The sequence below is a fragment of the Megalops cyprinoides genome, chromosome 23 (genome assembly GCF_013368585.1).
Source record: "Megalops cyprinoides isolate fMegCyp1 chromosome 23, fMegCyp1.pri, whole genome shotgun sequence".
Taxonomy (NCBI): domain Eukaryota; kingdom Metazoa; phylum Chordata; class Actinopteri; order Elopiformes; family Megalopidae; genus Megalops; species Megalops cyprinoides.
The window spans coordinates 2,601,839-2,673,927 of NC_050605.1; the positions used below are offsets into that span (position 1 = coordinate 2,601,839).

Below are 72,089 nucleotides of genomic sequence, written 5' to 3' on the forward strand. Positions count from 1 at the left end.
AAAAGATTTAGCCTAAATCTGGAAAGAAATTGAGATTTACAAATGATACCCCATAACCCAATACAGTAAACAAATAGATAACTAATAAATCCTGAGCTGTGCCTACCTTTTATTCAGAAAACTGAATTCAATGAAAGATGCTCCTCTGCTTGATGAGTCTTTGAGGAGAAGGTATGTGAAAGTGTAAGTACCCAGTCCCTTATGTAGGTTTGTGCATCAGATGCTGTGACCCCAATGATCCTCCCATTGCAGGGGTGTCACCAATAATGGCTTCAGTGAGTCATATTCTACAGAATGCTGGATGTTGAAGTGACCAATGGCTACATGGGTCTTAAGGCTATGTTTACATGTACATTACATCTAAACTGCTGAGCTTTACATACCTAATTTCCCCTCTGACTATTACCCCATAGCAGGCATGGGCACATGGCATTAATGAGGCTGTTACCCTCAGCTGTGTAAGTACACAGATCTGAAACAGCTGGCAGTGTGGCCACCCTAGACCAGCCCTCCTTCCTCACAGCACTGTCTGTAACTATCTGAATCTCTGAGTATCGGCGCTACCGTTTGCACCTCAACTTTGCCGGACAGATCTGAGTGGTGTAATGGTTATGGCAGGGAATGGTTAATCCCAGTATTTACACATCAGCAACCTGAGGAGGAACTGCCCCTCTGAAACATTAAGCTCGAAGTTCAGCACTTTCAAAACGACTGCCTCCGTGACGGTTCCACGTTCTGCTGCACAGATGGTGTTGTAATCCGTCATTCATGAATTCCTGTAAAAAGCATCAAAGATCACTCAGGTGCAAAATGGAAATTCCCTGTAGTGCTAGACAACACACAAATGCAACAGATTTTAAAAAGTTCTGGAATTAGCTCTTTGCCTAGTCTAGTGGAGACAATGAACGTCATGGTATCCAAACTAGACAGAAATGAACAGTGTTGTGCAGCTCCTGAATGAATGAATCTTTTTGAATGATTCTTTTCAGTGCACTGTATGTACTGGTTCATTATTCTAAAAGACTCAGTCATTAGACTCAAAAGTCAGGCAACCTCCCCAGTATGTTTTGAGTGACAACTATGTCAGCTGATAGAAATCTGCAAAACCAAAAAATGACCATGAGTGTAGGACAAGCTACATTCTGGCAAGCTGTTGTCTTGGCAGAATATCAGAGCTAGTAGAGTCATTGAACGTAAAGCCCCCAATCACAGAACGAATCAGTACACAGTACATTAGTTCTCCTTCAGTGCCTACAGTTTTTTCCTTCATCCAGTTCTTAAAGTTCATGACTGTTTGGGTCTGCTGCTTTTCAACAGAGTTACTGCTGATTTGTTTAGTTTTTTCCAATTCATTCAGTTCTTTCAGTATGTCTCCTTCAGTGAATCTTGTTCAATGCGTCTTCTCCAACATAAGGGTGACTCTATCCGCTCTATTTTTAATACAGCGTTAATCTGCTGTTTTGTTAAAACAAAATATTTTTTGTTTAAAACAAATTCCAACATTTAATAAAATCAATGATGGTCATTCTCCCCTGACCCTCTTAGCTAATTACTAATGAAGCTATTTGCTTAGGCAAGCTTAAGTTCAGGTTGTCATTAGATCAATATTTATTTTTTGGCAGTATCATTATTAATATATACAATATATGCAAATGTATTACTGATGAATTTAAAATTGTAACATCCCAAAATAACAACTTATTTGATTTTTTGTAATGTGGTCAATGTATGTCTCCTTCTGTGAATACTGCTGTGAAAAGTGTGTCTGAGTGTGCTGCTAAATGTGAAAAAGAAGAAAAAAATACATTCAACTCACAGTAGGTGTGAAATGGTAATGTGTGTCCTAATAGCTACTTCCTGTAATGTAAGTTATTTTTCACAAGAATATGTCAGCAATTTATGTGGTGGCATCCAGTATCAAGACACTTGTGTGTTTTTCAAACGTTTCATCGTTACTGAACCAATCAGTGACTAAGTGACTGCACAAGAGTCCCCCATACATGTTTCATTGGATTGAGATTTGTTAACTGAGACCATGAGGCCATGGCATGTGGTTTACATCATTTTCATGCTCATCAAACCATTTAATAACCACTCATGCTGTGTGGATGGGGGTTGTTATCCTGGAAGAGACCATTCCCATCAAGATAAAAATTCTTTACCCAGGGTCGGACTGGGTACAAAATTCGGCCCTGGCAATTTTCATCTGGACCGGCCCCATTTTTCCCCAACATACGCCCCGCAATAACAGCCTATTTATAACATAGGCTAAGCAATAGATATGAAGTTGGCAGCACTGCTGTTGTACGTTGACATTATTTATTATTTAATATTTAAGCAACGAATAAGAATAGAATAGCATGTCATAGGTGGTGAGAAGACGTCTCATCAGTGCGCTCTTCTCTGCCATCCTGTCGATTATTCCATCAGTGTCCAAAGCCATAAGAATGTCTTTTTTATACAGCCATAAGCATGAATGCTTCATTCTTGTGATGTAGTGCTCTGTAATCTATTTTTGATTCATTTTAAAGTTGAAAAGCTGCGTTCGCATGCCACTTGCATAATGGAGAAGGTCAGGAGGAATTTGTATCCCAGTCCAATAAGGTGGTAGGTATCAGTCAATAAATTATATCGACAGAGGACCTGGTAGCAGCATATTGGGCAGTTTTTGCATAATGAGAAAGACTTATCCACCAGATCCCATTCTTTTTCACCTTGTCCCCGCCCATTTCCATATGAATATGTGTTAAGAACCAGCACCGAGGACATTAACAATAAAACAAATAATTCACAGAATATTCGACACCAATCGCGTAATTAGAATAAATGATTATGTTCGCAAAACTATGTCAGCTGATAGAAATCTGCAAAACCAAAAAATGACCATGAGTGTAGGACAAGCTACATTCTGGCAAGCTGTTGTCTTGGCAGAATATCAGAGCTAGTAGAGTCATTAAACGTAAAGTCCCCAATCACAGAACGAATCAGTACACAGTACATTAGTTCTCCTTCAGTGCCTACAGTTCTTTCCTTCATCCAGTTCTTAAAGTTCATGACTGTTTGGGTCTGCTGCTTTTCAACAGAGTTACTGCTGATTTGTTTAGTTTCTCCAATTCATTCAGTTCTTTCAGTATGACGACACCAATCGCGTAATTAGAATAAATGATTATGCTCGCGAAACACCGCATATTGTCTGAAATTTGTGTGCTATTGCGAAAGCTACAGCATGAGATTGTTTAATTAACAAGGATGGCAATTTGAATAATTAAGTGGCAAGTAATCCCAAAGCTTTAAATGTTTCACATCATAGGTTTCTTGTGTTACAAAATTCAAATTACAAAACGGAGCTAAATTTAGTTAGATCAATTTAAATTACTGAGAATTAACTTTTAGGTTAGGTTGAGTGCAATGCTGTGATGTGTCATGGGCATTTGACGTAGTTTAAATCAATAAATACCATACTTGTTAATTAAACAATCTCATGTTGTAGCTTATGCAAGCACACAAACTACAGACAATCTGCGCTGTTTCGCGACCATAATCATAACTAATTACGCGATTGGTGTCAATTATTCTGTGAATTATTTGTTTTATTGTTAATCAAGGAAGTAAAGGGGAACAGGTTGAAAGTAATGATAGATTTAAAGGTAGTGTTCAGGCTTCCCCTGTTTCCAGCTCACCAGCCGCCACAGGGCTGTTCCAACATGAAGTGGGCTGCAATTTTTTCCCCCCACGTTGCTGGTGGCCTTGAAATTTACCTTGCCCTGTATAAATAAGGGGTTTGTACACTGCAACAAGACCACAGTACCTCTCTGTGAAGTTTTAGATGGGCTGTTTTTAATGAAACTGCCTGCTCATGCCCTATATTGATAGTTGCAGTTAACTGATTCAGAATTTCTTGTCCATTTTGCCTCACATCCCTACCCGATGCATGGACATCACGGTCAAGGTGTATGTGCTTTTGACCACAGTTGCTCCTAGTTGAGGATGTCTTTCCTTCAGACTTCCATGGCAGCATCACCTTAGCCATTATTCCTCATAAAACATCAGCAAGTTGAGCAGTCTTCATCACTGAAAGTCCTGTCAAACATGCCCCACCAATCATCCCCTTCTCAAAGTCACTGAGGTCCCTTCCCCTAGCCATGACAGCCACAATAATGGGCCCCTGGGCATGCCCAGAATTTTCATACATGACCTTAAGCATGATGGGATGTTAAGCACGTTATTGCTTAACTAAGGAACCACGTGTATTTTACCATTTATACCTTGTTTACTCAAGTGGTTCCTTTATTTTGGCAGTTACCTGTAAAAAATGGACATAGGTCATTTGTTTATTTATTCATTGCTTCATTTCCGTATTTCTGCCCAGGATGTGGTAATGAGGTAAGCTGGTCTTTCATGGCATTGGTTCATCAAAGACTGAAGAGTAAGTGTGCAATTACTCTTGACTTTCTTGAAAGTGACAGTTAGCTAAAGAGCACCTTCTACAAGCAATCACAAAAGACTTACGTTTGTTAGCAACAGAAGTATTTCAAGTGAAGCAAATGAAATATGTCCTATTTCACATGGAGGGTCTCATGATGGAAGATTTACGACAGTTGTTGAGGTGGATGTAGTTGGGGTAAAATACGCTACCCACAGACATCACAAAAAAGCAAGCTGCACAAGTATCTTATCTTTTTCAAGCTTTACACAATGAACTGATCTTTAGCTGGCTAGCCAATGGTATGGCTAGACATGACTCATTCAATGAACATGTTTGGTCAGAGATTTTTTATCTGTTCTAAATAAACCATTCCAAATCCTTAGTTTTTACATCACAAGCTGTCTGCTGTTGCTAAAGAAGCTACCATTCACTGGGTTTCAGGACGATATCATCCTAGCGGATGGTTCAGGTGGACAGACTAAGATTGTGGTCTCTGCTGCAGAGAAAATGAATAGGCTTAGTAAGGGACCAGCAACCTATGTCTCCAGAGCTGCATGCAGCTAAGACTTACTCTAAATTCATATGTCAAATCTGGGACTCATCTAGTTACTAGTCAGTAATGAACATGTCCTGTATTATTGTTCTGGAGAAAAATTCTATGGTCATGACCTCTACAGCTCTGAGAATGAACTTTGGTTGAAGCCAAATATTTTCAGATAAAACATGCAAACCGCCAATTTACATTCACATGTACCACATCGGCTGATAGCAGCCAGTTTAAGAACTGAGTTGCGTGGGTAGAGCCTGTTGCAGAATGAGAAGCAAACAAGATAAAATCAGCAGTCACTGTGCAAGCTAAACCACAATCTCAAGAAAGGTCACAACAAACATAACGGAAACATTTCCACTTCTCCCATACTACAGCAAAAGCCAGCCATCTCTGCTTTGAGTAAAGAAGCAGCTTGAGGCAGTCACATCTTTTGCAATTCTTTTCCTATCTACTCAGTTAAAAAGATCAGAGGTGGCCCAGGTCCTGACTGAGCATGTCAAAGAGTGGTTGAAGGCCAAGCCATAGGGGCATGTGGGGCCTCTCTTCGGGTTGAGAAGGAGCTGCAGAGAGACAAATGGAATGGTCCTGTAGTGTTAGCTGCTGTGAACAGAGGCCCAACAGCAATAGATGGTTTTAGATACAAGCATTTGGACTTAACGTTTGGACACCAAGCCTGTGGAGCACATGAAGGTACTACTGCATCTGCCCTCCAGGCAGTAAAGCACTTCAAACACACTTCACATCACAGCAGAGGAGGCTCGTCCATTGAGGAAAGGGAGTACCATCCTCCCTAAAATTTCAGAGGAAAATAAACTTCCAAGAGAAAAATAAATACATGTAAATTTAACAGATTAATCTGTTAAAATTTAATTAAAATACTGATAATATTACTATTTTAACACTTCAAAGTCACAAAAATCGTCTCCCCGTGTCAAAATACCGACAGTACCCCCTACCGCAATTGAAAATTACTGTACGAAGGTCCGACCTCCCCAAGCCTCCCATTGATGTCCATTATAAATGGTTGTTACCCCAGCGGCTCGTGAGTCCTGGCTTTTAACATGAGGGTGAATGGCAGTAAGGGAGGACAAACCTCCCTTTGGGCGGGTCTAGCCAGAGGCTCTGGATTTAGCGCCTAACATCAGTGAACCAGTCAGCAGAGCTGACTGCGCTGGTGAATACCCAATCAGAGAGAGGGGGTTATCAATGATATCATGCAAGAATCTTGTCTTGTGTCATTAGTCATACAGCAAGGATAAGAATTGTCATATTTAGTCGAGAAGTTTTTTCTGTTGGAAGCTAGCTTTGTTGATTGCTAATAAAGCCACAATGGAAACAAAGGACGTGGTCCATGTTTTATTAAATACACCATTTCACTTGTTGGACTACAGTGAGAAGGTACGGTCAAAGCAGCAGGGAGATCAGTTCCAAAAATCAAGATTACCAAACCAAATGGTAAGGTCAGTGTGTTCAACACCACATGGGATGAGAAATACCCATGGCTCACTGGCAGCCTAACGAACAACCATCTGTATTGCTGGCCTTGTCTGCGATTGGGGAAATCTCAAACATGGTCTGTTCAGGGATTTAGTGATATAAAGAATTTGGATAGGGCAACAAAACGCCCTGATAAATGTAAAGACCACGTTGGTGCTGCAGTTAGATTGACATTGCTGGGCTGGATGCCAATCGATCAAGTTGTGGATGAGGGTGTACGGATGCAAACAGTGCAGCACACTGTAAAAGTGCGTCATAAAAGAGATACTCTGAAGCGCCTGGTTGATGCCACTGCTTATCTGCGCATACAAGAGTTGACATTCAGGGGGCATTTCAAGGGGGCCAGTTCAGACAACAAGGGAAACTATAGAGAGCTAGCAGAGGTGATTGCATGATATGACAATTTACTTGCAGACCATGCGCAGTCTTCATCGGTGTTTACCAGCATGTCTAAAACCATCCAAAATGATGTGATTGATGAAACCACAGACATAAGCTGTTGTTCACAGCTCTCAGTCATCGTCAGATATATAGACCATCAGGAAATGATTCAGGAACGTTTTCTGGGTTTTTTCAATGTGTCAGGTGGGCGAGATGTCAGGGTAGAATTTTGAACAGAAACTCATTGCACAAACTTATGATGGTGCTGCAGTGACAGCCTCAGATCTTAATGGTTTGCAGGCTAAAGTAAGAGAAGTGGCTCCTAGTGCAACGTTTGTTCACTGCTATGCCCATCGCATGAATCTGGTCTTTAGTCAGGGTGTCAAGTTCATCCCCAAGGCAAAAGTCTTTTTCGTTATGCTGGGTGGCTTCATGTCTTTTTTTCCAAATCCAGCAAGAGAGTGGCAACGCTTGAGGGATTTGGTTGCGCTAAAATGCCTAGGAATGCTCCAACACGTTGGAATTTCTCATCCAGGGTGGTGAATACAGTTGCCTCTAATTATGACAAATTGGTAGAGATGTTTACTCACATTCTTGAACATCCATCTATGGCTGACGAGACCACAAATTTGGCTGATGGATTGAGGGCTAAATTAGACGACTTTGACTTGATGTTTTTCCTTTTTACTTTCGAGGAACTGTTTTCACACACTGATGTTGTATTTGACATCTTGCAACACAAATCAACGGATGCTTCCTTTTGCAAAAGGCGCATAGAAAACCTTATGCAGGTGCTGGATAGCTAAAATTAGAGAGGGCCTTTGACAAGACATGCACTAAAGCTGCGACACTGACAGAGGACCCAGAATTAGCTCATAGGAGGAAAAGAAGACAGGGCCAGCAGGATCAACATCAGGTCTATAAAAGCTGTATGATTCCATTCATGACAGCATCAGGGCCCAAGTCACTCAGCACTTCCAACATCTTGACTGCTTGCATTTCATGGAGCTTTTAGATTTTGAAAAATTGGACTCTTTCAAAACAGAATTCCCAGCTCAGGCACTGGCCAACTTGTCAGAGACATATGGCCATCGCTTTGATGAGGTGAAATTGAAAGTAGAACTGCAGCATTTTTATAGTGATACAGAGAGCCATTCATCCCGAAAACTCTGTGATGCAATTAGCTTCATGAAATTCAACGGGCTTGATGAAGCAATGCATATCAGTGCTACCTCTGCAGGGGTTGAGAGAGGTTTTTCATGCCTGAAGCGAATAAAAAGTCATTCCAGAGACACTATGGGACAGGACAGGCTGAAAAATTTAGCCATCATTTTGGTTGAAAAGAGGATTGTCAAGTCGCTTCAACGAAATCCTCATTGGTATGACAAGGTCATAGATATCTTTGCTACCCAGACAGCCAGGACAGTCAGCTTCTTTTTCAAATGAATGCCCATGTACCCTCAGTAATTAGCTTAAACCTGGCACATTCCGTTCACCCTAAGACTACAGTTTATCTGTTTCAATCGCTATAACAATCTGTTTTTAAATTCTAGCAATTTAGCTTTAAAACAACAGAATGCAGCAAATTCATTTTTATGGTATATGGTCATGTAAAAGATAGAACACAACTGTCATTCCCACTAGCCACCCAAGCTATGCACTATGTAGTCCTGTGGTCAGCTCACCCCTTGAATATGTAAGAACTGCTTTCACAGCACAACATTGCCAACTATATCCCAAAAAGACACCAATTACAATGCTAGCAAGCTTTTATCAGTTCTTCCTGTGCTGTTGTTGTATTTTGTGTATGTCTATTTGGTAGTTCGCTCACTAGTTGTAGACCAAAACTCCTTACTGCTGCTTTAAATGTGTTTGGGTTTACACGCCTGCATATGCCCTCACTTAACACTCCCACCACCATCACCAAACTTCACCAAGCGCACCTTCCTTCCTTCCCTACTTTTACAATCACCAGCCGCAACTGCCTCACAGGGCTCAAAAAGTGGTGCTGCACACATCTCACACTGCTCTGAACTTTCTGCTAAAAACCACGGGACCACAGAAACTGTCACTTAACATTAACATGTTAAGTGCCAATGTATGTTTTCATGCCTCACAGGATTTGCAACAGCACAAACCTGAACCATTTTTGGAGGTGCGTTGGTGGACATTGGGTGATATTCCTCACATTGGGAATACTACGCAGCCCAAAAAGAGACAATCAAAGCAAAATTGCATGATACAAGTTTGAGAGAACCACAAAAATCCCTCAGTCAGGACTGAGACTGGTAGTTAAGCAGGAACTACATACTGGAATAACCAATTATACAAGGCTCATCTCACCATGACATCTTCTGCATTCACACAGGATGTAATATGCTTGTTTGCAGCCAATGGCCGTCTTTGCACCACAGGCCACTCAGCACACTACAGTGGAGTGCGTGGTCACTGGAGAGAAGGTAGTGCTCCACATATTGTCATCTGTGCAACTTGTGGGTGCCTGCGGTTGACAAGTCACAGCGTGCCTGAGAGCAGTAAGCGAAGAGTTCCCACAGCCTTTTTACACGCCCCATCACTGGGGGGGGGGGCAAAGCTGATTCTTTCCACCGCTGTTCAACTGCAGCATGAAAAGAAGCAGTCGCTGACATCTTGTGTTTCAGAGAAGAATACGTGTTTGTCTGCACTCTCCAGGGTCGTCAGTGTGATTAAAATGTTTAATTGACATGCACTGAGCCCATGTAAAACTTTACAGTAAAGATTGAAATCAGAGTATGGATCAGAGCGGGACTATCACGCACTGGGAACCATTAGGTGCTGTAGGAGGTAGCGCAAGCAGGGGGTTCATGGACAGTGAGGGAAGGTCATGAAGCATTCCACAACACTCTGTGGAGTTCCAGAATGCTGCTGTTATAAAGAGCTCAACCTGGAAACTGGGCAGACTGGCTGTTAGGCTGCCTCCGGAGGGGGTGTGGTCCTCAGGAGGGTGGAGAAACTCCAGGAAGGCGGACACTCCTCCTTTCATGTGGAGGCCATCTCATGCACCCTGATATACAGAAAGTCCAGAGTTTGCCCATTCTCTAACACACTGGGGTGGCTGGGTAGCACAGTGGTAAGGAGCAGGGCTTGTAACCAAAAGCTTGGTGGTTCTTTTCTGGGTCACTGCTGCTGTACCCTTGGACAAGGTACTTAACCCAGAATTGCCTCAGTAAATATTTAGCTTTATAAATAGATAACATGTGAAACTGTAAGCTATGTAAGTTGCTCTGGATAAGAGTGTCTGCTAAATGATAATAACAGAATGTTACTTTTCTGCCATGTTGCGTCATTGCGGGAACACTGCTGTAGCATTATAGAAAGATGGTGAGGATGTGTCCATCTATATGTTTGCTGGGTGTAATTGTGAATTGAAACATATGCAGGCTCAGGGCCAGGTACTTCACACAGGAACATCCTGCAGAATATCTCACCTCATTCGAGAATACCCAGCTGGAGGCGACATTCTAGTTAATGTGTATTTTCCATATGTTAATTATAACTTCAAACCAGCCTGATGTGAGAGCAGAGCATTTTAAATGTCTCACCAGAGGTGTCAGACGACACCTGACAGGTGTTGATGAGTGGATTCCAACATCCAAACTGACTTTAACCTTGAATTTAAACATTAACCTTCACAGAGGAAAATGCAGGCTGCTTGTGTCGAGAAGACTGCATGGAATATCTGGAAAATTTCAAACGCAAGTTGCAGTAGCTACACTATATGGACAAAAGTATTTGGACGCCTGACCATTACATTGTAATGACATTGTATTCAAATACATATACTTTAATATGGAGTTGGTCCCCCTTTTGCAGCTATAACAGCTTCCACTCTTCTTGGAAGGCTTTCCACAAGATTTTGGAGTGTTTCTGTGGGAATTTGTGCCCATTCATTCTGTAGAGCATTTATGAGGTCAGGCACTGATGTTGGACGAGAAGGCCTGGCTCGCAATCTCCGTTCCAGTTCATCCCAAAGGTGCTCGATGGGGTTGAGGTCAGGGCTCTGTGCAGGCCAGTCAAGTTCTTCCACACCAAACGCATCAAACCATGTCTTCATAGTCCTTGCTTTGTGCACTGGGGCACAGTCATGTTGGAATAGAAAAGGGCCTTCCCCAAACTGTTTTGCCAAAAAGTTGGAAGCATAGCATTGTCCAAAATGTCTTGGTATGCTGAAGCATTAAGATTGCCTTTCACTGGAGATAAGGGGCCTAGCCCAAACCCTGAAAAACAGGTGTGGCCAAATACTTTTGTCCATATAGTGTATATGAGGACATTGTTGCTACTGTTTATGTCAGTGCTTGTGACATTTGCACTGAGTTACACTGTGGCACTGCCAAGCCATTAAACATGCTAGCTAAATCTTATTTATAGAACATATTTTTAGGTTACTTTGAGGATACTCAGCCCAGGTCTTATTGAGCCACAGAGAACAATATCTATGCATGCCTTCAAGCTAATATCCTCCTTCAGCTTTGAGAGCACTTGTTGTTGAAAGAGAGTGGGGAAATATGCTAGACTGTTCCTTCAATAAGCCCTCAAAAAGTCCCCTCAGCTTTTTCATGCTTTGTTCCCTTTATGCAGCCTAATACTGGAATAACCAATTCTATACAAGGCTCGTCTCACCATGACATCTTCTTCATTCACACAGGATGTAATATGCTTGTTTGCAGCCAATAGCTGTCTTTGCACCACAGGCCGCTCAGCACACTGCAGTGGAGTGCATGGTCACTGGAGAGAAGGTAGTGCTCCATATAATGTCATCTGTGCAACTTGCGGGTGCCTGCGGTTGACAAGTCACAGCGTGACTGAGAGCAGTAAGCGAAGAGTTTCCACAGCCCCATCACTGGGGGGGGGGGGGGGGGGGGTGAAGCTGATTCTTTCCACCGCTGTTCAACTGCAGCATGAAAAGAAGCAGTCGCTGACATCTCGTGTTTCAGAGAAGAGTACGTGTTTGTCTGCACTCTCCTGGGTCGTCAGTGCTTGCGGCAATGAGTGGTGCAATTGTGCATTCCAAACTGGGAGAAAAGGGAATAAGCATTGGACCTTCCAGATTTACAAAAAAGAAGTAATATTGCAAACATGACAAAACCCAGCACAAAAATCACTGATCATTTCTAACAAGCTGCACGGATGTTTCAGAATGGAGAATGTAAAAGTTTAAAATGTGATTAAAATCTTTAATTTACATGCACTGAGCCCATGTAAAATTTTACAGTAAAGATTGAAATCAGAGTATGGATCAGAGAGGGACTATGACACACTGGGAACCATTAGGTGCTGTAGGAGGTAGTGCAAGCAGGGGGTTCATGGACAGTGAGGGAGGGTCATGAAGCATTCCACAACACTCTGTGGAGTTCCAGAATGCTGCTGTTACAAAGAGCTCAACCTGGAAACTGGGCACACTTGCTGTTAAGCTGCTTCCGGAGGGGGTGTGGTCCTCAGGAGCAGAGCAAAGCAGTTGGAGAAGGGTTTGGGGGGGAGCAATTGAGCAACCAGCCACAGCTTTTTCAGATAGTGCTTTTTCAGACAGGCCCTGCCTGTCTATTCTAATAATAATATTCTAATCTATTCTAAGCCTAATATACATATTGAGATTCCTACAAAATTGTAGGTGAACTGCAAGCTGACCAGATGAACATCACAGCTGAGATGTTGCACAGTAAGGGAAGCCAAGATTGACGCATCACACGCATTTCGAAATCAGGAAATTTCACTGTGTCACCATCTTGGGACCTGGTGATGATTAGTTACCAATTGCATCTGTGAAGCAAGCCCTTCTTTTCTTTCCACTTATGTGACTGTTGTAACATTACCAAGTTAGGTAAGTCTTTAGCATTGTGTTGGTCTGCTTCTCTGTGGCCTGACTACAATGGAATATTAATGGGACCATGTTAACAAGACTGGATCCGACCAAAGAATTGATTTGTATGTCACACCCCTGGTAGCTCTGATCACTTTGTGCAGAAACATTTTCTTGAATAATGTATAACCAAGAGTTTTGGTCTCTCACAGTTTGGACCCTGGACTTAACCCTGCCCCCGCTGAGAGTACCCATACTATTGGAGGAAATGTATTTGTTACATCACAAAAGGTCGCAATATTAAGCATGCAGATAAACCCAGCTCTGGCCAGTTATTCCTCTCTTCCTGATTGGCCAGGTTGCGAGAGTCTGCCCATATGTTAACATCATTTTGCTCTTTTTAAGCGGAGATGGGAGTTGTGTAACGTGATGGCACCTGCATTTAGAGATGAAGTTCCACCACCTTAAGCAACAACAGACCATTTTCTCACACTTCTATTTTTCTCGCTTTCTCCCTTTCATAGAGTTGCTCTGTCCCCATCCATTATTCTCAGAAATAGAGAAAAATAAACGGAGTATGAGCCTACATGCTGGCTTAGAAGTGAATGGAGTATAATTTCAGTTTCAGTTTCAGATCAAATTTTGTGTGAGAACTGATGATCAAAGTGCAAACAAGGTTGTCCATATACCCACCAGGGGGCACCAAAAGCATTTGAAAAGGTACCTGACTAAATCAGCAAGCAGGCATATAGCATAACTGCCATTATACCTGGTCCTTAACATTGGGTAAACACCTTTTAAAAGTGCATGATAGACCCATACTTTCATTTTTTAATATTAAGCAGAGCTGTAACACTGAGCAGAGCTAAACAGTATTTTCTTTGAACAGAAGAGTATTACAGTAATAAGCATGGTGTAGAGACATGAACTGTGGTAAGTCAACTGGGATGAATAAACACTCCTCACTCACAGGACAAACTTTAGAAAAAGAATAGGATTTTATTCTGCATTAAAAAGTGTTCTGGAAACCCATGTCCAGATTTCCCCGAGATGTACTAATTTGTTTCTTCAAGAAAATGATTCTAAAGCTTGAGTCATATGCACAAGGGAATCATTTTCAGCGGGACATATAAAATGTGAACTTTGGCCAACTGGAAAATGACAACTTTTCAAATCAAAATATGTAAACAGCTCGTCCAATCTGGGCAGACCTTACAATCCTCTCACTGGTACTTTTAAATACAGACATGGGTACATGTTTTCAATGTGCACTTCCCACAGAACACCAGTCTTAAACCAGTCCACAAATATGCACACAACAGGAAGAGCAATCGATAACAGATATAATGAAGAGCCAACACAGGAAGAGGGGAAGGCAGAGATTTACAAATCAGGGTGGCAAGCGGGAAAGATGCCCACAACAGGAGAGAGACGAGACAAGAGAAGAAACTCAATCAGCGCAGCAGCTCACCCGCACAAACAGCTGTCAGACCTGACTAATCTGAGCCCCCTTGGGAGCCAGTGTAATCTCTTTGCCAAAAGGCCAAGATGAGCTACCCGCAATCCTTTTCTCCAAGATGTGGGGTGCCATAAGCGACATCACACGTAGACAAGGTACTCTGCAAACACAGTGATGGCACCACTGAATGACAAGGCAAATAATAATCAAGCTCAGCTCTGATTTTCTCATCATTTGGCTTAAGAAAGAAGTAATAATAACAACAATAATAATTACTATTATTGTTATTATTATAGAAGCAAAAAAGCACTTTGGGAGATGATAAATTTGAAAGGCAACAGAAACCCACTGTACAGCCACTGAAGGGATGAGTAGAGCTCCATCGGTCATACTATTAACCATTTAATAACTAGATCTGTCCAAGTAGGCAGTCCAAAGCAATGTGACTGCCCAAACCTCGGATCCCAGTGAATTTCGACAGACTCACTAGAGGGCTCTCACACCCATGGATGGTATCGCCTTTTTGGACAGATTGGTTTTTGGTATCTGCAGGCAGCACCTGCTGTCAATTTAAGTGAGTAGCACAAAGAAGAAATGATGCAATAGCTAAGGGGTGTACTGGAAACCATCATGAATTGTACCGCAACAGATAATTCCATCCCTCACCTGAAGAGGGCTCCTCATGAAATAGCCACCCTTCACTGGGCTAAATCAATCTTTCACCCACAATTATAACAAAAGAAATGTGTTTTCATCCAGATAAAACTTGATAAACTTCAGTAATTTATCAGTGCCAGTTATCAAGTTTTCCAGAGCGCCGTTCATAGTTCTAAAACAAAGTGGGAATCGGAAGCTCTGAGCTGATGTCTGAATCAACCTAGAATAACATTACAGCAGAACAGAACAGAACCAACTGAACAGAACAGACTCCAAACATTGCTAACATCATATCACATGACCCTTAAACACAGCCAGTCTGAATTAGGTCAATCCTGGAAGTTTAACACGTCTATTGTGGGGGAGCAGTAGTCAAATATTCACTGTAACAGTAACTCTAATTGTCAACTCTAAAAGTAGAAAAATAAGAAACACATGTCCCAATGCAATTCTAAGACTTGCATTTAAATTAGTTCATTTTCATTATAGATACTCTATGTTCACTTAAAGTATTTTTATAAATTTACAAATGAATTCTAACTACACAAATGGTATACAGGCTAAACAGAAGCCAGTAAAGTACATGCAAGCAGTGTCTGAGTTACCTTCATTCAGACTGCAATTACACACATACAACTAGTGTCAGAATGGCATTCAGATTGCAATAATCCACATACAACCAGAATCTGAATGACACTCAAACTGTAGTTGCACATACAACTAGTGTCGGAATGGCATTCAGATTGTAATGACCCACATACAACCGGAACAAGAATGACATTCAGGGTACAACACACATACATCCAGTATCTGAATGATATTTAAACTGTAATTGCATACACACTTTCCTGTGTAGCTGGTGAGGGGGGGGGGGGGGGGGGGGTTTTCCAAATTTTCCCCCATTCTGATCCCATAACCCCTGTCACCAGGTTGTTCTCTCACCTCCTGTTTGTGGAACTCTCCCGGACCTATCACCGCACCAATGACAGAGGATCTGAGGCTGCTTGTACTTCTTTCTTTTCAGATGACGTTTCTCACTGCATCTTAGACACAATAGGTCATTTCCAATGGAAAAACAACAATCGAGTAGGGTCATTGTAAAAAAAGAGAAACTTCACATTTAGGTTTAATATTTTGTAATTCTTGTGCATGTCACAGAAAACAAATATCCTTAAGATACTGGTTTAAAAAATGCATCAGTAAAGATTCTCATTCCAGATTCTTTCACACAGGCTTCTTAGCTCCAAAGATAATGAACTAAAGACAATGTTCCCATAACATTACACAACAATGTTCCCATAACCATCTGAAAAAATACTATTTTCTGCATTCACTTCCCCGGGGGGGATTAATTCTGATCACAGTGGCGGTGTGGGTTTCATCCGGTTCCTTGATCCTGAAGGAGGAGTAACACAGAAGGGACTGTGATAAAGTGAAAATTTGCCACAGAAACAAACAGAGAGAAACACCATGGGAAATGTAGTTTCCTTATGGAAGAATGTAGTTTCAAAAGTCATCCACCAGGGGTGACCTATGGGAATGACACAGTGACACTGATGCACACATAAGATCCCCTTGCCTCTCATAGAAGAAATGAAGAATGAGTCATAAATACACACGCAAACGTGACCCATTTCTTTCCCCTTAAAAATGGGATTGTTAAAAAAAGTCATACAAATATATTGCACTTCTCATCGTGATCCATTGTAACAGGGTAGGATGCGCAAATCATAGCTAGATTAACACGCTGTCGGAGAGAAAATGCTACACACTGTGTGTACAGACAGAGACATGAGAAAAATACACACAGATGAGTCCAAAAACAGTCCAAGATTCCCAGCTCACAAGTGGCCAGTTGCAGCCAGATCCTCACAGTGACAGTTTATTGTTCTCCTGAATGGATCAGAACCACAGTTCACCTCCGTCGGCTGTATGGGTAAACAAAAAAAAGCAAAAAAGTCCAGAGCATTTGCTGGAGGAGTCCGCCGTTCAAAATAGTAGAGAGCAATCTCAGACACACCCCCTGACAATGCAGGTCATGCCCCCAGTGATAACACGACTACCACGCCCCCTCTTCGCTCCTCCCCCTCCTCCCTCAGCTGGACACCAGCAGGCGCTCCAGGGCCAGCTGCAGGTGGTCCCAGTTCTTCCAGAAGAGTGCCAGCGCTGTCGCCGCAATGACAGTGCCGAGCACGTGCAGGCGGCTGCGCATGAGCGGCGTGGTGAAGCGCGCCACCGTGGAGACGCACACCAGGATCACCGTGACGATGGCCAGCATGATGTTGATGCACTTGCCCAGCAGCACCTTGGCGTCCGTGCTCTCCAGCTGCACCACCTGCTGCTGCTGCTGCTGCAGCTCCAGCTTGGAGATGCGTGTCTGGCACGACTCCAGCACCTCCTGGTGGACAGAAGGTGGAACAGCAGTGGAGATTTAAAGATACTGTTCAACTTTCTACTCACAACACACAATAACTCATGTTCATGTATCTGCAGGAATATATTTTCTCGAGATTCCTGTGAGTTCCTGTTACAAAACAACCACATTGTCAGTATAACAGTAACAGTGCACTACACATGTGATTTATATCTTGTAAAATACATTAAAGAGCACATTCATTAGTGCAGTGCCTTCCAGCTGGAAAGAGGAAGCATTGCCTGGCGTGAAAAACCGAAACACTTGTGTTACCACCTGCACTTTCTCTCACCTTTTGTCTTTTGGTAACCCGAGAGCCTGGGACCACTTGTGTGAAAACCATCCATTGCATTTGTGTTTATATTACTAGGTAGCTAGCAAGTTTAGTTGCCTGTTACACCAACAAAATGCTTTTCGGAAGTTTGATTAACAAGAACAATGACCCTGTATGTACCTGTACATATCTTTTCTTTTACATCATGTTTTTACTATGATTATGATTGGGTGTGAATGAAAACAGGAGACCCTGTATATTTTCCCTGAGGGACCTGTGAGGTGGGAGCAACCCGCAAAAGAAACTGCGGATGCCATTTCGATGGCTGCGAGCACGACCCAAAGCGGACCGTGATGCAACCCCATTCACCATTACGGTCGTCCACCCTCTGCGGGGTACCTGGATGTCCCGGGCACGCTCGTACGCCTGGTACGCCACTTTCTCCTCTATGCTGGCCAGCTCCTGCTTCAGGTTGGTGGTCTCATGCTGGTGGAGCTCGGTAAGGTCATTCAGCTGGTCCTCCAGTCTCTCATATCTGTGGGAGGGACCAAGATTAGATTACCGTCTGGGTTCGGGTTCTGTTGCTATCAGTGTTCAAAATCAGTTTTGTTTATCTTTTGTTGCTTGCTTAAATATGTTATTTTTTGTGTGTACCTCGAGTATATGATTGTACATGTGTGTTCTGTTTTGTACTGTTGAGTGTGTGGTATAACTTCAATAATACATGTGAATGCGTGGGCAACACTGTGCTGTCATTAAAAGCATAACAGAACCAAACTGATCCAAACTGAATTGAGTGACAGACAGAGTAGGGAGACGGAGCAGGAGAGACAGAGCGACAGAGAAAGAGAGAGACAGAGGGAGAGAGAGAGAGCGTAAGAGACACGGGGGGGGGGGGGGGGCAGATACAATGCTAATCAGATTAGACCAAATGCTAATCAGCCTGCCTGCTGGCAAAACCATCTGATATGTTATAAAAATTGAATCATTTATCAGTACCACAACATTACCACAACGACACTTGCATGAAAATAACCAAGCATGCTTTGTAGGTCTTGTGTAAAATCCACACTGATTTCATGAACAGCCTTGACAGCAATCATTGACAAAACAATTTTCTCCAGCGGCATTCATTTGATTTATTGCAGTAGCTTCAAAGAGCTTCAAACACATAAGGGTAATTACCTGACTTGCACAGAGATGGGACCTGGGAGAATGGGCACACTTTATCTATAGAGGGGAACACATTCCATACATGTAGGAAAACTTGAAATGTTGCATACAAAGCTGGGGTTGAGCCACTTCATCTGATCTGGCGCATACATGACTCACGCCTCTCCAGGAGAATGACAGCCATATAATCACTGAGGCCAGGGCCTGCAGCATGGCAGCCTCATCCCCAGCATTCTGCAGGAGAGCCGAACCACAATGACTAACCACAGCAGTGACCTGCGCGGCATGCGACCCCCTGCACTTTAATGAGGCGCCTGGGCCACAGCCATCGTGCAGTCACCGCCACAGGGCAGTGAGCCCGCGAGCCAATGAGATCAGATGGAACAGCTCAACTCCAGCTTGGTATACAATATTTAAAGTTTTCCTTGTTGTATGAAATGTGTTCCCTTCTACAAATGAAGTGTTACTGTTCTGAAAGTCAGTTCTGCGCAAGCCAGGCATGATTAGCATTATGTATACGAAGCGCTGTGAGCCTACTGCATTAAATCAAATGAATGCTGCTGGACAAAACAGTTTTGTCAATGGTTGCTGTCAAGTCTGTTTCACAAAATCAATGCAGATCTACACACAAGACCTACAAAGTATGCTTGGTTATTATCGTGCAAGTGTCTCATTTGAAAATATTGGTGTTGTGGCGCTGATAAACGATTTTTATGTTTTATGACATATCAGATGGTTTTGCCAGCAGGTAGGCTGATTAGCATCTAGTCTAAGCTGACTATCATTGTTGGGCTAAGGTGCCAGGCTCACCTGTATCTCTCCTCTTGCAGGGTCTGCGTGATGAAGCCATAGTCCCGCTTGAACTGGGCCTTCAGGCCCTCCATGTCTTCGGCAAGCTGCGTCTGGGCCTGGCGGATCTCGCGGGCCTCCTGCAGCAGTGCGGCCAGCTTGCCCCGGGCGTCCTCGGAGCCACCAGCGGACCGGTTGCCGTTGCTGTCGGCTGAGGCTGACGTGCCGGTGGAGCACTCGTCGTCGCTGGGGTACTTGGGCTTGGCCATGATAGTGGCGCTGCCGCTGAGTGCGCGGGCGCCACCCTCCTGGTGGAAGGGCGACGGTGCCTCCATGGAGCTCTTGAGGTGCGCGATGTTGTCAGCGCTGCCGAACTTGTTGCGGATGAGGTTAGCGAACTCGCGGGACTTGTTGAAAAAGAAGGGCGGCGAGAGTGAGACGCCGGGCCCGATGGTCTTCACCTTGTCCAGGCACGGGTGCCGGCCGCTCCCGCTCATGTCCTTCAAGCCGTCCTTCAAGCCATCCTTCAAGCCATCTTTCAAGTTGTCCTTCAAGCCATCTTTGGCGCTGTCCTTTGGGCTGTCTTTGGTGCCCTCCTTGAGGCCGTCCTTGGGGGGCTCCTTGGCCTCACGAGAGGCGCCGTTGCTCTCGCAGTCCCTCATCCTCTTGTGGTAGTGTTCCAGCTTCCTCTGCAGGTATGCGATGCTCTGTGCAGACTTCTGGTTCTTCTTCTCGAACACCTGCTTTATGCGTGCCACCTGCTGCTTGTCAGCACTGTCCACCAGCGCCAGATACTCTGCTACATTCTCGTCGCGTGCTGTCTGCTCAATCTTGATCTGCTCCGTCACCTTCAGGATCTTCTGCTGCAGACTGTCGATGCCCAGCCGGCCCCGGTTGAAGTCCAGGCCCAGGCCTGAGCCCAAGGCCGAGCCGGTCGATGACTCCAGGTCCAGGCTGGTCTCCGAGCCACCCCGCCGGATCGGGACTGGGATGCTGAGGACGTTCCCGTCACCGTTCCGGTCTGCCTATCAAAGGGACAGGGGAAGAAAAAATGCACGGTCAAGCTTTACAATGGCTGCATTATGGGTATATGAATGCACAGCAGGACATATCCATGCAGTTGGAATGGTCAGCAGAGAGCCCCACTGTGGACCACACAACAAAGCATGGTTGACAACATGCGAATGAGTCAGGCAACCACACGAGGTACACAGAAAGGAATTCACTGCTACAACCCAGGACCCACAAAAAACTTTCCTTATTAGTTCACACCCTAAGTGGGGGACTGGAGCTTTGAACAAAGGGTCATGTCCATTGAATTTATCTGGTCGCCCCAGTTACGGATATATGCTGTCAAGAGCAATAATGTGCTGCCTCTTCACAAAAAGCTTTCAGTGTTCTGTTCCCCCATTCAGAATTTCCAGTTCATGTTAAGTTCATGAACAATTGAATTTATTATGTCTGCAAGGTGAGTTTTGTAAGACTGTATTAGCTGCTCCACAGAAAAGCACATCAGAGGATGGTTACATAAATGACCTTCTAACCTGAAACTTTTTCAAGGTAATCAAAATGTATTGTGTCAGCCCAGATCCATTAAAAAAGTTCGCCTACGTTCAGGGATATCTGAGTGCGTTTTCACTCTTTTGCCTTCGTTTTAAAAGTGTTTCCATGACAACAAGGGCATTCACAAGTACTCCTGGTGATCTGAAGAGCATGATTAAGATGTACTAACAGAAATAAATAAAAGACACACAGTTTGGGTGACCCTGCTGTCCCTGACAAACAAGAAAATAGGGATGATACCTGACCCCGTGAACTGCTGAGACCTGACACCCCCACTCGCGGTGAGTTTGAGCTCAGACTCGCAGCCCTGCGGACTTTGACCTGTGAACCCTCAAACACATCAGCCAGCCCTAGAGCCCTTTCTACAAAAGAGTACTAGTTGTAATGAGCCTGCTAATCGTAATAGACCCATGGGCTTTAAAATGAGACAAAAAAGCACTCAGAGATCGTAACTCTGGATTGGAAGAGGGGAGGCAATCTAACGAGATTAGGCTGGAGGGCAGTTCTTGGTTTGCATCTCTCCCTGACAGCACAGCAGATAAGGGTGTGCCAACACTGTCCTGGCAGCCCTGTGGGTCGAGGCCCTGGCGTTGGTTAAATGGGTGGAGTTCAGCTGTGGGGGACACACACTGGCAGACATCACTGCCCCCTTGACACGCACCCCAGCCAGGACAGCCCCAGCTTTTGTTCAAAACATAGTACAGACGGCTTTCTAAGACTGAGTCACGGGAAAAAGGGAGGGAAAACTGAAGATGAAACATAATATATTACAATTCACGCGATTGAGTGAACTTAAATATCTGAATAACTTTCTCAATTTGCAGGGTCAGACAGGAGTGCTGAATGCAGTGACCCCACCAAAATGAATTAAAAACTGCTGGTGCTCTAAAACCAAGCTCATCAAAAAGATAAGGATACTGAATGGAGATTGTGATTGAGCTGAGTCTCTTTCCAGGTTGCATTTTGCAGTATGAAGAGAGATGAGTGACAGAGATGGTGTGTGGGTTGGGGTTTTGGGAGGGAGGGGTTTTTATGCTGGCTCACAGAACAGCTCAATGAACTGAATAAAAGAAAAGATTAGGGGCTGAAGGAGGGGCCACACCCACCATCCCACTGCACAGGGAACACAGTCATCTCTGGGTGATCCTGTCAGATCCAAATTACTCAGCATCTCTCACCGTGTGTGTGTATGCCATGTTTAGAATTTGTGGCTTTGCTTCTGTCTTCTACAAAAAGGACAAAGATGAAAAGATTGTTTTTTAACATTCTTACTCTGTCACAAGAACAAAGTGAGTCAAAATACAGCTACAAAAAAAGTCCAACAAAAGTCACTCAATCTGGTGGCTATGTTCTCACAACAGAAAAATGTTCCCAGGAACATTCTGGTCATTACGTGACCGTTTCAAGAACACTCACAAGCGTTCAAGAGATCACATACATCTAGCTCTGCTTGTACTCTGCTTGCAGGGCCTGGAGTCAAAGAACACCGCACTTTCATATGGAAAAAATATCTTTACAGTGCACGTCTGTTTACATTACATTACAGTGGCACAGCTGACATATCCAGAGCAAATTACATAGCTTACAATTTTTATGTCATTCATTTATACAGCTGGTTACTTGCTCAGACAGTCAAGGTTAAGAACCTTGCTCAGGGATATAACAGCAGTGCCGAGCTGGGCGATCAAAACAGCAACCTTTGGGTTATGAGTCCCGTTTCTTACTGCTACATCACACTGCTGGCCCAGCTGCCACTATAGTTCATAGCATCTGGAAGGTGCCCCTTGACCTTTCAGGGCTGGCGAGGAAACCAGCAAAGAGCTCCCTCGCTCTTTCCCCACTCCACAGTAGCCAATCAATGCTCAGGAGATCTCCAAACTGAGAACAGAACACTTCCGGAGGGAAAAGGCCCACCTTTGAGTTGGTGGGGTGAATATTTATGAGAAGAAAATGAGCTGAAACTTTAAAGGTCAGGGTCTCCAGTCTGCCACTCGCTCACCTGACGCCAGGAGCGAAGAAACGTGTACGCGCTCCAATTAAAATTCTGCAGAAAAGCTAGTTTCATTGTTTTCTCTTTTTCTTTGTTCTGTTGTCTTCTTGCATCGGCACCACTGTGATTTATATGCGGGGGACGTATTCGTGCTGGTTTGCAAAGGAGCCTGGAACAATGCCCAATGTCTGGAGCGGTCAGTCCCTGAAGACAATGCAAGAGCTGAAACCATACGGACAAACTCCGCCGTCCCACCAGCATGGTTCCAAATCAGCACCTGTCAGCGGGGAAATGGCATTGTGCATTTATGACTGTGGTCTCATCAGAAGCAGTTTTCTGAGCTATTTGAATGATTAGTATTATCTTTGTTAAAAGCACACCGAGTGCAGCTTTTATTAATGTAGTTACTGATTGCTTTTAACCTATAGGCCGAATAAAGACAGCAGTTAACCGCTGTTAAACATGGTTGTTGTGAGACGCTATCCTGTGTGGACCGTGCAATGGAAAGTGTGTAAACTCACTGTTTTGTGTTTTAATGGTTTTGAATCAGCACCTGTCTGCTTCTGACGAGACTGTGGTCATCAGAGTCCAACACCATTTCAGAGTGCAGATCTTTTACAGATGTAGTTAGTGATTTTTTTTCAACACATTTTTAACCTATAGGCTGAAATATTCGAGCAGATAACCCCTGTTAAACATGGTCCTGTTGATACACTATGCTGTGTGTACAATGCAATGGGACACCTCCCAAATCCCAGACCAGCCATGTATGGCAACATTACAGTGAGGGTTTCATTGTGAAGATATAATGTGTGTCTAACCACAATATGTGCTGTTGGCAAACCTAAGTCACATGATGCAGACAGAACAGGTGACGATATGCTCCTCCAATCGGCCCGCTTCTTTTCACAGGAAATGCTTGTGTTGAGGGTGGACCGTGGGCATCATCATTCTTGATTGGCTGATCATGAAATGTGACATAAGCTGCTGATTCATTTTTCTGCTTAGTTGCCAGCTATGGGTGACTTGCCTGTTGCCTAGGCAAAGATTCCAATATTGGTCAGTTCCTCTACAGGGATTTAATGATGGAGAAGTCTGTTTTTATTAAACGAATGAAAGCCTTTTGTTTTAGGCACCAGCTGCTGTTATCTAATGCTGGCTGACGTCACACAGTAGTTAGCTAAGAGAATGATCCAGCTAAGTAAATAACTCTTCTCGTTACTATTATGTAACTTGTTCTCTCTAAATGTTCTTGATTGAAAGCTGCCTTGACTTTATGTAAAATAACATGTAAAATGTCTCTAAAATATCGACCCTCTTCTAATGAATTGTTTCGACTGTTCTGGAGGCATCCAGAGGTCCTCCGTTCAAGGAGAGAACTAACACAATACATCTTCACAATCTGTAAGAAAATTTAAGCATGTCAATGATGCCACAGCAACACACTGTCTATGAACTGCAACTGGATGGCTGAAAGACGCCCTCTCTCACTGCCTAATACCACCAGCAGTCATTTCTGGAAAATCTGTAAACAATCTTTTTGTAGGTCTTAAAAGGTAATATCTAACCATTTTCAACTAATTACATTGTGGACATGTACACGCCAATGTTTTTTTCCCCCCACACCTATTTATGAGAGTAGTGGAAATTGAGGGTAACTGCAGGAATTTAGGCGCAATATACATTTTTCTTCATATTTTGTGAAGGTATGAGGTCCCAACTCCCTGTCTCCATAACTGCACTGGCCTGAACTCCACCCTCTTCTCCCTATTCTGTCTGAGCTCATTCAGAGGCATGAGGTGGGCTGAAAACTACAAAACTGAAGTGCAGTCATGCCATGACAGCTCTGCCACATTAAGCTGTCTCATCATGGTCACTGCTTTGCAGTGATACCTTCTTCACCCCCATTTCAGATGACACACAATGTACTGTACCCCCTAACCCGGAACAAGCCACTGACACAGAAGCAAAGGTCGGTGCCTTCTGCACGAAATGTTCTGTCCAAATTCTCAGGCCAAAAGGGCGCAGCCATTGGGGGACGGTTCTGTGACATTAGGAGTCCCAACACACATGGTTGAACATAGTGGTTTTTCCACAACTTCACTGGAAGCCAATCCCCACCAGCTCTCAGCATGTGGCCATTACTTACCCACAGTAATTCTGTTTCCATCTGACAAATGCTCTTATCCAGAGCAACTTACATACCTTACAACTCTTACATGCTATCCATGTATACAGCTAGATATTTACTTGGGCAGGCAGGGTTAAGAACCTTGCCCAAGGGTACAACGGCAGTAGCCCATTGGGGAATTGAACCCACAACCTGTAGGCTACCAGACCTAAATTTATGTTACAGCAAATCTTCGTTTTTCTTCAACAGCTGCTTTTCATACAGATGCCCTGACAAGCTCTACTTCTGCTCTATGCCATGACCCCACGCTGCCACTGTGTGTGTAATGCGTGTGACTTAAAGGTGCGTCCTTGGGTTCAGTAATGATGGGCTTCTGATCTGGTAAGTGAGAAACCGCTAAGCTGTGTGTGAGAAGTCAACCTAGGCTGAGCGGTCACGCACAGTAGCAGGGCCCCACAGTGGCAGTGGGAGAAGTGTGGCAAACATCACTGACTGCCAGAATCAAACTATTTTTCTTTTTTCCCGAAACGCAGCGAGTATTGCCCTTTGGTGCAGAATGCCTGTCAGGCCTTTATGGGCTTAGACAATATTAGTTCTTACATTCTGCCAAAATTAGGGTAAGATGCATTTTTTAATGGAAAGTGTAGCTATTCCTTGAGCAACAGGCCATTTCTACATAAAGGAGCTTCTCAGTCCTCTTGGCCTGTTCTAATACTCCCACCAGACAGTACTCCCTGTACCCAGCTCTTACACTTTCTTTTTACGTATTACATGTCAGGTAACGATCAAGTATCATTCACTGCAGTACAGCATTGGTGGATTTCCCCATTCTCTGGGAAATTCTCTGATTCAGTCCTTCTGAGACACACAGTGTGAGCAGACACAGAAAACAGGTCATGTGATGGTGTGGTTCTCCACAGACTCTCTCTGCATGACACTTGAGCAGGCTTGTGATTTATCAAATGCCATTGCACAGGCTGACTCAGACACTGGACTCCTCACTGGACCAAACACCGACCCCATATTTAGACAGTAGCTCAGTGCATGAGGAGTATTGATACACACTGAGATCAGTGGGCCAGGAGTATCAGTGTGCACTGAGCTATTGTTGTATTCAAACTCATTTTGAATTTTTATCATGTAGTCAGATTCCACAGCTTTTTTATTGAAACCACAACTATACATAACCTCTCCATTTAAACCATTGATTTGAAGCGGGCGGGATCTGAGAGCAGCAACCCGCTCGTCGTCCGTCCCACCTGCCCCAGCAGCTGAGGGGCAGAAAGGGCTAAGATCATTACTAGACTCAATCAGGGAGTGAGCTCCAGCAGCGCTCGGCTCGGCACATGGGGTTAATCCACACCCTCACACATCTGGGCCAGAGGCCATCACTGCAGGGCTCAAACAGCAGAGTCTCAGCCATGGAGATCAGCAGGGCAGAGAAAGCATGATAGTATGTTTTACGTATGTACATCTGTAAGTATTTATTTTTTAGAAGCTTAATTGTTTAGGGTGACATTTATACTTGGTTTTGGTAGTACTGTACACCAGAATGGTCACACTAATAAAGCTTATTTGAAATTTTGAGAGACAGAGACAGGGGAGGGGGAGAGAGAGGGAGAGAGAGACAGAGCAAAAGTCAGACATGATAGCCCCTGCAGTAAACCTTTGTCTATGCTGTGGCTCCTTGATTGGAGCTGCTGTTTCCCAGAAAACCAGGGAGCCGGCCCCTCTGGCACCCCACTGCACCGTCCGCAAAGGGAGGAGTGACAGGAGACTGGCTGTGCGCTCGTGTTCTGCGTGGGCGGTGTCCTCTGGGTCACACTCATCACCACTACATTAAAGCAATGTAACAGTGATCCTCATCTTGGGCCAGTAACAATATTTACGATTGTACATCTTACACAACCCATTCACCCGCTCAAACAAGTGCACATTTTTCCGGGGAGAGGCACAAAGCAACTTCCTCCAGGGTGTAATAGGAGTCCTCGGGGACAGTTTGTCACCCATGAAGACAGGGTCAGGGGTAAAATGTGAAATGAACAGAGTGGCAAAGCCAGACAGGAAGTGAGGTAACAACAGGAAGATCATGGTGGGAACAGAAGAATGTGCTCCTGTGAATAAGCGTGCATTTCCTACACAGACACCACACGCATTAAAGGACTAGGTTTACACTGTTCTCTATGCGTTTACACACAGACAAGAACACAGAGAGGGTGTAGTTAATGTGTTCTCTGCGAGTTTGTACACAGACAAGAAAACAGATAGCACATGGTTAGTGCATTCTCTGCATTTACTCACATACAGGAGAACAGAGAACATGTGGTTAGTATATTCTCTGGGTTTACTCACAGACAGGAGCAGAGAGAGCATGTAGTTGTGGTCAGTGCATTCTCTCTAGGTTTACTCTGTCTAGTTAGCATGTTCTCCTTGTGCGTAAACCCACGGATAATGATGAGAGAGGAGGTGACAGCATGTGGTTAACATGGTCAAGATGAGAGCGCGGTGTGTTCTCCAGGCAGATTCCTCCTGCGCCGCTACCATCTCACTGTGCGGATGCGTTACCAAGCCGGCGAGAGCAAGTTAAAAGTCACTTTAGATGCTGGGCCCCGCTGAGCAAACGAGCAGCCTTCATCAGCACAAGATAAGCCCAGCAACGGAGAGAATCCTCCTGCTTCAAACGCCCACGTGCAGAGGAGAGTGTGGGGGAGGCGCAGGGAAAACAGGGCACAACTGTGCAGCCTGGTGATAGCTGCAAACATACAGCTGAACAAAGAGCTATAATTTTAAGGGAGCAAAGGGAACGATCGCATAGCTGTTACTGGTGGCCTTTGCCTGCGATGCGATTAGCTTACTGAACTGAGCTCACTGAAACCCCCCAGATAACGTTTGTCCTTTCGTCAGACTGATCAGCACGAATCTTACGCCCAGACAACCTGTTATTGGGAAGTGTGGCAAGGGCAGAAACATTGCTCAAACTGGGCACATGCAAGCTTCTCTGCATGAGAGTGAGATTGAGCAGGACAGGTTTGGGAGATTCTGGTAAATTGGGGGTGGGCTTCTGCAGAATGCCCCAAACACACACAGGCAGTCTACCAAGGCCTGTGTGTCGGGGCCCAGATGGGATCATCTCTGCTCTGCTTTAATCAACTGTAGCAGCATATAGCCAATGCACATTTGAAGGCCGGATCAAAGGAGGCATGGTCAGAAATCTGCCCCCTCTGTTTCAAACAAAACTTGAGTGTCTTTACAAACACAGAAACAAAACAACAAATGCTAACTCACTGTTGAACACTAGCTGCAGTGTCCCTACCTATTTGGCCACGCAGCTAAGCTGCTTACCAGCAGCACATGATCAGGGCAAAGCAAAAAGAAGAGGCTAGGACAGGCAAGGACTGTCATGCAGTTCAGGGACTCACACAGGTGAAGGGTTACAACAAGTAATTGGGCACTCAGACAAAAAAAGATATTTCACAGGGAGGCAATCAGAACTCACAATAGCAGTTTCCCCACACAGACAGCTCTCTCCAGCTCTCCACAGTGCGCAGACCAGCAGGCACATGTGTAAACCACAGATCTACAGAGTGATTACTTTTTCCCTTGAAAATCAATATGACAGAATCATACACAGCTGGAGATGTCACAGAGATCATTCAGGTTCGGTGCACTGCATTAGTAGCATCCCATATAGAGGATGAGAGGGATTGGTCATCCTGGGGGAGGTTCATGGAGGAATGCAGGCTGAATGCGCAGGTGGTTGAGTGACAGTGTTGTTAAGGAAAGGAGACAGAGGGGTCCTGTGTGTGTGTGTTTTGTGTGTGTGCATGAGTGTGCATGTGTGTGTGTGTATGTGTGTGTAGGCAGAGTTGTGGGACAGACTACTGTGCAGAGAGCTTGCCTCCATCCTCTCACACTCCTGCCATCGCTGCTGTCAAAGACATTTCTGCAAGCTGCTTTACTCGCATGGTTTCCCGCTGAAATTACAGACACAGTCTTTTACCAGGCACTCTGAGGCAAATCTGCATCTGCCAAAAAAGCCGTTTTGAGACGAAACCAACTGCAGCAATGCTTTGAAAAAGCAGCCACATTCCTGAGCTTCACGGGAAGCTGGAACTGCAGACTGTGAGCAAAGGGATTAAACAGGGTCTATACACACAAAATCAGCAGTCTTGTACATCAGGGATCATGGTCATGTGCTTTAGATCCCAAGTGGATTTCATCAGCATGGTTGTGACCTCCTTGACCTCCTACTGTGGTCATGCCACAAAACTGCAATCTATGTTTTCCTGCTGCTGCAAATGGTGTTGGTGGGACAGCAGTCTCCCCTCTGGCCCAAGTAAATCCATGCCCCAGTGCAGTAATGGGGACACTGTGGTGTAAAAGGTGACGTTCTTTGGAGGCGACTTTAAGATGAGGTCCTGACCCCAGTGTCTCCATGGTCCTTATCGAAAGAGTAGGGGTATTAACCCCTATATCCTAGTCAAATTCCCACACTGGTCCCCCACAGCTGACCACCTAATAATCCCCTACATATGACTGGTTATGCAGTCCCTTGCATTCCAACAGAAACAAATGCAGTTAAGGCCACAGTTAACCATTGTGGTTAAATAAAGGTTAACATACACATAAATGCTTCAGGGGCCCTGCATAAGCATGGCATTTACCTCATAATTTCAGACCAAGACTATCTCCACTCTTAATATATGTTCACAAGTTATCTAGAGGACTGCTCCGAAGGCCCTTTACAGTGATTTATTGCGCTACTCTAAATGCTAATTAGCCAAGCTAAACATCTCTGATAAACACAGCGTCGCACTCGCTACATCGCTAATCCCATTAGCATTTACATTCCCTTCAATATGGCCCATAAATTTAGCTGACGAAAGAAGAGGAACACTGATAAGAAGGAGCCCGTCGAACTCCACTCTACCCCAGGCCCGTTCCGCTGTGCACAAGGCGGTATCTTGCCGCAGAATCGTGGCATATCGGCTGGGAGCTTATCGCCAGGGCTCCTGGGATGTTGTTTCGACAGGGCTCTGAGCCGCATAATTCGGAGCGCATTAAATGCGCGCCTCTCAGTTTTGTTCATGAGCCTTACACACAGGGGCTTTACCTCCCCCCTCCTCCCTGTCCTCCCTCCCGCCCCCCTGCGCTGACACATTTGGCACTGCTTGCTGTGAGAGAGAGAGGGGAAGAGAGAGGTTTAGAGAGGATTGGCCAGTACGTTACAACACCTCTTGGTCGCAAGCCAAAGGATCGCAGATTAGGGACATTGCTTAACGTACCCATCCCTGAAGGAAACCCTGGTTAACGTTTTTCAGACTGAAAATGCGGGCAGGATCAAAACTACAGAAGAACAGGGAATAGCATCTGAGGTCACAGAGTAGGAAATCCAACAAAAATGCACAAACATTCAGTGCCGACAGAGTCCACCAGGTCCGCAGCAAGGGAGGATTTCAAAACAGGCCACAACATTAAAGCCAACTCCCGCTTTTCACATTGCAGGGAGACTGGGTTACTACAGGACAAAGCGTAACAGGGGAGAAAACATTTAGATGTATGTTTATTCCAGCCTTTTGGGTTTGACGAAGCACGGCCAATCAAAACAGATGTATGGCACAGCCGATAGCCAGCGTCCGACTGGTCATGTGACAGTGGCTCTGGACACATTCTGCAGACGAGTGTTTGGGCCAGGGCAAACTCAGCAGGGAGCAGCGTCTGCTCGATGACCCCATTATTTATGAGGGCATCGCTGAAAATGCCTGTTACTCCAGAAAAGCATTTGATGTGCTCTAATTTGAAGATTAAGAATGCTGCAAGCTTTTCCACAAGCTACCATGAATCAGAGCAGATGAGATTTCCTCTTTAAACAAGTATGGAGGCGCTAACTTCATGAGATGCCTGGACAAGAGGGCCCCAGAATGGCTGTTCCTTGGGTCTGTTTGGCTGTTCCCCGCACCCCCCTTGGTTTTAATTCTGCCTGCACAGTGGCTGCCCCGTCAGTGCACCCAAATGTGACAGGAGAATTACGACACTAGGATAGGGCATGCCGTGTTCTCAAAGAGACCAGGTTTTTGGAGGCAGCACAAGTTTCACACATACATTCACCTGGGCTGAGCACTAAGTATATGATTACTATCCCTAAAATCATACACAAAGAGACAAGATACACACAGCAATTCAGACAAATGGACACATTCATGACTACACACACACACACACACACACATACACACAGGCATGAGAACATGCAAAAGCATACTAAAACAGCACAAATTCAGGTCAGGTTGTAGGTTTGGCTTTGACAGGTGTATCAGCTGATCGAGGTGAGACTGCTAATTAAGCACTCTGCTGTTACTGTACCTACAATGCCTCATGCCTCGACTTGCAGTCCAGAATCCAGGCCATTTCTGACACTGACTCACACTGGAACACCTATTGACTGCAAGAAGCCTGCGCTTACAGAAGCAAAGCAATCTTGAAAAATATTGGGTGGCAGTGTATCACAGAGGTAAGGAGCAGGGCTTGTAACCAAAGGTTTGTTGGTTAAATACCCAGCTAGGGGCACTGCCATTGTATACTTGGGCTAGGTACTTAACCCACAATTGCTGCAGTAAATATCCAGCTGTATAAATGGATAACATGTAAAAAAACTGTAACCTATATAATTCACTCTGGATAGGAGTGTCTGCAAAATGACAATGTATTTTAATGTTTTATCTTTTAGTAGAATGATGCTCATGGCCACAACGGACCTCTGAAGCAGGCCTTTTAATTGACTGTGCCTTCAGCCTATCACCACACAGATAATACATTTTAAATAATTATTTAAAGACTCTAGTGACAGCAAGGCACCGTAAGGAGAGCTGGAAAGAATTAAGTACAAAGGTGTTCCAGATAAAAATAAGGAGACAGACCCCATGTCCCTTCATGGTGTGTGAAATTTCTGTATGTTTATGTTGCATTAGAGAGGGAAAGCAGTACCAGAGACAGGTTTACTTAGTAGAGTAAAGAGTCACCATAAGGGCTGCTCTCTAACTTATATGTTGCTTTTGCATAATGACTGTGAACCAGCTGTGAGACCATCTGCTGTAACAAGCTCTGGCCTCACTGGGCGTGCTGAAGCCACACGGCAATGTGGACACAGGTCACCGCTCGGGTCACAGTACAAGTTTTTATAGCTCTCTCTCACTCTCTTTTCAACTACCTTATTGGCAGGACATGAGGCACAACAGGCAGGTCTACATATATCCAAAGGATAATAAGCAGTCAAACAATCAAGTACAGCAAAGTTATCAGCTATAAACCTTTCTTTTCACACTGTGCATCTCTCTCTTTTGCTGTCACTCACAATTTCTCTCTCTAAGGCCTGACTCCTGATAACAGCTTGCACAAATTTTCAAATTTGATTCTCTTCATCACAGTCATAAGCCATTACTTATTAAGCTTTTCTTTAAAAAAAACTTGCTATATCAATTGTGAAAGCATGCTCAGAGTCATGACATAATGACTCCTACTGAGCACCCTCCGTGATCAGTGATCAGGCCGCGATCATCTCGAAATCGAATCGAAATTTCACTTCACACAGGTTTGATTGCTTACCCTCTCACAGGGAAATTTTCGCTCGAGTTGAACACTTTTTAACTCAAGCACACTGTTGTGAACGCTCATTTCGCCCATTTCACATCACTCACAGTTTCTCTGTGATTAACACCGCCCATTCGTCTCCTGCCATTGATTTTTCATGCATTCGCGTCACTCGTAAATTTCGCTTCGCATTTGGTTAAAATGCAGCTTAGCCTTACAGTCACACGGACAACACAGGAGCCCTTGTTGGAGCGCTTGCTTCTTATGGGTGTTCCTAGCTTGTGATTACTACATTACAGAACTAATAAAAATGTTACATCATTTGTTTCAGCAACGTGTGTCAGGCTGCCTTCAACCCCATTGGCAGTCACCATATCGCATCGCACAGTATTTGCATAAAATAGACCTCTAGTCTATTTTAGCCCCGCCTAGTTGCCTTTGCAACGCCCATTTGTCTCTTGTTGCTGTAAATCGCCACCTTTCATTGAAAATGAATGGCAGCCAGTCGCATTGTGTCCCTCCTGTGTCATCCGTGTGACTGTAGGGTTAGGCCGGGGCCACACCAGTTGTGTCGCGTGTGCGTGACGGTCACGGAATGTCTTGATTTTCATTTCGGCGCCCATGTTAACAGGTTAGAGCAGCCACACAGCCCGCATGAGACGCGCATCTCATGCGCAGCTTGAGCCTTGCTGCAGCTGCGAGTCATCTAGAGACTTTCGGCGTGGAGCCTATTTTTTCCGTGTGACGTGTGCAGTTCTCAGCAAAAAAAGACAGTGAAAACGATCTGTTGATAGTCATATTGACATCATACCAGCAACATTACATGACTGACACCTTTCACTGTAGTTTCTAGTACGTCTAGGCCAGTGTTTTTTTTCCAAATCTACTCCTGGAGGCCCACTGTCCTGCATATCTTCTGTCTATCCTTGCTCTACCTACCTTACTGAACTCATCAGTGGCACTTTTGATTAGCTGAGCACACCTGATTTAATCAAGCAGCAAGGATAGGTATAAGATACGCAGGACAGTGGGCCGCCAGGAGAGGTTTGTGAAACGCTGGTCTAGGCTACATGTCACAGACATGAAAAAATATATATTTTTAACCATTTTTAGCAATCGCATGTTCTCAGTGGGTGATTTGTTCACTTTTAACAGGGGGAATGGCAGATGCACACTCGTCACTCTCTCTGCTACTAACTAGAGGATGGGGGGTGTCAGGTTAACAAGGGGGATACATTTAGGTTAGTTTGCTAACAAGGGGGATAGCACCGCCCCCCAAATTGCCTAATGCATGTTATTAAAGGGGAAAGTGGAGGCTACATGTGTACTATATAGTCAAGGAAAGAAGATGATCCATTTGCTCAGCGCTCATTCTGAAATACTTCAGGTGTTTGTCCTTATCAAGATGCAGTTCAGCAGCAAGATGGTGAAAAGCTCCAAGTTGCTTCCTTCTCTGGTTTATTGGGTGAACCCACATTCTTCGCCGGTTTCTCCACCGGAGCATTTGGAGCAAAAGATAAAGTGCGATGGCTTTCCTTCTGTCTATAACTCGCACTACAAACCAATGAAAAATGAATTAACCATGTTAATAATAATTAGGAAATGCAAATAGACAGGTAGACAGGTATAAAAATATCTAAAGTAACATAACATATAAAAAAGAAGAAAATAGATAATAAGTTGTCCTAGGCAGTCTATTTTCTTCATGATCAACATGCTGTTTTACAGAATATTTTTCAATTAAACAAGTAACAGGGGAGCCTACTTTCCCATTTGTAAGGGGAAAAATGTCAAACTTGAAGCAAGATATAGTGGGCAAGACAAACACACAGCACTTCTGATTCAACAGAGACTGAACCCAGAACATCTGCTTATACAATTTTAGATTTGGTTTGCTGCCTATGATGTAAATTAAAAAAAAGGTCCCACGATACTTCTCGATAAGCCCACCCCTGGAAACCTGTAGAATAGAACCCCGAAACCCCCATGGAAATGGCTTTTAAACTGAGCCAGGCGTGAAGAGGAGTGAAGAGGGATTGATGTATATTTTTTATTTATTTATTTTCATCTTTTTTTTTTTTTAACAATTGAGCACATGCTTCTTAACATTTGTCTGTCTCAACTAAATGTAAATTAAATTCGTAATGAAATTAAATCAAACATTCTGTTATTGATGGCAATTATCAACAGCAAACTCAATGTAGAAAGATAGGACTGGTAGTAGCAGCACCGCAGTAGCAACGCTGGCGGTGTGGACAAACACACGCATGCAAGCCGCAGCAGTTCAGCGACGTAGACGTCACGCACACGCAACGCAACTGGTGTGGCCCTGGCCTTACAGTCCAATAGCGACCGCTGAAACAATGCCAGTGCAGAAGACACTGCAGCCACAATTCACTGCAGTTTAGCCAGGTGACATGTACCATCACCACAGTGATCGTGTTTTGCAATGGAACACATGTGGTCCATTGACCCGTTCCTGTGTTAATAAGACTGACGGTCGGCCATCTGTCATTCACAAGACTGCTGTCTTTGCGGTTCAGTTCCCTGCTCTTTCCATAATCAAAGGCACTGACAAATTCTACAGCCACATAAAATAGTGTGGAGATATTTTTATTTAAAAATAAATACACATAAACATTTCTGATGTCTCAAGTATATATAGGACATACAGTTAGTTTTTAGACATTTTGCTAGTTAGACAAACACTGCAAACAAGGATGACTCTTGTTTAAATGAATAAACAGAGCAGGAAGTCTGTAGATTGGCATTGTGAAGCAAACAAGGCTGTCCAAAAGTGGAACCCTAGGAACAACATCACACAACCGCATGACATATTCAGGAACGACATCACATAACCTCACAAAGTATTCAGCCCATTCAAATAAAAAAGGGTCACATACTGAACCGATGATGTAACGGCATCAGGGGTTACCAGGGAGCTAATCTGAGCAGCCGCTGAACGTCTGGGCAGGCCTCGTGCCGAGACAAAAGCAGATTTTCCTGTTTTTGTGTATGAGTGTGGCGTGGTTCTGGCAGCCTGCTGTGAAATACGAAAAATGCGGCCTGATGCTCAACGCTCCCGAGCAGCCGCTGCTTAAAGATGGTTTTTGTCCCACCCCTCTCTTTTACTCTTAAAAAAGAAGTGCTCCAACAGCAATTCCACCAGCATTGTTCATTTAGTGCAGTTTCAGACTGTTATGGTCTGTAATGGCACAACACTGCAAACAGGGTGGGAAATATGGGGGGTCTCAGGGGGTCCGAGACCCCTTGATTGACACTTGAGACCCCCTGAAAGCCTCAACAGCAAAAGTTTGGGGGGCCTCTGGGAAAAAAAAAAATTTTAAATTGTCACTTGCAATTGTCACTAAAAATGTTTTTTAACCCTTAAAGCCCGACAGATGCAGCTTGCTTCCAAATTCACATCCCTTCTTCTCAACTGTAGCCTATTGCTCAGTAGTATTCATCGCTAACGATGCTAGTTGCTTGTCTATGCGACGAAGTGTTGGCAAGAAAAAATAATTTTGAATTTACATCAAATTTAATCATAGTTACAATCTGCATACAGCTCTGCATCCATCCAATGATGCTAGTCACATATTTGTACATACCGAAGTAATTACGTTACGAAGACAGATCAAACTTCTGCAAAGTAATATCTTTACAAATTTCTTCACCCATTTTCACACTCCTGCTTCTCGGCTGAATAAGTCACGAAGTCCCTATCGCTTCACAACGTACCGCATATCAAAATAAACAGCAGAATTTACCCTTTCCGATACTAGTTGTTCCTCTGTGCGACAAAGCGTTGAGAGTGGGGGCAGGGGGGTTCCCGCCTTGGGCACCCGCGGAGAGCAATTTGCAATCCCCAAAGACCCACATTCTCCCACCCACATTCACCCCATGAACAATGCCTCTCACCCCCTGTATGCCACACAGCACTCTTATCAGAGCACCTTCAGCCGCAGGCTGAGACCACTGAGGTGCACTACGGAACACAACAGGAAGTCATTTCTTCCTGTGGTCATCAAACTGTACAACTTCTCCGACTTCTGCAGGGAGAACAGCTAAACCATTGAATTGTGGACAGTGTATGCTACCATAACCATTCCCTAACCATTCACCAATATGTTCAATATGTTCATATCAACATCTTGTGCAATATGTACATGTACATCAACATCTACCTTGTGCAATATAAATACCTCAATAGAAACATACACTATGCAATATGTCAATAAAACACCTAATGGTTGTGCAATACCCTACCTGTTGCTTAAGCATTTCATTCTGTATATACTATGTCATTCTTACTTATTAATATATTCTTTTTACCCTCTTGTATTTTATTTATTGCATTGCTTGCCTACTTCATTTTTATTTTTATCTTCATAGTTTCTGACACTAATGTGAGCAATCTCTGGCACAATAATTTCCTTCAGCATCAATAGAGTCTTACCTTTTCATCGATTCACACTGGTTTCTGTCGACTTCAGATCTCTATCACACAGCTGTATAGGGAACGCTACACCACTCTGTGTAGCAGGCTACCCAGGGCAGCTGGAGTAAAGCCATGTAACAAGCACACAAAGATCAACATTGATCAGGTGCATTTATATCTCAAGAGCTGCAATGTTCTCTTTTCTAAAAGCGTACAGTGATGTTGTGTAATGTGGAGGTTCCCACAGAACACATGCTAAAGAGAGACAATTCCACCCTGGCTTCCCATTTGTGTTCCCACTCCCTTTGCCCATGTGAGTCCTGAGACACAGAGCAGCCAAGCCTCAGAGAGCTCATTTTCCTGCGACATTACATAACAATCAATGCAGTACAGCGAGTGACACACACCCACCCACACACATGCACATACACATTAGCAATTACCTTTTGACCCATAAATGTGACCCATCTTTCACCCTCATAGATGATACAGTTCAACAAAGTGACCGGGCACACAAACACACGTCATTCCCATGTGCATAATGTAATGAGAGCCCATCTGTAAAAGGCCTATAGCCACGGACTACAGGCCCTGGTGACAGAGCAGACAGTGTGCTTCAAGAACAGCTCACAGGGTCCGCCGCACAGAAGCCGGAAATGCTTCCCACACCTCGTCGGCCTGCATTGTTACACTGCAGAAAGGCCTGCGTTTCTGCAACCAGCACCACTGTGAACATAGGGGAAGCCTTTGCATCACTTCTAATTGCTAAAGGGGGCTGGACCAAAGCCATCTGTGCTGCTTATAAATTATACTGCAATTCAATTTGCCATTGCACAGTTGAGTATGTATTCGGGAGTGTAACAACATGGCTTCCCCCCCGACTCTATCCCATCTTTACCACTCAAACTCACAGCCCTCTGACTTCATGAATCCAGTCCATTCTTGGTTCTAACTCCTCATTTGACAGAACTAACTTACACACTAACATTAAAATCTCAAGGGTTAATCTATATTCAGGGCATCCTCAGAGAGGCACTTAGAAAAGGAGAGGTGAACACTCCTCTCAAAACACTGCATTACAAATTCTTGAACTTTCTGTGTCAGTAACAGGGGTGAGAAAGACATAAACAGACACTCACATGCAGCCAATGGATATTTTTCTAAAAAAGTGCACCAGTGAAGTGGGTGCTGATTGGAAGATAGGTGGCTACTTCAATGACGTCATCAAAGCAACTCGCAGGCACACGACAGCTGGCCCCTATTCCCTTTGGAACAAAGCCAGTTTGCTCCGCCACCATGGGCCCTTGGTCACTGACTGCTTGACTGCTGATGGCATGCCAAAGATCGTATCCATGCCAACGGGCCTACCCTGCATTCAAGGTAGGCCCAGTTGGGAGTGACAGAGTTACTCTAAACCTGAAGAGAAGCATTTCCATTGCACAAAAACAGGAACCCAGATGAACCTCTGAGGCCTGTTACAACACAGGGACACACAGTGCCCCTGAGAAAAGAAACTTATGTAAATAAAACCAAAATTTAAGCAAAAACATGCCACTTTGACTAATTCTTTTAACTAAGATGCATATCAAAATCACCGCTGTGGCCTGCCTGGCTCAGTTTGGGCAGTTTGAAGGAAGGACTTCCCTTTTCATGTATTGTCTTCACTGTAGTATTTTTAACACTTAATTAGGCTACTGCCACACAGAGGAATTCCATTCCACTGTGGAGCAGTGTAGTCATACAGAACCCCAGGGAACCAGCAGAACCTTCAGTCACATGGGTGTTCTTCCCAAGTTGCCATGGCAGCAGAATACCACCCTGTCTTATAAGTCACACTACATCTCCTCGCAGCACAAATGTTTGCAGGCAATTAGCTTTTATAATGCAATAACCAGTAATGGCAACACATTTTACTGCGTGTCCCTTTGGCGAAATTACATTACATTATCTAGCAGACGCTCTTACCCAGAGCAACTTACATAGGTTACAGTTGTTTACAATGTTATTCATTTATGCAGCTGGATATTTACTGAGTCAATTGTGGGTTAAGTACATTGCCCAAGGATACAGCAGCAGTGTCCCAGCGGGGATTGAACCTGCAACCTTTTAGTTACGTGTCCTGCTCCTTAACCACTATGCCACCCAGAAATCAGTTGCTTCCCGAAGAAAAATGAAGAGCGAACAATACACGCACACTGATGTTTCTTGTCCTACAGTGCATCTGTTAACACAAACTTTCCCAAAATAAAGACATTTGGAAAGGAAAATGTGTAGATCTGCAGCGGCCCCACAGCTCCTGAGCTTGGCCTGGTCGTGTCAGGGTTTCGGCAACACCCTCCTGCAATGACCAGCAGGCATCCTCGTGACAGCCAGTCTGTCCCAGTTGTCTGCTGCTTCCCTCAGCCCCCACCAGAGGGACTTTCTTGTGTATGCATCATTGATCTGAAACATCTGTTCACAATTAGTCTCATTGTTTGGTGTATTTAAACCCCACCTGTTGCATTGTTCCCTGCTCAGTCTTGAGCTTGCTCCCAGCTCCCAGGGCTGGACAGAAGTGGGTGTGCTCATCAAGATTTCGCTGGGATTAGGAAATGGGAAGTTTCCTGCTGTGTGACACACACCTCCCATAAACAAACAGCTGAGAGACATCAGCTGTGTCTCGTCGCACCGCGCCCTGCGAAACATGGGGGAATGAGACAGAAATTGACTGAGGTAACTGCAGCTTTTTCATTCATTTTTTCATCTATTGAGATGAATGAGGCTTCCCTGACAGCATGGCGATCAAAGAGGGCATTAATGCCTTGAAGAAGTGAATTTCCAAACACTGCAAATGAAGGGTTGTCCAGTACCACACTCAAAGGCTTCTGAAGTGTAATTTCATTCAATTCATCTAGGAACATCCAGAAGGAGTGTGGCAGTGGTGAACAAAGATGATGAGGGTTGCAGACAGACAGTAATTTCATGCTACAGTTTCCACATCTCCAAGAGCTGTCCACCTAGCTTGCAGAGAGTCGTCAGTACAAAGCATGCACTCATATAATATACTGAAATTCATATGAACATGTGCTACAGGTGACATTCAGAAGTGAAGTTAGGGGCGATATTTGTATGGTTGGGAATACAAATGTGAATGACCACGTGACTGGTTTCCAAAATGGCACACTTAAGTCTGGCCAGTGAGAGCGCATCATAAGAGATCAGCAGTAACCCCCGCCTCAAGACACATGCAAAACGGAGCTCAGCAGCTGCACTTCCACTTTTTCATCTGGCTGAGAGCCGTTTTAGTGACGACTGCAACGCAGCATCTGGGAGTAGGAAGAAACACGGACACTTTGTTTGGTCTCTTTGGGGGAGGATGTGGGGCACACCCACTAAATTTTGACTCACTTTTCTTCACCCGCAGGAGAATGCTGGGTAACGTACAGTAGTAGAGGCTGTTTTGATTAGCAAATGAGGAACTGGGGAGGGAGGGATGTTATTGTTGGAACGTATTTATCAAAGGACACAACATAGGTAGTGATGCCCGTGTCCTGTACAGACACTGTAAACAATATCTAAAGGTCACACTCACTGGCGTGCACATTGGGAAAGAGCCAGCTGTGACAAAGTGTCATTGCTAAAGCTCAAGCTCATTCTTCTCCTACAGGTGACTGAAACAGCAGTGTTTTATCTCCAATTCAGGACGTACAGAAGCTGACTAGTTCTAATCCCACAAGATCCCAGCTGTCTGAACAGACTGAGCATTCCAAATTCTGGGTTACACTCCTCTGAGCTAATGACATTCCCTTCATGGAGGCAATTACAAATTCAATCAAAAAAAAATTGGTTTGTGTGTTGCAACACTAACTGCTTTTGTGATGGGAGAACTAACGTAGATTAGGATAAACATGCAAACAACTACTGAATAATTTTACATATTCTCCCCTCATTGGGCTGGGTTTGTCTGTTGTTTTTTTTGATTCCCTCAGAAATATTCTCTGAGCAGTGCAATTCTGAAAATGCACCGCAACAAACACATTTTGAATGACTGATTGCATGTTGCGTTGAGTGATTGATTGAAACTCAATGAATATGAGCTGGAGAATCAACTGCCTGCCCCTAGTGCATGCCATTGCACTCCTCCTGGGTCTGCACAGCCCGTTAAAACTCCACCACAAAAACATGCCGGAATGAGCAGGCTGACAATTGAGCCAACACAGTGAGCGAGGCCGCCAAGTGGGAGTTAATACCTGGAGATGCATCTATCTTTAGAAGCTGTAAATCAGACCTGAGTTGCACAGCCTACATGCTAATAAATTGGAAGAGAAAAATGTTTCAATCATGATTTTTCTATTACGGCATGCGATCCATCTGCTGGGTTGTAGCAGGAATGTGGGACTGCAGTCGGGCTTAATCTGTTCCAGTTCCCTTTGCTGTAGAGCTATGCACACAGGCATTATGATGGGCTGCCTGCCTCAGCTCTGCATGCCTGTGCAATCCTAATCCCTTTGCTCTCATCCCACTTATGGGGCCACATAGGCCTCAATGCGCCAGTTGCTTCTGGAAAGCATGCGCCAGAGTACGTCTTCTGCTCCACAGCAGTTAGTCATTAGCTCCTTTACCTTCATTTCTGAATTCACTGCATTGAGCTCAAGAGCACTGAAAACACTGGGCACGCAATAAGCCATAAAAAGTGTGGCACAGCATAGCATAGCACAGCACAGCATAGCAGGGCTCGCAAACAAAAAGTTGCTGGTTATACTCCCCCCAGGGACACTGCTGCTGTACCCTTTAGCAAAGTACTTAACTCCAGAACTGCCTCAGTACATATCCCACTGTATAACTAACATGTAAAAACTGTAACCTATGTAAGTCACTAAATAACAGTAATGTAATGTAAACTATGTAGAGAAGAGGCCAGTGACCTTGGTGAATAATTGGTTGTTTCTATCTTATTATTACTACATGGCACAAAGCATGCAGTGCCTTTAGGACATGGTACTGGTCCAAACACGATTCTGCGTGTCATTCCGAGCAGCTGACCTAAAAACTGTTTCTCTGTTCATGCCTCTGTCATGAGTGCTGGCTGTGCATTCATGTTTGCGCTTCGTGCTGTTTAATAATGAACAGACAGACACCACCATTTTATATGGTTTCATTTCACAGGTTGAATTACACCCGGTGATTGCATTACTCTAGAGTAATACTATCAATTCAGTGTTATTTCAGAATGTTCCTGGGGGTTTTGTTTTTTCAGTTGTTGCTACAACATTGAAACAACTTTACAAAGTCTTATGCCCTGTGCTCAAATGCTGATGAACAATACAAGGCAATGACCCATAGCCTCCTCTCTAATGAAGACAGATTTAAAACTGCGCAGACTGGTGAAGTTCAGAGTGTCAAATGAAATGAGGAAACAGTGAGTTGAAGTGATACATGAATAAGAACTTAGTGACAAACACTGTGTGACCTTTCAGCTGGGAAACTGGAACGCTTAGCAGTAGTCTACCGAAGTAGTGAAACTAGGGACAAAACAAGTCCTGCTATCAGCTATCAGTATCATGTCATGTTCATCTCAGTTATGATAAAATCTACAACTGGCAGACGACAGAACAACTACAACTGCTCCCACACCCCCAGGAATCGAGCTGTGGGTAAATCTCCAGTAAACTGGAGTCTCTGCCCAGCACAGACAGAATTCATCGGCCTTTGCGCTCAGCTGTTGTTTGTGATTTTGGCACTCCGTTCAGCTGGCACATTACGTTGGAAGTCTGCACACTGGTCTTCCCTCCAGCTGGTCTGTGCTGATCCTTAAACAGCCTGCTAACCTCCTTTCCACGGTGCCTGCGGGAAGAGGGGGACAGTTTGGAAGAACACCGGAGAACCGCCTGACTCGCCAGCTCGCCACTGCGGCCCCTTATGAATTTGCAGCAGCCTACCCCTCCTCCTCCTCCTCCTCCTCCTCCTCCCACTGCTGCTCAGTGCAGGCGCAAGTTTTTCCTATGCAGTTTGGTGAGTGGGAGAGTGCCAGCTTGGCCTCCCAATACACATGTCTGTGCCCACTTAGAGAAAGTTCCAGAAGAAGGCTCACTCAAGTAAATCAACATGGCATTCAGATAAAAAAGAGGACCAGAGAAAGGGGAGAGAGAGAGAGAGAGAGAGAGAGAGAGAGAGAGAGAGAGAGAGAGAGAGAGAGAGAGAGAGAGATCAAAGGAGTGAAGGGATCGAAGAAGTAAAGAGAATCCTTTTGGTTACCATGACAACGGTGGATCGCGGAACATTGGCCACAGCACCCACCACAGAAAGCCCACCGACCTGTTTTACTTCAGCCCTCTTTTCTCCCCTTTCCCATTCCTGTCCCCAAAACCTAACATCAGCAGTTAGACATTGCCCACAGACCATCTCAGTGACATGAGTAGTACAGCGTGCTTAATCTTAAAAGGCATACCGTGCCTACAGCTGTGTCAGCTGCAATGTTAGCGTCAGTGTGGTGACTTCAGAAATTATACAAAAGGTGCTGGTGCTTTGGGTGCAATCCCACCCCTCTTGCTACAATCCCCCCCCCTACATTGGCACAGCAATACAAAATGAAACTCCCAGTCAGGCCGGGGTTGTTATTTTGAAAGAAGCAGTAATCATCAGCAGGCCTCAGACTCCATCACAAGCCCATCTGCTACTAAACAACCCAACAATCCAACAATCCTGGAGACTGATGATCAGATGAAGGCCACTACAGTGTCCTCTTCTCCCAAATCACTGTGCCTGTTTTCATTTTTATTGAACGACAGAAATGCACCTTCATGGCTGATATAGGTGCATACAGATAAGTAGCTGAAAGGGAAGTTTCATCAAAATTTGTGGTAGACGTTTTTACAAAAGCACTGGACAGTTTTTCTCACTATCTCCACAGACAGCATCAACGATTTATAATGTATCTATACAAAAATAAACCCTTTTCTGTCAGTGGATAGTGTCAGCAGCTCAGAACTGAGTTGCTAATTTGATACCTCAACCATCTTCCAAAGGCAAACTTCAAAAGAAAAAGCTTCTTATCATGAGTTTTAGGCGTTCCTTCTTTCCATGTGGAATTTGATGTCACTGATGTTCCCAGAACACACTAGAGACACAAAAAGTTGCAAAACAAACTCAGATTTTACAATGTATGATGATGTTTCAAAACTATTAAGCTAGGAAAACTTTCTTACTGATAACAGCAGTGTGCAGTGCACTCTAAGCATACAGTACCTGTAATGATCTCACAACATTACTGCAAGGTGGTTTATAGAAGGGTACCTGGCCACCACAGCCTTTTGTTACCACCTGGAATGTCTCAGTGTTCCAAGTGTGTGATTTACAGAAACTCAAAGCAGCTCCCATTTAGTTTAAAAGCACTATCATGGACCTCCTGATAACTTCTCAGATGCCCCTGCATAGCTGACATTGGTGGGTACTTGGTGGGCCACCCATATTAGGATCATCCTATCACACGGTGAGGTTCACCCATTCTGAGAAAGCCCCGCCCAGTCTCTACCCCACTGCCACTGTGAGGGGGGAATTCACACATAATGGTGAAGCAGGCTGGGGACACACTTAAGCCATTTTCGCATATGAACTCTGGACAATGTCCAGAGAATCAGGTCTGGACATTGTCCGGAGTTGCCCTTTTCACACAACAGGAGATTGTCCGTGTCAGGCGCGTTCTCACCTACTGGAAATACTCCGTTTGGTTTAGACGAGGGGTGGCGTGGTAGAGCGTGCAGGAGGCAGGACATGACGCAAAGTGTACGCTGCAGAAAGCGCAGTGGCTATTCAATACTGTCTACTGCATACTGTGTACTACACAAGTATATACTGTATACTGCATGCTGTTTTTCAGTGTAGTACCCAGTATGCGGCCATTAATGTAGGGGTGGACGGTATAAACGATATAGAAAGTACACCGGTATGAATCTGCTCTACGGTATGGATTTTGACTGTACCACGCTGACCGGTAGAGCCCTCACAGATCTAGGTGTAACTTCACCAAAAAGATACGACAGGCTACTAATTAAAGTATATTTGAATTAAAATATATTAAAGTATATTTGGCTACGATTCTTAAGTTCTGACTACAACTGAGGCTACCTCTTAATTAGTTAATGTGCATGGACTTTACAAACGATTATATTGTTCTGAATATATGTCACGTAGCAAGTTTTATATCATGCATTTAATGTAGCTAGCTGGCTAGTTAGGTACAACTTGGACATCAGCGGTCCTGAAATTCCCTTTAACCCGCTAGGTAGCAGCTAGCTTGCTTGCTTGCCTTGATAACGGCACACAGCTAACATTGAAAACTTGTCTTGTTTGATCTTATTTATTTAATTAAAAAAACAGCGGTGACAATGCAATATTTTACTTAGGTGAGCGCGTTGTTCGTAAGCTTACGCAACTAAGCTCTGTTTGAACTAATTGTAACCTGACTTTGTCAGTGTCAAAGTTAAGGATTACATGATGTAATTTACATACGAACATGTGTCATTGAAAACTGCTGTTCAACATGCCAATGTACAGTATATACTACCGACATCCAAGTAGATTGTATGATCTCATACAGCGATGGAGAAATTTAATCCCTGAGTCAGTTTTTACTTTCACTTTGTGCAGCTTGATTTTATTGTACTTCATGAAAAAGTGTTTTTCAGAGATGGGAGTTACTTGAGAAAAGGTTTTGTATTTTTTATATTTATTATTGCAGTTTTGCATACCAAATGTTCTTAAAATACCTCTGTACTATGTGAAATATGTTCTAGTAATACCGTTAAGAGTACAGTAATAGCTGCCATGCAGTTGCCATACCAGTGCATTACCCAGCATTTATACTGAAATTTTAAGAAAAACGAAAATACCGTGATATATACCGTTACCTTCCGTGCTTCAATTTATACCGTGATATAAATTTTAGGCCATACCTGCCAGTCCTACATTAATGATTACATTTGTAGTATGTTACATTGTCGCGTGAAATCATTGCGAGTTTAGTTTAGAAACGTTTTGTGGAGTTCACGAAAAGTATTCGCGAGTTGAAGTATTTTCAGTTTTTTCTTTTCAATGTCTTACCTTTCGGTGGTATGGGCACATAATGTGGCATGGAGGAGGAGAAGGCGAACATAGCTATTGTACTTTTTGGTAGCTTATACAAATATCACTCACAGCCATCCAAATAGTGCTACCGGTAAGGAAGGGTAAGTTTTTGTTGTTCGCTATGTAATGTTAGGTATAGTGAGAGGTGAACTGGTGACCTGGTAAACGATAGCGAGACAAGAGAGCAATCTCATCTGAAGATTTCTGATCGTTTTCCTTTTTTACGCTTTTCCGTTAGCTTGTGATGTGAGCAGAATAGGCTCCGCAAAGGACCTGGCCGGTCAGTTTCCAAAACAGCTAATTAGGGCAAAAGATAATGAGGTTCTCAGCGGCGTTGTCAGCACTGCGGAGTATAGCTCAAGGGACCAGCAGCTTGCTGGGATCCCCTTGGTGTGTCAGTCTGCTGCCAGAGAAGCCCCTCTCTCCGGTGTCCTATAATAGCCCTCCTCCGACGATCCTTCCTCTCTTTCCTAATTCACCTTCGATCTACCCCTGTGTGTCTTCCATGCACTTGCAAAGTAACAGTGGAGAATTCTAAAAGATCGCCGATCGATTTATATAATAGCACTTCTTTGTCGAGTTGACTAATTATATTAAGATCTCAACTGTATATTCAGCATGTTCTTCTGATACACCACTGAGATAACACTCAAAAATAGACTGCAAGCGGCTAGCTAGCCGGAACAGCGTGGTATGGTTACAGCGTTTGGTTGGTGTATTGTTTATGTGCCCTTGCTACGTCGCTCCGTATTTATTGAAGCGAGAGGTCGCTAGGTGATTTTTCTCACTGCGCTGCGGCATTCAGGAAACTGGAGTCTGGCGTGCTTAAACTTCACTGCGAGTGTCTCTGCGTTGTGGTAATCACCCGAGGCTAGATTACTTGGTAAGCAGGGAACCCGGTTTCTCGCCCCGAAGGCTGTGCACCTCCACGCATTTACCTTCTTGGCTTTGTACGGACGTCGAAATGCGTCTCGAATAACTGATTCATTGGGAAAGAATCATATTTAACGCTTTTTAACAAAACAGATCTGAAACATGTCAAAACTTTACATTCGTTTTATTTTAAGAGAAACTTTCTGCAACCGAACTTGTTTTGACAGTTGTCTCACAGGGGTTTTGACTTATATCTAGATTTAGAGTAGCTACAAACTGGAAATACCAGAAATATCAGACCACCAATCTAAAGCAATACTGTGAAGCAGTAGCGATGCACAATGCGCGAACAAGTTACGTGAACACGGAAGCCTCTTGCATTCGTCAAGAACTTCAAATGACTTATTTCAAAATGTGCAGCACTCACAACGTAGCCTATTGTATGTAATTTCACAATGTAACTGATCAACATGTTGCCCTGTCGTAATTAAATCCAGTAGGAAGTAGGTTAGGTTAGACAAAAACACACTATCGGAATGGCTGACTCAATGGGCGCTTTTAAGTATTTTTGACTGCTTCGGCACTTGCATAACCGGTTAAACTGTGTCAACTTTTTTTTTAATTCAGCATGGGCTTTTAATGGCGCTGACATGCTTCGTAATAAAACAACAAAGGAATGTTTTACACACCAGGCGAATAAAACCTGTGAAACATCCCACGCTCCTGTCTCGCGCTCGCAGGATTAATCTTGAATTAATGGTCGCGTGCCTGCATGCACCGAAACATGCCTAAACAAACCCTTTAAGTCACTAATCGTGGCATCACGCCTGGATTGATTGGCAAACAAGATACTTGTCGAGTGTTGGGCTAAACTAGGCTGTGAGCGATGCGCGTCCTGGCTCGATGACTAGCGAACGGCAGCTAGTTGTTGCAGACGGGCGCTCGGTTAATCTCGGAACAAAAGACAATGCTAATTTTGACATAGTAGGTATCGGGCTACTAATTAATTACACTTGCATAGCTGTAAACAACCTGTCACAAATTAACTTAATTTCAAGACATGCACATGCGTGTATAATAGAACTAGCTATCTCACCGAATGCAACCTCTGTTGACCACGAATAGCGAACAAAATATTGTCATTTACCATCTCGTTCCTGTGATTCTTTACTTCTGACAAAGTTCTATCCAGAGCGGTGTCGGCGCTGGGCATAGTCCCCGGGGTCCTGTCCGTAAAAGGGATGGTTCGGCTTTCTATTGGAGCAGGTACATTGTGACTCAGATTTAGAGAGCGGTGTAATTTACTCCCAACTCTTTCACAGATTTTCGGTCCCTCATTGTTAATCCTCTCTAATCAAGACGAAACGCTCCGAGGGCAATGTGCGAATAGATCCCGCCCATTGCGCTCCGCAAGGAGCGAAGGCAGGAGGGGGAGGAGTTAACTCTTTCCATATCATACAAACAATACAGATCATTTGCAGTCATTAGTAATAATAATAATAATAATAACGTCGATGCATAATAAATTGAAAGGGAAATACTTTTAGCTAAATAGAACATTTCTAATGTAATGTTATTTGTAATTTAATATTACAAACTTCTGTCATAACATACTCAATATGTAAAACAGTGCATGAAAAGGATATTTAAATTACTTAGGATATTGTGTTTTTGAGAGAACTTCAGTTTAATCAAAGACCATGTTCAGATTTTAACCTGGTGCTTAATATGATCGGCATGGGTTTCTCTCAGAAAGACACACAATAACTCAGACTCACAATAGACTCACAATAATTTAGGCAATGTAGGGACGGCCGTCGTTTCTTGAAAAACCATTCTTTCCTGCTCGCTGTTTCTCATGAATGGCAGCTGCTCTTCTAACCATGGCCATGTTTATACCAGACACCCTTAACGTGGCTGTAGTTTGGCTTATTTACATTACCTCTAGCCACACCTTTTCTGCTGGAACTTCGCTGGAAACAGCTTGTTAGCAGTTGATTTGAATAACTTGCCTTTCTCAGGTGTACTCTGTCCTGTGTCATATGTCACGTCTGACTGTTGATTGTTATGATGCAAAATAAATTCTTCTCTCTCTCTCTCTCTCTCTGATGCTAAACACGTTTAACTCGTTATCTGCAGACAATGTTGTATTAGTCATGTCATAGCAACTTTTTCATAATAACAACAATAACAACTTTTAACGAACTAACAAATTATGATTAAATTCTTCAAGACGCAACCAAATGTATCAAACAACAATATATCAAAGAATAAATATTTTCCTACTGGCACAGAATGTCAAATCTGTGATAAAGACATTTGACACCTTTCAATAGTTTCTAAGAATGGAACCAGGCATTAATATTTAAAAAACATCTTTCTTTGTGTCATACATTTTTAAAGATTCTACCAAGAAATCTAATTACCGTCGTACAATGCAGCTACCACATGACCACGGAAATGGTCTATAGATAAATGCTCTAGAAATCTATAGTTCAGGATTTATTTCTTTTTTGGGGCTCAGCATCTGGAAGCTCATCTGCAGAAAAAATGGTCTCTGCACAGCACCAGAGTAGATGCAATCTGTTAAAGAGTGAAGGTCACGGTAACGAATGAACAAAGGCACATGGAAATAGCAGCAGAACTCATACTTGAACACTTTTTGGTGTGTATCTCATGAGCACAGGTCAAATACAGCATGTATTTGCTGATGAGTCAGAGGTCAATACGGCCTAATTGTAATCATACCCTGGAGGTTGCTCTCTCAGACAAAATCAGGCCTCTATGTTGCAATTACCACTGTCATTTAACTGATGCTTAAAATAAGTTTTGTTGTCTGGGACAAAAAGTGAAAGAGGATTTGAAAACGAAACCCAGGGGAAGTGCTTGTGTGGATACGGAGAGCGCATGCCCAGCTGGTGTTCCTCAGAAGGTGGATTTGTGAATGCCTGGCACGCCAACCTGAAAGCTTTCCCTGGGTGTCATTCTCCTTCTCTTTGAGTCTACGTGGAATCATCATGGGCATGCCTCTGATTGCCTCTTGCACAGATTACATCTCTCTGAGGCTCATTTGATGATTGGCTTATGATTGGATGCGGAGTCATATAAAAGGTCATAACATGCCTGCAAATCAAGACGCAATATCAGCAACAGACATCTGTCAGTACTGGCAGGGTTGCCAGCAAGAAAATGTGGAGCATATAGTTCTCAGAATGTTTCTGTGATGTCGTCTCAACATTTTGATCTCACTGCCACACAACAGCTACTCCAAGCTCTACAATTATTTGGAACCTCTGATGGCATTGAGGACAATTTTTCGTTACAAAATACTAGGCTTTCACAGCTTAACACGTGTATTCACAACAGCCAGACACCTTTTTACCAAGTGTGGTAAAAAAAGAACTCGAAGGGCAATAGCCGCTGTGCTCCTTTTAAAAAAGCATTCAGCAGCAACTGTAGCTATAACACAGGCCTGCTCTGATGTGCTGGTCCCACAGCAACACTGTGCTATGAGTCAGAGTGTCATACCGGCTGGTTACAAGCCTTTCTCTGCAAGCCAGAACTTTCTCCCTTCCTGTTGGTGAAACAGAACAGAAGTAAACATTAATAAAGCAGCCCAGAAACCTTGGGCATCTTGCCCTTCTAGTTAATTGAATGCTCTGTGAAGCCATAGGCCTTGGAGACTATACCAAGGGTAATAATGCTATAGAGGCTGTAGATAAGAGATATAACTCACACCACGTCCTGGAGGAGCCACAGGTGGGCAGTTCATTAGCCTGCTCATTGATGTCTGACCTGTCTATATGACACAGTGCCTATGCAGACTTGGGGAAGGGAGATGAGCTTGGCAGAGCTATTGCAGGGGAAATCACAATGAACCAAGACAACAGGCATGAGAAAGTGCGACATATCTGGTCCTTAGTCAGGGTAAAGTAGCATAATGATGCATTAGTGTAGATGTGTGGATGCATGTGTGCGTTTCTGTGTTTGTGTGCATGCATACCTGTGTGCTTGTGCTTGTTTAACTATATTGTGTGTGTGTGTTTCTCTGCTTGAGTGCATGCATACGTGTGTGTGTGTGGGTGTCTATGTCTATGTCTATGTGTGTTTGTGTGAATCCATGCGTTTGTGTGTTTTACCGTATGCTGAGTATGTGCTTGTGTGAATGCATGCATGTCTGTATCACCATATAGTACTGTGTATTTGTGCTTCTACAGAGTTTAAAACTTCATAATTCTAAAGTTAAAACTGTCAGAAAAGCACAGTGGGTGCAACGGTGTGTGATTATGATAAATAGGTGGTATGCTGAACTTAAATAGATTTAGACCAAACTGATCTTACTTCAGGAATCTCTGGGGCTTAATTAACTCTACCACTCTATTGACTTTCTCCGGGGAATTTAATTTAGCCAGCAGTTCCTAGAGCTCGACTGTATTAATTAGTATCCCTTACATCTACTGGACACCGGCGAAGCACTTACACAAATATTAAATTAGAACAAGCTCATCGCCAAAAACAATGAAGCTTGGAGGTGGTGGGGTGACAGGTGGGCGCGCCAGAATGGAAGCGTCTCAATTGAGCAGGTCTCTCTTCCTCCTCTCTTATTTTCTTCCTTTCATTCCTTCTTTCTCTATCCATATCTTTAGGCACAGGGAGTTTCACCTGTGCACATGGCAGTATCGCCGTGGCAGCTCGGATTGCTCCAGAGCAGCGAGTGGGAACGGCTCAGACAAAATCAACAGGAAAGGAAAGCGGACGTGGTGAATAAAAGATGATGTACACAGCCGACACACTCTCTCTGAGTGCTAACTGCACACCAGCTGATCTAGCCGTATAAATGGATATAACTGTAAGCTGGATAAACACGTCTGCCTAATGACAGCAGTGTAATGTAATAGGTAATGAATGAACTGCTGAGCCACGTATGACGGTGCTGGGGTACTGGTTCTGGAGTATCACTTTGCCTGTGACGTAAGCAGGCTCCTGTATGAGTGCAGGCCGGGCTGCTCACCTTACAGCCACCAATTTAGCCTGGAAGGTGCATGAAGGTAGCCTGCCATGCTGATGACCCTTGTCAAGACACCTCCATCTTTAAATGGTCACTTCTTGCACTGTAACATTTGGCCGGCTGCTATGTTTCATGCAAGGTGTCTTGACGGGCTATTGTCCTGCCAGTCTAGTTCTCCAGTGAAAGGCAGATAAGGGGTGAAATTTAGCCACTGTGTATGAACCGTGGCTCAGAAAGCAAACAAACAAAATCAACAAAAATAACGTTGAACCATGAATATCCAATATGTAAAATACTAGGCGCATCAACCAAATCAGGCAGCCCTTTCCAGACGAGAAGGAAGAATCCTTCACTACCCATAAGCCTGCAGGGCAGTCTAGTTCATCAGCTCCTGGCCTTGCTTGTGTTAGTAGTAGATTTGGTGGGTTATCCCAATCAACATGAGGCCTGGTCCTGGTAAGAGAGGTTGTATGTAATGAACTGTGATGTGTTATGACATCACTCACCTCACATGTATAACTGGGGTAAGGACCAGAGATCCCCATAGATCAAAGTGAGCTTGATCAAACAAACCAATTGCTGGGCTTCTGTGGGTACAGCACAGCACAGGGGAGCAATTTGATAGAATGGTGAGAAAGGATGGCTGTAACAGCCAAAATTCCTCTTGCACATCCTAAAGTAGTGCTTCTCTTGACCCCTTGTCCTCTTTCCACATCACCCTCTCCCCCTCTGACCCTCTCCCCTAAGTAACACACATCTGTGAGTGGGTGGACAGCGTGGCTCCGCCCACTTGTTGAGCACTGCATGTGGGGATCAGACTGACCCAGGTCAAAGAACGCAGCCATCAGCACGGGGCGAGCCTCATTCTGTTTTCTAATGCCCGCTGGACACACTGGGAGCATGTTCCACAGTGCTCTTTGAGAGTCCTTCTCCTTCTCTCTCCTCTTCCTGCAACTGTTGGCATGGCTTTTCCCAGCCAGATTAGACTTGCTGAGAGCCCTAACTTTGCCTGTTTGAATAAACCCACTGAGGACTGATTTCAGACCATTGTTTTCCTGCATTGATCAAGGGGGCATCCTTCTTTCTGCAGCAGCACAATGGATGTGCATTCATGTTCAGAGTTTGTTTTCTTCTCTCAACATTACTGTCACCATAATGTCTTTGCTCAGAGTGTATTCATTTTAGACGGAGGCACACTTGGCATTTGCTATATGGGCTGATTACAGCCAAGCTGCTACAATAAGATTATCTGTTCCCTACAGACAGCAAAGTAATTAATCAAAAAGTGATTGTTTCAGAGTCCAGCTCCACTGATATACGTAACAGTAACTGTGCAGATAAAACCAATTAAATAACTAAAACAAATATCAAAGTGGTATTTATGGAGACATCAAGGAAGCTAATTATAGGCTTGTACACAGTGTCTGTATATCTCCGATCTTTAGTGACCCCCTCTGGTATTGTTGTCCAAATATGTTTACACAAACATTTAACTTCAACTTATGTTGTATTTATAAATTACGTGATTATTAATTTTTTAATGTTTATCTGAACAGTTTCCTTCTTAAGCTCTGTGTAGCAAAACCCATCCAAAGAAGGGTGCTTTGCACACCTGCCTGTCAAGTCCCTTTAAAGAACCAATCCAATTAATGCAATCCTGGGAACCATTAAGACAAAAAACATTAGTTTAGACATGAAGACTTTTGATAAGAAGTGACATTTACGACACAATAGCTTTCTCTGAGAGAAGCATGCTATATATGTTACAGCTGTCCGAAGGACGGCCATGTAATCTGATGAACATTTACTCGCGTTTCTCCACAGTTGACACACAAAGCACGCTCAGTGATGGAGAACGCCTGGCACTCGGGGATGGAAGGCATAATGAAGTTTGTTTCAAGATGGAAGCGAGAGGGGGTCAGCTAAGGACGCTTCACATCTGAATGGAAGAGATTAGCCGATGGCAGTGATGTACCATATTTAATTGTCTCTTGTTCAGTTCATATGGGTCTGATATTGAAAAAGAACAGGTATCCTCCTGAGTAATTAACATTATTATACTCTATTAAGTTAAAAGAATCTGCTCAATAGCAATGAAGTCAGTTAAAGCTAAGGTCTTAATCTATAAACAGTTTCCATTGTTTTCCCCCTGCCACCCCCCCCCCCCCCTCCCCTCCCTGGTTGTGTTTGGCCTCTTCCTGTTTCAGATCCTGTCTGTACTGTGTCCTCAGTCACTCCCAGCTCCAGTGATGTCATGTGGAATGTCACCGCCGCGTTTTAAACAGAGAGCCAGACTCTGCTGTCATCACTCAAGAGCATTGCTAACGCTACGCTAATGCTAACGGCCTCCAAATCAGCTTCCTTTCCACTTGATCAATTCCAATGCCACAGACAGAAAGACACCGGCTAGGCCAGTACATCTGATAGTGGAGGTAGACAGCCATTGTCAGGGAGTATAAACTCTTCACTGAGCACAAAAGATGTGGACTGGGTTATCACATACACAAGCTAATGTGAAATTCATCCACGAAATACACTTTGATATAAGAGCAGCTTATTTGGTTACCAAACACCCTTACTCAGGGTGATTTGCATAACTTGAATGCAATACGTCATTCATTTATACAGCTGACAGTGCTGATACCCAACTCATAAGCTTCCAAAGGGAGGGACATTTGAAGGCTGGGGACAGGGGCCAACATACTAGATCATCAAACTTCTTAGTGTGCCCCACAGTTTGCACTTTACTTTGGACAATGTATCACCATCACCTCTACCCATGACAATGTACAGCTACTTGTGGCCTCTATTTGCCTTTGTCTGGATGTGAACAGCGTGCCTTTAGTTGGCCAGCCACTCTATTTTTCCAGCACAAACCAGGCAGAGCATGTCTATGATGATCAGGATTGTCATATACTGTACATCACTCTGACTGTGTCATAATCACAACCGTGCACTCTCACCAAGCTCTCTGCAGCTCTGTCTTCTGAGTGATGCTTGACTTCAAGATCTTTTCTAATGTATATCTTTTGCTGCCCCCCCCCCCCCTTCAACTTTATAGTTGTTGCCAGTTGTGCATATAGGCTCATCACTACTCAGGAGTGTGGACCAAGGCACATGCAATCCTTCCATACACTTGCATGCTATACACTACTGCAACAAATTTTCACACCACATCCAATCCCACAGTGCATCAGGTAAGTTTTACTGATGCTATCTGAGTAACTCATAGTTGCCCAAGCAATCCCTGGGTACCGAGAGCAGAATAATGAGAATAAAGACCTACGCACTTCTAGCCCTGGAGGAACAATGCCAATTTGTTCCAGTGATGTGGGTTCCTATTACTGTCAACAAACAACACAACCAGTTTCCAACTTGGGCTGTAAGGCTGAGCCTGTGATTGAAACCAGAGGTTTTACTCTAAGAGCAACTTGGGCACCTTCAATTCATTCTTTTTGCATCCATTCCCCATCAGAGGCACTTCATGCTAGCAGTTAGAGATATTTAACTCAAAAATGGAATCCTTGGTATTTCATCTCCTGTTGTCTGAATAGTGAATCGTTTTTAAGGAATGTGAAACAAGTTTATGAGTCAGTGATCTACAGGTGCATCCTTTTTTATCCTTTCTCCTTTAAAAAATGGCTACAATCCATGATAGCTGGGTGGCAGACATAATATTTGATGCTGTATACAGATCTTATGTGAACAATAATAATGAAAATGTCCAAAACATCAAATATGTACCAAGCTACTGAACTGTGGCAATATAATATGGCCAGAGTGAAAGTTAGGTTATATACTATGGCCTGTAATTTTGCTTGTGTGCTACATTCAAACACTAGAAATTTGCTCTCTCCCTTAAGTCAAATGCACAGCATCTCAAAGCCAGCCAACAAACCAGCAGAAATGCCAACGCTGGGTTGATGAGCCCTGCTGGCCCTTGTTTGTTGGCTCTCATCTGGTCTGACTCAATATGTAAAACTTGATAAACCTGTGAAGCAGCTTTGCTCTGTTGTGTGTAACATGTGTGTCTGTGTCTCTGTGTGTGTTAGGAAAGGCAAATCTGGTTTTGTGGTTGTTGTTATTTTTCATTTTTGAGGCCAGATGTGGAGAGAAGAGGTTAGATTGCTGCCACTGAAAGCAATAACAGAAAAGACAAAGACAGTGCCCTCATGTCACTTGTTCAAGCGTAATCTCTCATAATCTCTCACAAATCTCTGTAGACATCATTCATCAGAAATAAACCACAACTAGGGAACATTTCCACAGGTTCCAGACTCAGACTGTACACACTTTGACAGCTTCAGCTTCATTCACGTCTAAGCTTATCTTTGTTTAGCGTCTGATTTTATTCAAACTCCAATCAAGACTTGAGGGACTTCTGAAATGTATCTGTGGAAGACTGATGGGCAGCATATGAACACCACAAAAAAGAAACACAGAAAGAGAAAAAACCTTCACTCTGTGTTTATTTCTGACAGGAAGAGCTATTATTTTTGTGAAAAATGCTATGTTGTGTGAAATGTGTTTCCTGTAATTACAGACTACCAGACAAAGTGAGAAGTTATTTGTTAGATGGATTCTCCTTCTTGAGTAGTGTCCATACTGTCCTGTCCCGCAGCTTTCCTGGTAGAAGTGCGTACATGTATCCACCCTCATCACCTGGAGTATTGCTTACAGTCCAACTTCTGAGATTGCCTAACATTAAATAGGCATTGTGTCTTAATAAATGCATTGTGTCTGCGAAGAAAAAATGTGGTGATTTGTTGTCATGGAAACCCTGGTACATTGTGATTTTTAAGATAGCATTGAATCCATACATTATTTCTGAGGTTAAATAGCGCATTGTGCAAAGACTTGAACTGGTAGTGATATACTGTGTCATACCAAGCTGAGAATACGGTGCGATTTTTTAGAAAGCATACTGCAGGTGCATCAGGCATACTATACATGTTGACAGCATTATCACCACTTCTGGACAAAACTTCAATTGTGATGGGTATTTCCAAGCTTGCTTCTAGCAATCTCCTTCAGTTACGTAGTCAGTTAAGAAGAAGAACCTACATGATATTAAAAATCACCTATTGTTTCTGCCTAGCCACCTAGCTATTTATTTCCGGCTGTTGAGCTCAAATTGTTAATCTTGGTCAGCCAGATAAACATAACAAACTCATGTCCAAAGGGAGCTTTTTGTCCTGGTGCTCACATCCTTTTGCCATTGTGTCCCTTTGCATCATATTACGGTTCTGCAGGACACAGCTGGCCAGACACAGCTACTGGTACAATACATAACTAAGCCAATTTTTCACTTGTTGGCTTGTGAAACCCGACACAGACAGAGATTCTGCTGAAAATGTTGTGACTGGCCAGAAACAACCACAGTTTGCAAGCACCTCATACACAAGATGAAAGGCTTTTTACGCTGATGAGCAGCTTCAGCGGAGCATGGTGACATGTCCCTGCAATTGAGAAAGGTCAAATTAACATACACGCTTACCTTACCTTACATTTACATACAGGCCCGGCCCAAGCAGAGGCCAAAAAATATGAAATATGAAGTCCCACCTTACTAAAATAATAACTAACAACAGTATAATGAAATTATGTGGTGATGTGGTCAAAGATTTATAAGATTAATTTCTGTTCTATAGTAGGTAAAACAGTGCCTCCATGTTTTGTGGAGTGGACAGAATTGGTTGGTTAATAGCCCTGTTTTATCTATAACTCGTGTATATTTATATCTGCAATTGTTTCTTCACTGTTTATAAAACAACTCTTAGCATCATCCTATGAGGGGAAAAACAGACTGTTAATTACAGACAGAGTATGGTGTAGTCGACATAGTGGGCTATAGTTAGTTCGGATAGAAGGTGTTATGTCATGGGGTAAAAATATGAAATAGCCCCAGGGCCCGTGGTGGTGTCAGTGTAACTCCCCACAGGAGTAAGGGATAAATTATACACAGAGGGCTGTAGATTATTCCCCTGTGTTTTACACTCAGGTCTGAGATGCTGTCCTTGTGTGAAATGCTGAGCCTCTCCCTCCTTTTAACACACTCCCTCTACATTTCTCAGCTATGCATGTCTTCCTTCTCTTCTTCTCTTGCTTCATATTTATAACCCCCAAGCTCAAAATTACAAGACTCTCTTTCACTTCTCTCCCTCTCTCTATCCTTTTCACACACCCTTTATCTTGTCTCCATTTCTCTCTTTCCATTGTACACTCTCTTTGTGCACATTCCCTCACTCTTTGTATATGTATGGTTCACTGTCTTCTCTCCATTTCTGCCCCATTTTCCTTTCCCTCTCCCTCCTTCTCTCATTCTCTATCTCTATCTCTATCTTTTTCTCTCTCCCTGATTTAGTCTTTTCGACTGAATATGAAGGAGGATTTTGCACCCAATTAAATAGGTTCTCTTTTTGAAGTTGCTGGGCTCTAGCTGGCCCTGTGTCTCTACAGTACATCTTCCTGGTCGTGAGACTACAGGTTTCCTTGCTGTTACCTCACACACTCCTCCTTTAGAATGAGAAATCATCCTTGGCATAGCATATTTTCCTTACACCTGCAAAACAATGCTGAAATCAGGCATAACCATGCGTGTGACAGCAGAAAGATACAGTATATCTCAGTTCAAAGCCCTACAATTGTCTTCTTGTACAACAGCGCACCGTTAAAAAGTAAAATTAAACCTATTCTGCCCTTGCTGCGGTGGTGTCTAGCTTGCTAGCTCGGCAGATAGATAACAGATTCCCAAGAAAAGGTCCGATGCTGAAGCAGTTCCGTTTAAAGCCTTTACTTAAGAAGTTCTGTAAAACTAAAACATACAAATAAAATACATGTCAATTGTGTTCAAGAGTTATAAATCAATACATTCGCTATTTGTGCGCACAATCACATACACAAGAAACAAACTGAATGCGTATCGATGCCTTTAGCTTCAGGCTAACTTACATTATAATTTCCATAGACATGTTAACGGCTAGCATACGCGAATTAACTAAAGATTCAGAGCGGACTTTCGCTATTAATGTTTTACATCGACTGTGATTTGTAAACAGTTATGAGACAACTGAACATAAATACTTACAGGCAAACGTTTTATGACCAGACAGCAAAGAGAGTAGAAAAACGTGTCTGTCTTCCGAACTGCCTACAGCAACTATCGGAACAACTTAAAAGCGACAGCGTTACGGCAAATCAGTTTTAACCAACAGATTTCCCGCTACTACAACATATTGGCTACTAGGCAACACAAAACCATGAATCTAATCTGGTGGGCCAACAAAATTAATCTTGTTCTGTGAATTCATTGAGTGTTATTTTCTACAATATATTCAGCACTTTTGTGCCACTGCATCAGTAACAATGACATAGTAGGGTCTTTTTGGCAAAAATGTGAATCCTCCATTAAAGAACGCGTTCATTGCTTTCACGGATAGGGCCAGATCCTTTGCTAAATATGGACAGCAGGCCAAAAGGCAAACTTTTTCACAACCTCTGTGCAAAATGCGGACGCCTAGCATAATACAATTATCCCCTGCTACAAGAGTTTGCTTTTGTATGCAGTACTTCAAGTCCCTTTGGTTTCTAGGACAAAGGCTTTTTGGACGGAACACAACACACTGGTGCTGAAGTAAGCAATGAGCCTTCTGCGAGAAATAATAAACTCCATCTTGGCTCACGCAGATTATATTCCAGGTAAATCCTGACGGCTTGATTAAATCTGGCCCTTGTATCTCACCAAATGCTGGCAGTAGAGATATCCTTTCATAATTGTGTAGTGGAGATTGTCTGGAATCTGGCAATATCAGAACCATGATGGTGGGATACTCTATGACTTAGAAATTTGGAAAAATAAGTGCTTAGTGTCTAATAAATGTTGTTGTTTTATTCACTGAAGTCTTGTCGCTGAGTCATTGGATGAAGAATGTGCTTTATTTTATGAAAACCTGTGCACGTCTTTTGACCACAACTTGCGAATCATTGCAATGAAAAGCAAATACATTGTTTTGTGTTTATTTTTCATACAAAGTGGGATGTAATGTCAGCCCTATGTTGAAGACAATGCAGAGATTCGCTGTGATTTCAAAACTGGATTACTCGACAATGCTTTGTCGCACAGAGAAGCAACTAGTATCATCGGAAAGGGTAAATTCTGCTGTCGGTAGGGACTTCATGACTTACTCAACTGAGAAGCAGGAGTGTGAAAATGGGTGAAGAAATTAGTAAAGATATTACTTTGCAGAGGTTTGATCTGTCTTCATAACGTGATTACTTTGGTATGTAGAAATGTGTGACTAGTATCATTACAAAGCTTCGGTTCTGCTCTTTCCTGTGATATGTGTTCCATATCTATGCAATGACAAGTTCATGAGTAATTCAAACAAGAGTAATGGGTGTGGAGATGGACGCAGAGCTGTATGCAGATTGTAACTACGATTAAATTTGATTTAAATTCAATTTTTTTTTTCTTGCCAACACTTTGGCAAGACAATAGACAAGCATGGGCAAGCAACTAGCATCGTTAGTGATGAATACTTCATGAGCAATTGGCTACAACCGAGAAGAAGGGATATGAATTTGGAAGCAGGGTGTGCCTGTCATGCTTTATGGGTTAAAAGACATTAAAGTGACGATTGCAAGCGACAAATAATTTCTTTTTTTTTTTTCAAGGAACCCCCCCATAATTTTGCTGTTGAGGTTTTCAGGGTGTCTCAAGTGTCAATCAAGGGGTCTCGGACCCCCCGAGACCCCCTGTATTTCCCACCCTGTCTCCCTTTCTTTGGGCCTTTTTTTATGAGCTTTTACAGTTTGAGTGATTCGATTCAGAGGGCTTTACATTGTATAAAGAGTTACCAATCCACCATTCCTGCCAGATTCCGCTGCTCTTTTAAAAGCCGACACAAGCAAAGGGAAGGACTTGATTGATAGGGGGGAGGTGGCTCGCACTCCCTCTTAGCCCTCACCATCCTTTTGTTCCCGCTCATCTCAAGGGGCGTGGCCTCATGAATATTCTAAAGTCGGTGAATGTGAGGCGCCCAACAAATGGAGCCCAACCTATTCTTGTCGAGCATTAAATCAGAGCTGGCTTGATGGACAGTCATTGATGCTGACAATGTGGATCTCACGCCCCTTCTTAACAAGATTATTGGCAAACAGTTCCGGTGATTGAAGCAGAACATATGTGGCATTTGACCAGGATGAAGGTTGAGAAGATTGATTATGGAGGGTAAGGACTGATTCATCATTGCATTAGTATCCCTCAATGATTACAATGAAAGTAATTACAGGTTAAACACAGAAGATGCCACAACATTATTTGCCTTGTTGGTTTTATTGTTAGTGGTTGTCTATATGTTATGTATGCCAGTTGCTTGAATTGCATTTTGATTTTGTTGGTTTGAAGAGGGGAGTTGGACACATATTTTGAAGATGGTATGTATAGATGACATGATTTGACTTCAAAATCCACCACAGTGGCAATTTGTTTGACTTGGTAGCCACTCCAGAACAAATAACAAAACAAAATGACATACTTGGAAAGCAAGAGCACACATAAAATGTTGTCCACACGGACTCTCAGTCTCATTATGATCTGTGATGTGTACCTCTCCAGTATATTTTTGTTGCTTCAGAATTTGTGTTGATGCCAACTAAGTAACGTAGCTAGTCAGCCAGCTAACTCCACCCAACAGCCTTGAAAGTAGGCCGACACCATGTGAGCCAGCTGATCCAACAGCCATCTGAATGACAAAACAAAATGGAAAACCACCCAGAACCTTAGCTGAACAAGCCAGCCTCATTCCAAATCTACAGTGGGAGAGAGGGTAAGACGTGACTTTCCAGGGAAACAGGTAGGAATATCACATCATGGCTTAGTGTGACAGAATCATCTCTATAAAGAGATCTAATTCCTCTTTGTAAGGGTTACAAAGCTCCAGTGCAATGACCATGTCTTCCTTTCAGAGAGGGGAAGGGGGTGAGTGGTGACACCCTAGGAGGACTGAATATGATTCTGAAGCACAGGGTCACAGTGAACACATGTAAAGGTGACAGGGGAGTGGAAAGGTGACACATTCTCAAACATCTCAACAGGTGATCGTGTCACAAGTGAAGTTTACTTGTAGTTTGTGTCTGAAAGGCACACAATCCACAGTAGAGTACATCTTAGAGGGAGGCAAATTACTTGTGTGGATTGTTGGAAAAATCACGCTGTAAGCTGTTAGAGAAGCAGCACTGAAACTGAAGCAGAATTCAGTCCATTACACACACACACCATAACAGTTTGTATTAAAGCCACTTACCTCACCTCATTACACAAATAAACAGCGATTTTGAAGGCAGTGAAAAACCCATTTAAACCCCATTGCACTGTGTTAATCCATCTGGAAAAATGGCTGTGTAAGCAGACATGGCTGAGATTGGGTCAGACAACATTACTCCAATTGTGCTGAATCAATACATTGGTTTTCTCTGTGGGGCAGAGAGAAATTAGACAGAGAATATGTTTATAAAAACAAAATATTTGCCTATGTAAATGAAAGGAGTGAAAGCATGGTAATTCAGCAGTTTTTTAGCAAGCAAGGTAGTTCAAATGCACTTCAATAAACTCTGAGCTCCACTATAACAGAGTCAGTGCTGTGTGTTAGCTGACAGTTACTGCCTTGACCTAGATTTACATGTTCTGAACCACTGAGTAGCATCACTAACAGTAGTCCTACTGGTAACACCAAGGGTCTCCCATGGTCCTCTGGGACCAAGTGAGGTCAAAGCTTTGATGAGAGAGGATCCAGTGCTGAAGTGGGCCAGGGGAAGGGTGAGGGGGCTGGCATAGCTCAGTTTCCTGTGTCCCTTTTTTGCCTTACCTGTGAACCGTGAGCAACCCATCACATCAAAGCAACCCCAGGCTATTTCTGGCCTAAAGTGGAGCCGCTACCCCCATGGGCCTGTATCTGATCCCACAGGTCACAGCCAGGCAGAGAGAGAGAGAGAGATGGGACATAGATAATGACATCACAGATCCAGACACCCAGCCTTATGGCCTTCTGAGTCAGCTGGCTCATTCTGTTTCTCTCCTCTTCCCTTTAATGGACAATGTCTGTTTATGACACTGAAAATGAGAGCGAGGTCAAAAAGAATCAGTCCACGCTCAGTAAAAACGCTCTCCTGCCCCATAGCCCAGACTCATTAGCTGACTGTGTCATTAGTCGGCTTGGGCCGGGAACAAAATTAGCTTCATCCCACCTTTAGGGTGTGTGTGTGTGTGTGTGTGTGTGTGTGTGTGTGTGTGTGGAGGGGGGGGGGGGGGGGGGGGGGGGCACAGGTCAACCATGGCTTTACATAGATTTACAGCTGTCTCTATCTGCAACTCCTAGCAACTCGTCAGACAAAGTTACCAGTTGCCTCTCCTCCAATAAGCGTCAACCCTCCCACAGTGCAGTGTGTCCCCTAAAGTGTGTAAAATTGTCATTGGGCGCAGGTTAGCGTGTCACAGCAGAGCGTGCATCTCATTTGAGCCCTTCCTGTGCAGGGATCTAATTTTTTTTCTGAAATGGTGCATCTCCGTTTGGCGCTCAGATTGGAGGGAGGGGCGCTGTGGAGGGAGCTGTCGGGATATTCAGGGATGCGCAGAGGAGATAAGCTCTCTGCAAAGGCAAGAGACCGGGATACCTGCAAACAGGGTCTAGCTGCAATGCTCCACCCTACAGCTACAACTGAGAACAGTAAAGCACATATCCTGCTGCGCATTGTGTAACCAGTTCTGCCTCAATGTTATGAATTTCCTGAGACAGGCCAGGAAGAGTTACGCTGAGTTCAGTCTCTCAGTCTGAGAAGTCATGCCTGTGGCTCTGCAAGACCAAAACAGGGAGGGAAAGAGGACTAAAGTGTGTTCTTTTATACCCTGTAGAGCTGCTGTGACTCTCTAATTCTGCATTCTGAAACATGGCATAAAGGGAGTTAGGTTACAGGTAGGCTTCTTTGAGAATGCTGACATGATGCCAGAGCTGCTTTTAGGTTTTGATTGAGGTCTGGCTGATAGTCACCGATCTAAGGAGAAACTGTGAGTCAGAAAAACTTTTTTTTTAACAAACCTGGTGTTCTGAGAAAGGCCAATCTTTGAAGTAGACCACATCATGAGTTTTCATCTGGAAGGAGGGGGTAGGGGGGTAAAAGCATGCACCTCTGCCCTTTGTTGTTAGTGGGGAAAACTCTTATGAGACCAAAACAACTGGAACCTCAAATGAACAGTGATGTGAAAATGGTGCTAATGGTACTCCAGCCTAATGACTGCCATTGAAACAGTCAAACAGGCGGGAAGAGCTTCTTAAGACCTGAAGAGATCCCAAACTTATGCAGCACCTTTTCATCGTTTCAGCTGTGGCTCTATTATTGAAGGTGGCCTATGTGTTCCATGACATCCAGACCCTCCCCAAACAGCTCACATGAAATCCCTGCTCCGCTGGATTGAGTTGTTGTTTGCCATGCCTTTTGCTTCCTTGCTGTGGCTGATATCAGTAAGATTATAAATATTACTCATTGTCACATTCTGACTCCTGGTTGGTTAAGGACCAGAATGGACTGCTCTGATGGGAAACTGTGAAGCGTCGCATTAACACTGTCATTATCGGTACCTGGAGTCATGCTGTTTGTGTATTAATGATTCAGAGATTTCTGCTGAGCGTGACCCAAAATGTCCTCCCCTGCCTGCAGGTGAATTATTCATATGGACAACAGGTGTGTGTGTGTGTGCGTACATGTGCGTGCGTACATGTGTTTGTGGTCATTTGCTTGGACAGTGAGCCGAATCCACTACACAGGGTATGTCAGCCCCAATCTGCCTCACTCCTCCCCCTTCAGGCGAGATGTAACAGGAGGGAGCATATCCCTGCCAGCAGTGTGAAGCAGCGGTTACAGTACCATTGGTTCCAGGTCACCTTGTAGCAGCAGGGACAGAATGCAAATGCTCAGTGTTGTAGGTTGTCTCTGGATGAGGGCTGCTGGTTGAACAAATAGCTAACTCATCATTACAGACTACCCTGTCAGTCATACAGAGGAGGTGTTGAGTGGTAGCTCTCAGTGAGGGCCCAGGAAGCAAGGTGGAAAACTGCTAACCTCATGCGACAGCTATGAAACAAACTGAAAAAGAGAATACAGCAAGCAAATCTCCTGGCTATGCTCTCCTGTTGTTCCTCCTGAATACTAACCAGCTGCTTAATTAAGTAAGACCTACCATCCCTCCCATAGTTTAGAGGGAACAAAAACACTTAAGAAAACCTAATCCAAACCCCAAGCAAAACCCTAACCCTAACCCTTAAATGTAGCCCCAACCTTTCAGTGTGAGCTGGGTCCTCCCATGGCATGGCAACACTCCTCAAGTGTTTGACAGCTACATTCCGGATACAAAGACACATGTGGCACCAGCAGACCAGGAGAACCAGCCGGTATGTTCAGTGTGAGTATTTTCAAATCTCTGACAACATTCCTATTTTACAACATCATCATTTCATGAGAATGTGTGTCAGAAATGTACCGGTAAACCCAGAAAGGTGTTCTTTGGAAAAAGGTGACTCAAACAGAAATCATACAAAGATAATTTTCCATAATTAATTTGCATAATTTGCATAGGAGTGTAGGCCTAAGGGTAGCCCGATGAAGGCATCTGCAAATGCATGTAGTTTCTGTTTTTATTTATTTTTTTCCAACAAAAAAAGGCTTTTATGTCATTCCCCTTCATGAAAGCCTTGGAATTTTAGATATTTATATTTAGGAAAAGCTTCACAGGGGGCATATACACTTATGACAAATTATCAGCATCTAAATTTCTACTCAGTAGTCATTTTCTCACAACTCCCTGGTATGAAGAGGTTTAGCATTGCGACCTGAGGCACATTCGCCTGGATAAACATGTACGTTCTTGGGGTACATTTACATTTACATTTATTCAATACTTTTATCCAAAGCGACTTTTAAAAAAAAGCATAAGGAGTCAACAATATTAGAAGCACTACGTGACAAAATGTCAGCCCATTTGCTGTGACACAATGCTATCACTCAGATTTGAGCTGAGGTTGCTGCGGCCACTCTACGATCACAGTGAGCTACATGGGGTGATGATTTGATCAAAATTCCTGTAACATCACCCTAGTGTCCTCTTGTGAAAACAGGTCACTGTATGAGTCACAACATACCTTGAAAGTAGGGTCACACCAGTAATGTGAGCCAGCTGACCCAACACAGGTCTGAATGACAAAGCAAAATGGAAAACCACCCAGAACTTGAGCTGAGCCAGCCAGCCTCAACATACCAGACACATGCCTTTTCAAACGATTTTCCCCCTAAAAGCCGGCAAACAGAACAAGCATGGTAACATTGCCAAACATCTGCAAATGTGTGCCCAGATGAAAAGCTTTGAGGTCCAGGATCCATTCCGAGCATTACTCTCGCTGTTCATCAAACTCCAAAACAGTGACATCATCATTTGAGCATCCTGGTTGGTATAATCTGCAAGGGAGGGGCAAGATCCTCTCTGGAATGTTCCTCTTACCTCATACACTTCACGTTGTAGCATGGGCTATAGCAATGATGACCATGGACAGGAGGAAATGGAATGCTAAAGAATTTCTGAGTGCATGTGACAGAGAACTAATTGTGTTTTATAATTCTCCTTCCCAAAGTTCAGGGACCGTCTCCCTATGAGGAAGATTATGATGCTGTTCATGGACTTAATACGAGCCTGTGTTATTTCTCTGGCCTGGCAAACCTGGACAGCTTTCTCCAGTGTTAAGTCCATCTCCCCCAGTAACTTTTCACGTAGTTGTTTGTCTCTCACCCCCATGACATTTCATGTGAGCGAAATCAGCTAGAACCCCAAAGTTACACAACTGGCCATAATAAATTCCTCAACAGATTCAATTTCTGTATAAATTCTACTGTTGAAAACATACCTCTCAAATGTTTCACAAACAAAATGTGTCAAATTTTCCGACCACCAGATCAAAGTCCTTTTGCTTCTCCGCAGTCAACTAGAAGCTATTAAACACATTGATGGCATCCGAAACCACAATTGTCCAAACCAGGTCAACCTTTCTTTCGCCGTCCCCTGCATCCGCTCATATTGCTTGTAAATAGAGGGTGAAACGCTGTTTGAAATGTCTCCATTGATCTTCCACTTTGCCAAGTTTCAGCTCTGTCGCAGGCTTTAGCTTATCCATCCCATTTGATGGTCTGTGCTGTTCACTCACTCCACGAGGCTATAACAGTGCCGCTAGCTACAACCCAAACTACGACTCGCACGTGCTCTGTTAGCTAGCTAGTGCAACTTGTACTAGACTAGAAGCAAAGTAGCTGTGTTGCAGTTAAACGGTCTGACATTGTACCCCGATGCCCAACTTGCTGGCAAAATAACATGAGTTCGTAGACTCCTGGTACCATGCTACATCTTTCGTGACCCTAAGATAACAGATTTGCAGTGTCAACTTGTAAATGAAACATTTTTATTTGATTGACAGGTGTTGACACAAGTGTCAACCGTCAGCCTCAGGAACACGTCTGACATAAGAGAGAGTGTCACACGTAAAACATTCCCATATAGCACAGATAAATGTAAAGACCACGTTGGTGCTGCAGTTAGATTGATATTGCTGGGCTGAATGCCAATCGATCAAGTTGTGGATGAGGGTGTACGGTTGGAGCACAATGCAAAAGTGTGTCATAAAAGAGATACTCTGAAGCGCCTGGTTGATGCCACTGCTTATCTGGGCATACAAGAGTTGACATTCAGGGGGCATTTCAAGGGGGCCAGTTCAGACAACAAGGGAAACTATAGAGAACTAGCAGAGTGATTGCATGATGATGATTTACTTGCAGATGTGCAGTCTTCATCGGTGTTTACCGGCATGTCTAAAACCATCCAAAATGATGTGATTGATGAAACCACAGACATAAGCTGTCATTCACAGCTCTCAGTCATCGTCAGATATATAGACCATCAGGGAACTATTCAGGAATGTTTTCTGGGGTTTTTTTTATTGTCCGAGCAATGCTGGCGACACAGTGAGCGACGTTGACAGAGTGGCAATAGTAAGGGCAAAAGCTACCAAGCAGCGCGGCGGTGAGAAGCAGGCCCAGACATGCATACAATGTGGTGGAAAGCACCCGCTACGACAGTGTCCCGCATATGGGAAGGAGTGTCATACTTGGGGCATGAAGAACCACTTCGCAAGGGTATGCAAACAGCAAAGACAACCAAAAAAGATCCATTGCATCGAGGACAACGGATCCAGTGACACGCCCAAGGAATTTTGGACTCGGTAGCGCTCAAAGGAGAAGAGAACGAATGGACTGCTACATACTCAGCCAACAGTACAAACATCACCTTCAATCTGCACACCGAAGCGCAGGTGCATATCATAGCAGAGGCTGATCTGCCTTGGTTAGTGGTACAACATGACATAAACGGACAGAAAAAAATTGAATTGCAAGCGTACAGTGGAGAGACTATTCCCACTCTAGGTACTTGTACACTAGTACTGGACATTGTAGGTAAACTAAATGAAGTGCCTTTTGTGGTTGTGAAAGGGAACAGATCACCCATCCTTGAGCTGAAAACATGTAACTCCTTAAGGTTAATGAAACGGGTACACATTGTCAATGGTGTTGATATAGACAGAGATGCAAGGGTAGAGGAGGCCTATGTAGATGTATTTTAAGGCATAGGGAAACTGAAAGCCCAGTACACCATAGAATTAGACAAGGCTAAGAAACCAGTGATACATGTAGCCAGAAAGGTCCCACTGGCTTTAAGAGACAAGCTGAAAGCAGGGAGACTAGAAACGCATGATATAATTGAAAAGGTTGAGGAGCCCACCTATTGGGTGCATCCATTGGTAATAGTAAAAAAAAGATGGTTCTCTCAGGTTATGCACAGACCCAAAAGAACTAAATAAATATGTGAAAAGGGAACATTTTCAGTTGCCTACAAGGGGGGGCATCCTAGCAGATATAGCAGGGGCTAAATATTTCTCCAAACTTGATGCATCTGCAGGATGGATTTTGGCAAATAGAATTAGACAGAGCAAGCTCCAGGCTTTGTACTTTCAATACACGTTTTGGGAGGTACTCATTCAAAAGATTACAATTTGGTTTGAGTTCTAGTCCAGAAGTGTTTCACAGAACTGTGCAACAAATCTTTGAGAATGTACCAGGCACTAAAGTCTATATAGATGATGTGTTAATATGGGGCAACACTCCAGAAGAACACAACGAAAGACTGAAAATGGCACTAGACACAGCAAGGGCTAGTGGGCTAAAACCCAATACAAACAAATGCCAGTACAGGCAGAAGGAAATCACATTTCTGGGAGAGAAACTGACACAGGAGGGGGTCCATCAAAGCAAAGTGACTGCCATAAGCAACATGCCTCCCCCTAATAATAAAGAAGGAGTACAAAGATTCTTAGGCATAGTTAATTATGTTGGCAAATTTGTACCCAACCTTGCCAAACACACTAGCCATATGAGAAGCCTACTATGCAAAACCACAGAGTGGGCATGGGACAGTAATCATCAGAAGGAGTTTGACCAATTGAAAGCACTCATCAGCCAAGCACCAGTGCTTAAATTTTATGATGTAAAGCGGAACACAAAGATCTCAGCAGATGCCTCTAAGGCAGGAACAGGGGCCATGTTATTGCAGCAGTATGGTGCACCTTGGAGGCCTGTAGCATATGCCTCTAGGGCCCTGACAGCCTCTGAGTGCAACTATGCCCAGATTGAGAAAGAGGGATTATCCCTGGCACATGCATGCGAGAAATGTATACATTTATGGCAGGAGAGTGTGGGCTGAAATGGACCACAAACTATTGGTAACCATTGCAAAGAAGGGGTTAGCCAACAACCCCCCAGGGTGCAGAGGTTGTTTTTGAAACTTCAAAAGTATGACTTACAGCTAGTCTATAGGCCAGGTAAAGAATTACTAGTAGTTGACACATTGTCACGGGCCTTTGATAACTCAAAAGCAAATGGAAGTTGCGAGCTAGATGAAATGGTTCATGTCAATTTCATCAGAAAGAACTGCCCAGTTTCAGACAAGGTGTGGACAGTGATAGCACACACCACAACAGAAGATGCAGCCCTGCAAAAGGTGACACAAGCTATCACAAGGGGATGGCAGGTACAGTCAGTGCCTGCACCTTACTCGCAGTACAGAGATGAACTGTCAGTGATAGATGGCATTCTTTTCAAGGGTTCAAAGATTGTGGTGCCACAGGTGTTACGGAACAAGATGTTAGTTAAGATACACGAAGGACATTTAGGAATGGAGAAATCAAAATGACGAGCTAGAGCAGTTCTATATTGGCCAAACATGGGGGCTGACATAGAGAGATCAATCCGAGCATGTGAAACTTGTCAAACATACAAGGCAAAGCAAAGCAAAGAACCACTGTGGGTAGAGGAAAATGAAGCTGTGTCACCATGGAGTAAAGTGGGAATTGACCTTTTTACACTGCAGGGGAAAAACTATGTCCCTGTACTTGATTATTACTCACATTATCCTGAAATAGCTTTGGTAAGAGAAACCACAGCATCTCAGGTCATAAGGCAAATCAAGTCATATGGCATGGCATACCTTCAGTTGTAAGGTGTCGGACCTCAATTCAATGGTGCCTAGTTCAGAGCTTTGCACAGCAATATGAGTTTAAGCATGTCACCTCAAGTCCAAACTACCCGCAGTCTAATGGGTTAGTGGAGGATGGTGTGAAAATAGTCAAGCTACTGATCAAGAAAGCAGTACTGTCAAAGAGTGATCCTTATCTTGCCTTGCTCAACTATAGGTCCACTCCCCTGAAGAACAGCCTGTCACCTGCAGACATGTTGTTTAATAGGAAGCTCAGCACAACCATGCCTGATCTCCTTGAAATTAAAAAAGGGAAAAAGACAACAGTATACTGGAAGGTAAACGGAGGGACAAAAACACACACAAGAGGTTTTATGACAAAGGGGCAAAAGAGTTGAACAGGCTGAACCCAAATGACAGAGTGAGAATACACAATGGCAAAAGCTGGAATCTAGAGGCCAGGGTGTTGCAAAAAGTAGCACCCAGGTCCTATGAGGTGAAGACACCTGAAGGGGTCATATACAGGCACAATAGGTGACACTTGCTACAGGTGCCAGAGACTGTAATTGAGAGACACACACCTGCACCGCCAATCCCAACTACACCAGAGCCAAACTCACCTGAGACTTTCGAAGAGCCTGTTGAAATAAAGAGGTCTAGAAGGGTGATTAAACCACCAAAAAGGTTAATTGAAGAGATGTTCATTGAGACCACTGCAAGCAGAATGTACAAGAGTGTTGAATTCCTGTGCATAATGTCATTCTGTTGAAATTGTGTTGAAGTCGTACAAATATTGCTGTACCTACATACTAATGTAGAGGACATCTTGTTTATGTATTTGGATTGTTTTGAGTTACAACATTTGGAACACTGTATTATGGTATTTTGACACAAGGAGGCCATTTTTGTGACTTCGAAGTGTTAAAATAGTGTTATTATCAGTAATTTAACAGATTAATCTGTTAAATTTACGTGTTTTTATTTTTCTCTTGGAAGTTTATTTTTCTCTGAAATTTTGGGGAGGATGGTCCTCCTTTTCCTCAATGGACGAGCCTCCTCTGGAGCTAATCCAGTGAATTCCCCAAAAGGGTCAACAGGCAGAATTACCACCACCATCATTAGGTAGACTGGACATCTGTACAGATTGATTCTCGTTTTTTCATTATTCAGTGACTTTGATTCATGTGACGCAGTTCACATTTAAAATGCTCCGTAATCCGTCTGTACAGCATGTGATGACTGCTCCCTCAAATAGCATGTAAACAGGAGTTACTGCCAACCTCACATTAGGTAAATCCCACTTCAGGCAAATTAGACAGAGAG

General features: G+C 43.7%; 1 protein-coding gene across 1 annotated transcript; it reads right to left on the minus strand.

The window, feature by feature from the left end:
- Window positions 1–16,104: 16,104 nt before the first annotated feature.
- Window positions 16,105–48,508, minus strand: LOC118770301 (transmembrane and coiled-coil domain protein 3-like). Its single transcript, XM_036517896.1, has 4 exons — window positions 48,290–48,508; window positions 19,477–20,480; window positions 17,893–18,028; window positions 16,105–17,204 (listed from the first exon to the last, which is right to left on the minus strand). The coding sequence occupies exons 1-4, from the start codon at window positions 48,353–48,355 to the stop codon at window positions 16,902–16,904; spliced, it is 1,509 nt and encodes a 502-aa protein (XP_036373789.1). The 5' UTR covers window positions 48,356–48,508; the 3' UTR covers window positions 16,105–16,901.
- Between the last annotated feature and the right edge of the window lie 23,581 nt (window positions 48,509–72,089).

Coding starts and splice junctions, on each gene's coding strand:
- LOC118770301 (XM_036517896.1), bottom strand. CDS start 48,355: ATGCCCAGCGCCGACACCGCTCTGGATAGAACTTTGTCAGAAGTAAAG. Junction 20,481..48,289: donor AGAATCACAGGAACGAGATG/GTAAATGACAAT, acceptor TCCCTTTGATAG/GCAGACCGGAACGGTGACGG. Junction 17,205..17,892: donor AGCGTGCCCGGGACATCCAG/GTACCCCGCAGA, acceptor TCTGTCCACCAG/GAGGTGCTGGAGTCGTGCCA.